The 72,089-nt window shown below is 40.2% G+C and overlaps 2 protein-coding genes across 11 annotated transcripts; one reads left to right on the forward strand and one right to left on the reverse strand.

The window, feature by feature from the left end:
* Window positions 1–12,146: 12,146 nt before the first annotated feature.
* Window positions 12,147–28,142, forward strand: RNF146 (ring finger protein 146). 8 transcript variants are annotated; one of them, XM_055135230.1, is made up of 4 exons: window positions 12,147–12,280; window positions 20,095–20,202; window positions 24,232–24,319; window positions 26,183–28,142. In XM_055135230.1, exons 3-4 carry the CDS (start codon window positions 24,246–24,248, stop codon window positions 27,252–27,254), a joined length of 1,146 nt encoding a protein of 381 aa, XP_054991205.1. In that variant the 5' UTR covers window positions 12,147–12,280; window positions 20,095–20,202; window positions 24,232–24,245; the 3' UTR covers window positions 27,255–28,142. The 8 variants fall into 8 exon arrangements, with proteins under 8 accessions (XP_054991205.1, XP_054991203.1, XP_054991209.1 ...); XM_055135228.1 differs by having other exon boundaries at window positions 24,229–24,319; window positions 26,183–28,141; XM_055135232.1 differs by having other exon boundaries at window positions 12,162–12,280; window positions 20,100–20,202.
* A 524-nt stretch (window positions 28,143–28,666) lies between these two features.
* On the reverse strand, window positions 28,667–58,154 carry ECHDC1 (ethylmalonyl-CoA decarboxylase 1). 3 transcript variants are annotated; one of them, XM_055135237.1, is made up of 7 exons: window positions 57,985–58,154; window positions 56,891–56,986; window positions 46,017–46,229; window positions 42,209–42,351; window positions 35,675–35,727; window positions 35,089–35,169; window positions 28,667–30,006 (listed from the first exon to the last, which is right to left on the reverse strand). In XM_055135237.1, the coding sequence occupies exons 2-7, from the start codon at window positions 56,925–56,927 to the stop codon at window positions 29,601–29,603; spliced, it is 933 nt and encodes a 310-aa protein (XP_054991212.1). In that variant the 5' UTR covers window positions 56,928–56,986; window positions 57,985–58,154; the 3' UTR covers window positions 28,667–29,600. The 3 variants fall into 3 exon arrangements, with proteins under 3 accessions (XP_054991212.1, XP_054991214.1, XP_054991213.1); XM_055135239.1 differs by lacking the exon at window positions 56,891–56,986 and having other exon boundaries at window positions 57,994–58,154; XM_055135238.1 differs by lacking the exon at window positions 56,891–56,986 and having other exon boundaries at window positions 57,985–58,151.
* Between the last annotated feature and the right edge of the window lie 13,935 nt (window positions 58,155–72,089).

The following is a 72,089-nucleotide window of genomic DNA, read 5'->3' on the forward strand; positions in this document are numbered from 1 at the left end:
TGGACACATACGCTCATTCTAATTCCTATACTAAATTCCTGGCTCCAACTCAATATTTGAAAGAAGTCATTTCTTCCCAATTTTGAATTGCCAGATTGAGCAAATAGAGAGAGACTACTAAATTAAATTTTAATTTCAAACAAAAGCTGAATAACTTTGGAATAAGTATGCTCTAACAACTATACTACATTGAATGTACTTATTGCTTAGATATATATGCATGTATTCCATTCTATATTTATGTGATAATTATATGTAATTTTCTTTTTATCTTTATTTCAAATTTAACTAATATCTTGCATTTTACTGATGACCCATGCCATATTATTCTATTAATTCTATATAACCTAATATAACCCCAGTAGTATTTTTTAAAGGAATTTGAAAATGATTCTACAAATGGTCAAGGGCAACAGAACTGGAGAATTGTTCCACAGAACTGAGTTTGCCAGCGAATAGGGGTTGAACAGGAGGGACTTTTAGGACCTTAGGGGAAGGAAGTGAGCACCATGGTGGTGGCTATTGTTGTTCAAATGATATATCCATGAAATAACCATTAAAGGTATTGCAGATCACAGTAACTAAATAAAGATTTTTTAAAAGATCCTAAAATCATATGGAAAATAAATTTAATATTTACATATTTCAATATTTCATTCAAATGTAAGGTTTCATTTAAATATGAAAATGCTTTTCCAGTATTGAGCATATTTCTGCCTTAGACCTATAACATTGAAGAGACATTTCTATAAAGTTTCTTTGCAGACTTTGGGAATGTCTACACAAGACATATGACAAGACAAGGGAAGGGAATGTCTTTTCCACAGATGTGTTCCATTTTTACCCCAGAACTCAAAAATCTCAACCCTCATTTTACCTGTCGCATAATTTTCATTCCTGTCAGGCTGCAACAAGAGAACAGTCAAATTCTTGATCATTACTTTCACTTATATTATACTCTTTTCATTAAAACTTAAATGAATATTTTCTATTCAAGACAATACAAAGCAGAAACGGAGAAGAAGAAAGAGGAAAAAGGGAAGAAGTGGGAAGGTGATAAGAGAGAGGAAGAGAAGGAGAAGAAATAAGAATAAGAAGTCAGAAGGAGGGAGAGGAGGAAGAGGAAAAATGAGGAGGAGGAGGAGGAGGAGGAGGAGGAGGAGGAGGAGGAGGAGGAGGAGGAGAAGGAGAAGGAGAAGGAGGAGAAGGAGGAGGAGGAAAAGGAGAAGGAGAAGAAGGAAGAGAAGAAGAAAGAGGAGAAGAAGGAGGAGAAGAAGGAGGAGGAGAAGGAGGAGAAAAAAGAAGAAGAAGAAGGAGAAGGAGGAGGAGGAGGAGGAAGAAGAGAAGGAGAAGGAGGAGGAGAAGGAGAAGAAGGAAGAGAAGAAGAAAGAGGAGAAGAAGGAGGAGAAGAAGGAGGAGAAGGAGGAGAAAAAAGAAGAAGGAGAAGGAGGAGGAGAAGGAGGAGGAGGAGGAAGAGAAGGAGAAGGAGGAGGAGAAGTAGAAGGAGAAGGAGAAGGAGAAGGAGAAGGAGAAGGAGAAGGAGAAGGAGAAGGAGAAGGAGAAGGAGAAGGAGGAGGAGGAGGAAGAGGAGGAGAAGGAGAAGGAGAAGGAGGAGGAGGAGAAGAGGAAGAAGGAGAAGGAGAAGGAGAAGAAAGAGGAAGAAGAGGAAGAAGAAGAAGAAGGAGAAGAAGAGGAAGAAGGATAAGAAGAGGAAGAAGAAGAAGAAGAAGAAGAAGAAGAAGAAGAAGAAGAAGAAGAAGAAGAAGAAGAAGAGGAAGAGGAAGAAGAAGAAGAAGAAGAAGAAGAAGAAGAAGAAGAAGAAGAAGAAGAAGAAGAAGAAGAAGAAGAAGAAGAAGAAGAAGAAGAAGAAGAGGAAGAAGAAGAAGAATCATCTCAAGAGAAATTACTGGATATGTCAAAGGTGTTGGTAAAGTGCTAAGAACAATTTAGGGTTGTATTGTGAAACTAAGTAACAGAAAATCTGGAGAAGAGCATGCTTCCATAAAACATGCAAATGTGACTAGAAGACTATTATTTGAATAGTTAAGATTCTGAGTGTAAGAAACAAAATCCACTCAGTTTAATAGGCACAGAGAAAATGTCTTGGAGGATTGAAGAATATGACATAACTTCACAGTACGTCAGAATCAGCCTTGGAGAAGCCAGGAGTCAAAAAGTTTATAGGAAAACGTAAATGAATGATAATTAAGAGTCAGACAGGATTGATCAGCTCAAGTTGCTTTTCCCACCTTCCTCCTCATTCTGCATGTGCTTCAAATTCCAAGGAAAAAGAAAGCAGATGATTGATACAGCTTGGATCACATGTCCATCTCTTGGCCAGGTGAAATTGGGACATCAAAATGATTGATGTCTGTACCCAGGGGTGTATGCAATAACGAAGGAATACTTTTCCCTATGTTAATTTCAGGGCACCATTTCAAACGAAGGGGAAATGGATTTTGGCAAGCATAAACAACAGATGTCCATTGCGTGACTGAATTACACAGGTCTTGGGAAATATACCAATGTAGAATCCTGTTGTGATTGCCAGTTGAACTTTGGTGCAAGATCATTTTTTTTCTTAATAAAAGAAAGGATTCATTCAAAATTGATCATTCTGGAAAGCAGTTGATATTAGAGTAGGACATGAAGTGGGCCCCTATTTGGGAGAGGAAGATGCTTTCTTCACTTTCTGAGGCTGGAGAGATGAATTATTCTGAGTACGCCTGTGACTTTAGAATTGTTCCTGCCTATAGTAGCTGCTGGGAATCTCTGTTAGATTGAGGCACAGCAGCAAAAATATAAACTATTTTCTGCAGCTTAAAATACGTATGCATATATATACATGCATATATATATATATATATATATATATAACACTGATTGTGGAATCCTCCTATGTCAACGAAGGTACCTCACCGATTACAGATATTTAGTAAATTTAGTAAATAAAATGAAAGAATTACCCTTTCCACCATTGGGGAAAAGCAACTGTCAATTAGACTAAAATTTCAGAGATATTTCTTACTCTTGCTTGGACAAAAATCTATCTAAGAGTCTATGTCTTGTCCATTTGGGGATGAAATGACACCAAGATTTGATCGCTAGTAAGCTTTATCTATTTTTTAAAAAAGAAAACTTAATAAATGGCTGCATGTGTGGATGAATTTGGTCTAAGCTTTGCTTTCTTTGTAATCTGATAGATTATGGGGAAGTAATTAATCATCTCATCCCTCAGACACTATGGTTAAGTAAATTGTCTAAAACCTGATCTTTCATCAGTTGTCTTAAGTTAATTTACAACAACCAAATATTCACTCATTTTTCTAATATATCTCATAGTTTTGTCTTATATCGCTAACGAGATATATCTGGAAACTTCAACTCAAGTGACTATGATTGGAGTCATTCAAAAACGTGTGAGGCAAGCTAATATCAAACAGAAGGTAGGGAGAGTTGTGCCAAATTGCAGAAAACCATGGGGGTGGGATTGGGAGGCATATTTCTCTGTTCTTGCCAATTTCTGCCATCTGCGAAAATATGTCTAGTGTTGCTCTATCCCCTGATTTATATTGTCTTTTCATTTTTTTTTGTTGTTCTCTGGTTGCTTTTGTTGTTGTTTTGTTATGTTCTGTTTGGGCTCTGAAGATCAAGCCCAGGATGTCACACATATAAACCTCTGAACTACATCTCCAGCCCTTTAGAATTTTTTGGTATGTGACCATGTGTGCTTTTCTTGAATAAAAAAAAGAGTGTCATGTAACAAACATTATACATATATGACCCAGTCATAATACAAAAAACTACAGTTTGCAATCTGTGCTTGATAATATGAGAAGTAAATGCAGTACATTTTTTGGCAAGTTTCTCCAAGAATTGTTGAAATCATCACCTGTTATATGAAGATTTTAATTTTCCTTCCTCAAGCTACGTATTTTAATGTTAGTAGTTGTTTATTATTTCCTCCACAGTTGATTAAATTTCAAAATAACTTGTCGGGGCCAGAGTGATACTTCAGCAGTTAGGGTCCTTGCCTTGCATGCAGCCAACACAGCTTCAGTATCAGGCATCTCATATGGTCCCCTGAGCCTGCCAGGAGTGATCCTTAAGCACGGAGCTTTATCCCATGGCATCTCTGGGTGTGACTCCAAAACTAAAATAATAAAAATAATAATGACACTAACTTATCTATCTCCGATAACAGCCTTTCAGGTTTTAATTTGAAATTCTGACTTTAAATTATATACTTACTAAATTAAAATTTTAATACATATTTAATTAATGATTAAGTTAAACATTTTATTTATTTATTTATTTATTTATTTATTTATTTATTACTTTTTGGGAAACACCGGGCGATGCACAGGGGTTACTCCTGGCTTATGCACTCAGGATTACTCCTGGCAGTGCTCAGGGGACCTTATGGGATGCTGGAAATCAAACTTGGGTCAGTCTCTTGCAAGGCAAATGCCCTACCCACTGTGCTATTGCTCCATCACCAAGTTAAACATTTTAATAAAAATAATTTTTCAAACTTTTGGTATCTAAATATGGGACCCGAATCCACAAATTATTTTGAGGAAAACATAGGCAGATATTTCATAAAATTGAATCTAGAGATATTTTCAATGACATAATGTCATTGGCCAAGAAAATGAAAGCAAAGATAAACAAATGGAGCTACATCAGATTAAGATCTACTTTTAAAGTCATTCTATATTGGACATATATTATGATTCTAGAAATGATCTTTCTTTGCTAAGAAATAATTATATAAATTTAAGATTTTTTGGAGTCAGATAAATAAGAATAGCAGGTAAAACACTGGCCTTGCATTCATCTGATCAGGGTTTGATCACTGGCACCATATGTGGTCTCTCAAGCACAACCAGATACTATCCCAGAACACAGAACCAAGGATAGTCCTTGAGTACTGTGGGGTATCTCCTCCAAACAAAACAAAACAAAGAGAGTGTTATTGACATTAACAATTTAGTACCTCAGTTCTGTTTGCACTGGACAGCAAAAATAATCAAAGCTTCTGTTTTCAAGAAACTTACATACTCAGGTCAGCCAGAGCAGGTAGGGTGCTGCCTTGGATATGGCGCACCCAGTTTCCACCACTGCATCGCATATAGTTCCCTGAGCCAGTCAGGAATGATCTCTGAGTGCAGAGTCAGGAGTAAGTTCTGAGCATCAGCAAGTGTGACCCGCCCCCATCCCTGAAAAAAACAAAAGAAAAGAAAAGAAACTTAGATTTCTCAAAAGTGAAGATGTATCAAACAAGAAATAAAATTTCAAAGTACAAGTACTAAGATTTTTTTAAAGCGAGCTAGTGAAATTAACAGCATGATATGACAGGATGTGAAGGCTGAGGGATGATTGAGGAACTATGAATCATCAGAAAAAAATCTTCTTGAGGTAATTGAACTTCAGTTGCAACATTATTGACCAGAAGAAACCACCAAAGATGCAGGATAAGAAATTTGCCTTAATTTCTTTTGGGTTGCTGTAACAGAATACCAAAGTCCTGATAGCTTATTCACTCAGGAAATCAACACATTCTTTTATGTGTTGGGAACTCTTCTGCATCTCAGATTTGTAACCTCTATGGCAGAAGAAGGGGTGGGGAGGGAGTCCATGTATTGCCTTTTTAAAAGACACTAATTACATTCATGAGGGCTCTACTTTTAACACCTAAACACTTCTCAGAGATCCCACCTATGAATATTGTGGAAACATGGATTTTAATATAAATTTACTGTGAATTTTGAGGTAACATGCATTTAGAACATAGCAAGGTTCTACATAGAATTGTTAATTGATTTATCATGTCCAAAATCTAAAAAGGTATTCTTTGTGTACAAATAAGATTGATATGTTATAAATTACTCATGTTTCTAACATTTTCAAAACTTTTGGTATAGTGCTACCTAGTAATAATAACTTCCTCCATTATATAATTTTCCTCTCATTCTTTGTTTCCCCCAAGGTAGCATTTTCCCTGCCCTCTTTATTTTTTTTTATTTTTTTAAATTCTTTTATTAATTCACTATGTGGAAAGTTACAAAGCTGTTCAGGTTAAAGTCTCAGTTATACAATGCTCAAACACCCATCCCTTCACCAGTGCACATATTCCACCACCAAGAATCATGATATACCTCCCCCCTTCCCCCACCTCCCCAGCCCCCCACCCCGCATGTGTAACTGGTAAATTTCACTTTACTTTCACTTTACTTTGATTACATTCAATATTTAAACAAAAAAATTCACTATTATTGATTTGGAGTTTCTCCCCCCTAAAGTCGATCTGCTGAAAAGAAAGCATTTGGTAATTAGTTTTCCATTGCTGAGAATGAAGAGATATGTTTCCTCTCATTCTTAAGAATACTTATTTGTATCCAATATCTTAACGAAACTTGCCCAAGGTTTATTTGCTCTACTGTACATTTTCTTTCATTGCGATAACCTTCATTTATAAAACACATGTGTTAGGACACAATTTCATACCTCTTCAAATGCATGTTACCACATCAAAACCACCACCAAAGTACCAATATCCCTCCACCACAGTTCGCTTCAGTCCCATCTCCTCCTGTCCCCTCTGTCAACCACAGGCAGTGTGAATCCACCAGTTTATTTCCATTTGGTTCTGTCTGTTCCAGTGCTTTGCTTTTCTGTATCTAACATATGAGTGAGCTATTATGCAGGTCATTCTCACAGGTATGAATTGGTATCAGACTTTCCCTTGATATGATTTCCCTAAAAAGTGATAATGAGAATTTTTCCGTGTGCCTCTAAGCCATCTGTATGTCTCTCCTTCAGTGAATATCTGTTCAGATTTTCTCCCTATTTTTATTTTTCAAATGTTTTGATCTTTTTTCTTTTCATTTTTTTAGTGTTCTCCCATTTTAATGAACTTGTTGCTTTTGTTGTCTAGAGTTTTAGAGTTTTAATGAACTTGTAGCTTTTGTTGCTCTAGAGTTCCTCATCTCTTGGTTGTCACATGCATGGCTATATTGTCGGATGATATTGTCAGGTGAATGGTGTAAAAACACTTTCCCTTATTCAATAGAATGTCTTTACATTTTTGTGATGAATTCCTGGATACCTGAGACTCCCAAGAGCACCTACCTACCTATACTAATTTTTCAAAGAAGAATGTGTTCCTCTAGTCTTAGATCACTAAGTCTTTGCAGTTACCGATTTCAGGATTCCTTTTTTAACTTCTCTAGTTTTCTAATATGTTGCAATCAAATGCACTGCAATAGGCTTCCTATTGTTTGAAACACTTAGAAGGTTTTGTGCTTTTGACACAAAACATGACTAAGGTCCTTGAGCTTTTTATTCTGAAGAATATTTAAAATGTGGAGTCAGAGAAATAGTACAGAATATAAAGCGTTTGCCTTGCACACAACCTACCCAGGTTTAATCCCAGTGCCAGGCTCAATTCCGGGCACTACATACTGTTCCCTGAGCCCTGTCAGGAATAAACCCTGTGCATCCGCTATCATTCAAAAGCAAAATTTAAGTTTCTAAATTGTAATGTGTTAGGCCAAGAATTATTGTGCATAAATTTCATCCATTAATAAAATACCAAATATTCATTATTATAAAATCACCTGAAATTGATATTTTAAATATTTTACTTTAAATGACAGTTTAAAATCTATTTAGTGCCTCTACTATTGTTAACCTGTTCCTTTATGTACTAGAGTATACTGTACCATTTTTACTAATGACCTAGCTATTAAATATCAAGTAATTCTGTTGAAAGTAAAATAGAGGCTATATTCACGTTTTTAATACTAAGCTCAGTATTAAAAGAGAGCAATATCATTTAATTAAAAAGCACATAGAACATGCAGATAATATAATTGCTAATTCTGCCAATACTAGGCATGTAAAAATCTGCATATATATATATCTTAATAACATACAATTAGGGCTTCAAAAGGTTTTCTTGCCTTTAAAGTGAACACAAAATTTGACTAACTCACTATTTTGTGTTGGGCTATTTCCCAACACACAATTGTTATTTTTCCTTTGTAACTGCTAGGGATAAAGTAGGAACAGAGATCAAGCTGGAAAGAAGAGCACTGACTATCACATTAGGTAAGAAGAAACACAAGCAAAACTGGTTACTCTATAATTATTTACAATGGCATTCTAATAGAGAAATATATAATATTTTATCACTATAACTTGAACAACATGAAATGGAAGGACAGAGGTCAGGGTATGTATCAGTTTGGGGAGCAAAATCTTCAACTGCAATGGAAAAGTTTCTTTCCAAAACTTCCCCTTGGCTTTGCTCATATTCATCTGCTAGCTATAATGATGGGTGCATTCCGGAATCTGGTTTGTTCTGTTTCCAAACATATGAAAAAGCTGTGTTCGTAGCTATCAGATGATTACTGGCACATGGGAAGAAATCTAACTTTGGGTTGGTACAAAAAAATAATCCAAGATCATGATATCAAACTTTTCTTTCTGGTTTTAGAAGCCCTTCTGCTTAAAAACATAATAGGAAACTGAAAAAAAAGAAACAACCCTGCTGTTGATACTTGTCAATGTATCAAGGTATCAATATTTACAAACTAGAACTAAAACAGAACTATTTAAAATATTTATTAACGTTGAAACAACACATTGATTGCAAATTTAAATATATAAATTAAAAATTTTTGAAAAAACAATTGTACTTTCAAAACAAAGCTAAACATAGAAAGAATAGTGGCATTATGTTACGTTTTTCAGATCTTTTTAATGCTTAACCTAAATTAATTGAGTCAAGCGTTTGTATCTACTTCTGTACTCCATATGCTACAACACACATTAAGTAACTTTTGGGGGAGAAAACTCCACTTGTGGGAAGGAGGAGAGGGATAGAAAAAAGGTAACTAGAGACTTAGTATCATCAAAACAATTTGGAAACTGGAACAATAGCACAGCAGATAGGGTGTTTGCCTTGCACGCAGCCAATTAGGGTTGATTCCCAGCATCCCACATGGTCCCCCAGCACCGCTAGGTGTTATTCCTGAGTGAAGAGCCAGGAGTTAACCCCTGTGCATCGCTGGGTGTGACTCAAAAAGAAAAACAAAACAAAACAAAAGACAATTTTCACTTCCAGGACCCTCTGAAAGTTTCTCAAGGATTGCCAGGGAACACAAAAACACATTTTGAAATCCAAACAAACTACATCAATAACTTTCCACAATAAGATATACTTTTTCCGTGAATGTTTTCATGGTTGCCTTCAGATATTACTTCAGATTATAAAAATAGTTTGATCATGAAGCAAAACTATTAACATAAAACATTTTGAGGTATTTGAGGATAACATGGAAGAGAAGAAATGTATGGGACTAATATGTGGTTTTCATTAAATATTTTATCTCTCATGAGAGATAGTGTTTTATACACAATAAGCAGTTCTTAGTAGTCTGTTGCAACTTCTTTATTTTTGATTTAATGAAACAGAACAGAGAGCAAGGGACAGTAAAATTATTATAGAGATACCTTAATTGGTTAGACTCTGGCTATTTAAGGAAACCATGAAAAGTTTGGGCATCTTAACAATTTCTGGAAACAAATTGACTTTTAAGTGTTTCTGACACTGTTGAGAAATGCTGTCCAATGCTATTCATAGAAATTCCACTATCTTTCTTCCAAGTTGCTGGTAGGGGTGAGATACATTCAGTTCTCCTTTTTATGTACAACTGTTGAAAAATATTAAGAAATTGGCTTGATTTCTTGAAAGAACAATACCAATTGCTTCATATATAAATGCATATACATATTCATTCACTTATATGAACATTATTTAACATGAATTACAGAAAGCTCTTATTAATGTAACAGACCCTAATCTTAGAAGATGATATGTAAAGTCCAACACCAATTCCTGGCCTTGCAAGATTTATGCTTCATGTTGGAGAGACACAGAGTAAAGAGGACTAAGCAAACAAAACCATTCTTTACATTGTGATAATAATGGGGATTAAAAAGCCAAGGGGAATACAAAATCTTGGGATTGGAGGATGTCATGATTTTAAATAGGTGGTTAGTAGACGATGGATGGAAAAGATGATTTTTTTTTTACTTTGCTTTGCAGAAGCCATGAGAAGTTTTGAACAGAAAAGTGGCATGATATAACTTCCCTTGTAATAATTTTATTTTGGCCTCTGTGTTTAGAATAGACTATACATAGGAAGATCAGACCCAGGACATTACAATAATCAAAGGAAGTGATAATGTATATTGTACTAGAGGTGGCAAGTAGCTGCATTCTTAGTATATATTGAAGCCAACAAATTATCTAAAATAAGGATATGGGATTCAAGAGAGAGAAATTAACGAGTTGGTTAGAGCCAATCCCGATTCAAATCCTGGGCTATTCCATGTTTCCTACGCACTGCCAGGGATCACTCTTAGGCTCAGAGCCAAGAGTAGCCCCTGAATACCAGGGTGTGTCACACCACACTCTTAGGAGGACAAGATAGACAAGAGAAAACAAAATTATTCATTGAGGTAACTAAGATCATGGTGAAGCATGGAAGGGCATTGTATTGGGATTTATGTTGATTCATTCTTTTTATGCATGTAGTAAATGAAGAGACTACAAATAATTTAGAGAACCTATTCCAAATAGGTGCCAAGAGAAATTGAAGAACTGTGTTTTACTTATCCTAGTTAAAGTATTTATGGATCTTGAAACATACCTGTGTTCCCATCCTGACTGTATATTAGACCAAAAAATCTGTAAGCAAGTCATTTACTAATTGATAAAAACAAAAAGATAAACTAAGTTAACTCTAATATAAGGTTATTCAATACCTGGATTCTAGTCTGGGCTATGCCTTTTGTAAAAATGGGGATTAACAACAGTAACTATCTCATAGTATATTGTGAGTTAATTAGTGTAAAGCATTTATAACACTGTTTTGGCAAATGTTAATATTAGTATCTTTTCAAGTTGGAATCTTAAAATACATATAAATTAAAGTTTTGTTATTATCTATTCATAGGGTATGTGGGATGAGTATATCTATATGGCTCAAAGAGAAATGTAAAAATGTAATAAAAATGCATAATTATAGAAAATACTGTTCATACTTGATTATCATAAAACTGATGGTGCTCCTCAAGAATTGGTTACATATTGATAATATGGATGTAAGGGCCCTGAAATAAATTAGTTTCAGAGGAATAACAAATTTCTGTTTGTATAAGGATACTGAAATTTTCCAATCTTGAATAAAGAATGAGATGTCAAAATGCAATAACATTGCACATAAGGTACTGGAATGCTGATGAAATATTCTCTTTTAAAGAAAAAAGAAGCATGCTCTTCTAACTCATTTCACTTGAAATTAAAGAAAGAGTGAATTCCAGTAAGAACTGGCCATGTTTAAAATCAAACAGAGAGTTGTGCCAGGGTTTTGAAGTTTAAAATCAAACGTATGCGCCAAACTTTAGTTTTCAGTTCTTGTACCGATTTCACTTTTTTCTCCTCCAGCTTCCAATACCCGATTCTGTTAAGGAAAATGAGTCCCAAAAGGAAGAATCTTTTAATTTTCAGATTAAATTGCACAACTATTCAGAAGATGAATAAACTGTCCAATCTTAGAAGTTGCCCGCCTTTTTTTTTTTTTTTTTAAGAGAACAAGCAGTTCTTTGCTAAAAGCACTTAGTCCCGAAACCTAACTTTTTCTGGTTCTGAATGCTGGGTTTCTGAGTAGCACCACCTGCTGGCCCTACACGAATCTCACTTCCAACGGCCCAGAAGTCTCTCTGGCGTATTGACGTATAGTTCCTAGTTACAAGAAAAGCAATATATATATATGTATATATGTATATGTGTATATATACGTGTATTTATATATATGGAAAATACTGCGCATACTTGATTACCATAGAACAGATGGTAATCCTCAGGAATTGGTTATATATTGATATATATGGATGAAAGGGCCCTGAAATAAATTGGCTTCATATATATGTATATGCATAAAGTCGTTGGGACGATCCAAAGTCAAATCGAAGGCCCCCAAAACGCAAAAGGCGGGAGGGCAGCCCGAGGCGCGCGTCGGGGGCGGGGCGTGGGGAGCGGGGCGGGGCGAGACTGGCTCGGGCGCCGCTTCCGCCCCGCGCGGCCCCGCCCCTCGCAACGCGACGGGCGGTCACGTGAGGGCCGCGCGCGTCCCCGGCCGCTGCGGGGCTCGGAGGCCGAAGAGAAACGACTCCCAGGCGGCCGCGGCTGTGGTCTGACTGAGAGGTGCGAGTCTGGGCCCGGCCCCGGCGGGGCGTGAGGGGCGGGCGGTAGGGTGGCAGTCAGCTCCGCTCGGCTCGTCGCCCGGGCCGTGGCGCGCCGGCCCGCGGTGTCAGCCCGAACCGCGACGCGCTCCGCGTCGGCCCGGTTCTCCGGGCCCGAGGAGGGGCGGCGGCGGGGTCAGGGGCCGGGCCGTGGGCGTCGGACGGGCCGCCCGCTGGCTGCCGCGGGTGCCCGCGCCCGGCAGGGATGCCGGCCCCGGCCCCGGCCCCGGTGCTCGCGGGCGGCCGCCCCCGCCCTCGGCCGCCGCGGTGGCCGTCGTCGGGAGGAGGACTGTGTCGGGCGGCCGGTGCGAGTGGTCCGCGGCCGGCGGCCCCGGCGCCGGACTCGGTCGGGGTGCGAGAGGCGGAGCCGCGGCCATTACTGCGCAGCCTCTGGCGCCGGGGTCCGCGGCGCCGCCTCGGTGGCCGCCGGCTCTTCCTCTCCGGCCGCCCGGGGCGGGGGTGTCCGCAGGCCTCCAACTCGGGGACCTTCTGCCCTTCCAGACTCCGGAGTGACCCTAGTTTGGGGGGAGGAGCGGGGAGAGAAACCCGCGCCCTGTTTCTCTCCCCGGCGGCAGGCTTCTCCCGTGGCCTCGCCTGGGTCCGAGGGAAGCCAGGGCGTCCTGCCCCTGCTGCTTTTTTTTTTTTTTTTAATTATTATTTTGCCGGCGTCTCTTTGGCCGCTGCTCTCGGCTCCCTCCCGGCCCCTTCCTGCCGCTGCCCCTTGCGTGCTCGGCGGGTCAGCTCCGCGCAGCCGCCCCCCTGCACCTCTCGCCCGGGTCAGAGCCGGCGCTGCGGAGTCGCGCCTGTTTTGACGGCGGTGCCCGCCGCCGAACAATTGGAGCCGCTCGCCGGCCCCCCGCGGGGCCGCCGTGGCCCGGCGCATCTCCCGAGCCCCGGCTGTTGCTTTGTTCTGGTTGCGGGCTGCGAGAGTTCGCTTCCTTACCCCGCCAGCCGCTCCTGGGAGGGGGGTGGGACATGGGGGAGTATGTGCGGGGGGGTGGGGTGGGGGGGAGAGTCCAGGTCACCCATTGTTGTCGCTGTTTCATTTTTTCCTCGGCTGCTAGGCAAAAGCTCTGCCAAACTGTTGCTGTTTTTATTTTATTTTATTTTATTTTATTTTATTTTATTTATTTTACTTTCACTCATTCGGGCAACTAGATCCCTCCTCCTCCCCCCCCCCCGCGCACCCCGCCTTGTAAGTGCGTTTTTGGAGACGCTGAACACACCGAACCAGCCCAAGTTCTGAAAGTGCAATACGTTTTTGTTTGCACGGTGACATTTATTTTTTTTTTTTGCCTTACTGAAACTGGGATTGAGGTGAGGAGAGTCTCCAGAGAGGAAAACAGCTTTGTCTTGTCTAAGATTGACATTTGAGGTGCCAAAGGGGGCCACTGCGGGGGGGGGGGGGGGGGCGGCTTGCCCCGCCCCGCCCCTCAGCCGCGCTCCGACTTTTGCTTGTAGGGGTGCTGCGGAAAGTGTGACTTTGGCGTTGAAGCCGGCTGTGTTTACAGACGGTGGGAGCCTCAAACTGCTTTGTGTTTTTAATACATGGATCTATATGTAGACTTTTAAAAGACGTGGCTTAATTAGAGAACATGAACATGACCCGCACTCATAAAAGGATTTTATTGATGTTGGTTCTGCTGTTTCCGTGACTGTCAAAATTGGTTTGTCTGGTCTAAAGACACATGAGACTATGTCAAGTAAGGCCTGTTTTGAAGAGAAAACAGGAAGCTTGAATGCCACTTTAGGAAAATAGATTTTAGGTAACTTGGTTTGTTTTGTTGAGTCTTGTATATCTTAAATTGGAGCATTTTGTTAAGACTGACCTTTGATTCCGATTTTAGGTTTGGAATGGGCCTATGTAAGCTACAGACAAAACAAATGTAAGGGGAATTTAACATTTGGAGATACTGTTATTTTCTGTTCGTTAAAAACTTTTGGAAAACTTTTTTCAAATGGCTAGTCATTAGAGAAGAAAGAAGATGATTTTTTTTTTTTCGCCCTTTGAGGAAGTATATATATCATCTGGTGAAGTATTTTGATGCCATTTTCCATCAGATTGTCAGAAGAAAGGGGCAGGTAGTGTTAAATATTTTAAATATTTTATTTCAGAACAAAACTTTGTTAAAACATGTGAGTCTGTGTATTAGCTCTTTGCTAAGCATGACACTTGTAACATACCATCAGTTGGGCATTTTAATGCCTTTCCTTTCTTAAGAGAAGCTGCTGGGTGAACCTTCTCATTCTCTTGACTGGTCTTACATTATACCTAAGGAACTTGAATTTAGGAGCCAGCATTGTGGGTTAGGAATATTCTTGTTGGGTATGGTAACCATCATATTTTGAATTCTATTTCAGCCACGTGAATATTTATGGACTGTTTAATATCTGTGGCTTATTATCTTTCCTCAATAATTAAAACATGTTAGATGACTGTTAAATAATTCAGAATTACAGCGTTGTGGACGTGAGAATTACGACTTGGCTTGGGTCAAATACTGTTAGCAGCAGAGCCTTTCTTATTCACAAAATGGTTGCAGATATGTACTTCTGTTTGATATATTACTTGTTCACATTCACAGTATTTGATCACATTTATGTTTCATTAAAATAAAGTACAAATCTCACTTTTTTGAGTATGTAAAGCTTGAGTATGAAATGTTAGGATCATAGATTGCCATACCTTACGTTTTTTAAGAGACATGCTGCACAATAAGGGAAATCATTCTTTAAAATAACTTATGTAGAAAGTATTGCCCTTTAAGTTGAAATGAATTTTCACTGGAGACTTTGTTTCCCAATGCAACCCGGTTTCCTTCTGTAAGTTAAATTTTAACAAAGCTAAAAGATGGAAACAGTAGGCCTTTTAGTAACTAATATTTTCCAACCTGGTTTTTTGTAAAAGAAGTATTAAATATATCTGCTGAATTACACTAAGTCTCTCTACTCCATCACCATAAAGTGTTGTGGAAGGGTTGAATACCAAAATTGGTAGATTAATAATTTTCTGTCATTTATGGTTTTTATAAAGAATACTTCCTGTTTTGTCTATTAAATAATACTTTTATTAAATGTTTACTATTAATACTGGAAAAATACAGGGCTTTCAAATGTAGTTTGATACTTAAACTGTTATGTGCTTTCCCTTCATTACTTAAGTATTTATTTGAATTTGTTATCTTGGAAAATTATATTTTTAATCTTGAATTCCACTTGAAAATCGAATTAGAATTAAACCTTGATATTTTCAGAGAAAATGATAGTATATGTAGATAATAGGCATATGAATTTGAGTGCTCACAAAATTTAAATTGCACAGTATTAATAGTTGGTACATACTTATTTCTGTGTGAATAAATTATTTAAATTCACTGTGTACTCTAAACTTTTATGTATTTTTTAATTTAGCCTGTCGCTTTTTATCCCTTCTGAATTAATAAGGAACAGAAATAATTTAGTTTCAAATATATTCAGAGGTTTTTTTTTGTTTGTTATTTTCCTAACAATTCATTTATGTATAAATTTTCACCCGATGAAGGATTCTTAACCCATTAAATAATTAGTATTATATATGTCAAAATATTGTAAATTTTCTGTAGTAATTCAAAGACTGTTGAATTTGAGATATTTGTCCTGTAGTTACAATTAGATCCTTCTCACTTTTTGTTTAAACTAGAAAGTCCTTTGCCAACACGTACATACCTTTAAAAAGTCACTTGTTTCAGATAATGTAGTTAGGGACTTCATGTGACTATTCCGAATATTTTTGTCATCCCTTATACTGTACCCAACTAGCATTAGAATTTCCAGAGGTTATTATTGATGGATCAGTTTGGCATAATTGAGATTACCTAGCCCATCTCAAGCACAAACAGAATATGCAAGTTTCTTTTTGGTCTTTGTCTAGAGAAGGTATGGTTAAAGACCACGGGAGGAGTTAATTTTTTCTGTTCATTGACTTGTAAATGTATTAAAATATTATTATGCAGACATTTTAAGTTTATATTACCCAACATGCTGGCTGCTAGCAACATGGAGCTATTGAGCACTTAGTATGAATAGGATCATGCTATTATAAAGTATACAGTTTATCCCAGATTTCATAGTTTACACACAAGCTCAAAAATATAGAGTCTCACAATAGTTATATTGAATAAGTGTGGAAATGGTATTGTTTTGAATATAAGGGGTTAAATAAGTGAATTGTTAAATTAGGTTCGATAAGTGAATTAAATAACTGAATTGTTTTTATGTTTTTTACTTTTAATATGACTGGTTAAAAGAAATGTTTTAATTGCACATGTCTTAAGAACCTCTGTGTTGGGTTTTAGATGGCTCGTTTTCAAAGGTATTTAAATAACCTTCCAGTATGTGCCATGAGTTAAGATGAAGAGGATGACTAATACTGAGGATATAAAGTCAGTTTCTTCAGTGTTCAAAAAAATAGGTATAGGTCATTATGTTCAGTTGTAAAGTGCTTTTGCTAAGAATAATATTAGAATGCAAGTATGCTACCTTCTGCCTTGTGCGTGAAAATCTACAGTTAAAGAAGACTGCCAGGGAAGTGAGTGGGAATCTTCTATGATGCAACTGTATCTTGTAGAAAGTAGTGAAATACTTAGGAGTAAAGTTGGATCAGTGGAGTAATTATAAAGACCAAATTCTAAATTGAGAGTAAAATGAAAACTAAGGCTAAGTAGAAACCCTTTTAACCACTTACTTTTCAGTATTTCTAGTTTAGAGCTATTGTTAGGGGCTGGAGTGATATCACAGCAGGTAGGGGGTTTGCCTTGCACGTGGCATCCCAGGTTGGATTCCCACCATCCCCGATGGTCCCCCGAGCACCTCCAGAAGTAACCCCTGAGCATCACCGGGTGTGACCCAAAAAGAAAAAAAAAATAGCTAAACATTTGGTGGAATAAACACACACATGAAAGATGCCTTTCTCTACTAACATCCCAGATTTTAGGGAGTTCTACTCTCATACTTTGAGCGGCACACGAAATTGAAAGATGTTTTAGTTCCCTCCTATCTTGTTTCTTTGAGGCCTTTACCACCTGTTTAGTCATCATTCATGCTTAATTCTGAGTAAGTTTTGTGTAATGTGATATGCCTCTTACAGGGCAAGGTGAAGTAGGAGGAGGGAATGAGAAAAAAGGATTATTACTGAGATAGTTTGATTGGTACCTCTAAATTCCTAGACAAAAGGAATCTTTAGAGTAAAGTTTGATTTAATGGTTGTAAACTTGGACATAGCCTATCACTAGTAAGTCTTACTTAATGTGATATCCTTTGCACATACTACCTTCTTGTAGGAAAGCAGTGGCTGGGTACATTTCAATATAACTGATGGGTGGTTCTATTAATATTTATTTTGTCCATATAGAATATGCTTCACTTAATTCTTTTATTGTATAGATAACAGTTTACCACTTTTAAGAAACAAGTTAATGTCACTAATTACATTTAGACTCTCATAGAGCTTTTACTATCACCCAGTTCAAAACGTTTTCACCACCCCAAATTATACCCAAAGGGTTAAATTGAGCTTCCACGTGACCTAACAATTCCACTTCTTGGCATCTATCCGAAGGACCCCAAAACAGTATTTTGAAAAGACCTGTGTGCTCCAATGTTTTTTTTGCAGCACTATTCACAATAACCAAGATCTGGAAACAAGAGATAATTGGGTAAAGAAATCATGGGGGGGGGGGGTGTACATATATATGTGTGTGTATATATGTATGTATATATATAGCACATATATATACATATATATGTATATATATATATAGCACTGTCATCCTGTTGTTCATCGATTTGCAAGAGCGGGCACTGGTAATGTCTCTTTTGTGAGACTTGTTTCTGTTTTTGGCATATCGAGTACGCCACAGGTAGCATTATATGAGGATTCCAGTTTGTTCACCTACTCCCCAGATCCTGATCTTCCCTTTTTCCTTCCTTTATTAGACCATCCTAATCAGTGTCAGGTGATAAGTCATTGTGATTTGTATTTAATTTGTCAGGCACATAAAGTTGAGCATCTTTGCATGTCCTTAGCAGCATTTTCATGTCTTTGAAGAAATAATCTACCCAAATTTTTTCACCATTAAATTAATATTTGTCTTTTGTCCTTAGGTTGTAGAAATTCTTTGCATTTGTAGTTACTAAATCTTTACTACAATTTGTAAAAAAAATTGTAGATTGTCTTCTTACTTTTTTGGACAGTGTCTTGTAATGCATAAAACTTGTATTTTGATGAAGTCCAATTTGTTGGGATTTTTTTTTTCAGTTGCTATGCTTTTGTTGCCATACTAGGAGTTACCTCTATACTTTTATCTTGTAGCGTGTTTGATAGGTCTTATATTCTAAGATTTGGTGGGTCCATTTCAGCTAACTTTTATATATAGCTTGAAGGGTCTGACTTAATTCGTTCTTACATAGAAATTTAGTTTTCCCAGCATTTGTTTAAGAGACTGTTGGCCCATTGAATGGACTTCACACCATTTATGAACATTAAATGACCATAAAATGTGTGGATTTATGTTTGGACTCTGTTTTATTAGTATGTTTGTCTACCTTGTTATACAGTCTACATTGCCTTTATTACTATAGCATTTCAATGTTATACTGGAAATTGTGAGTTATCTAACATCTTTTTTTCAGTGTTTTTTTTTTGTATTTGTTATTTCATTATTCTTTAAATTTGAGAAATAGCTTTTCCATCTCTTAGAAAAAGCTGTTGAAACTTTGATAAGGCTTAGATTAGATTTGTAAATCACTTTATGTAGTACTTGTTTTTATAGTTTTCCAAACAATAAATGCAATTTTTTCCATATGTTTAGCTTATATTATTATGATTATTATGTTTTTCATCTTGTTGGTTGTGGGTGCCTAGCTATTTTGTATTTTAATTTGTATTTTTGGTTTCGTTTTTTTTTAAATTTAGTTTTTATTTTGGGCCATGCCCAGCTGTGCTCAGGGGCTACTCTTGACTGAGCATTGTGGGTAGCTCTTGGTGGTTCTTGGGATTATGCAGTGCAAACTTGCATGCAAAGCATGTACTCCAGCCCACTGTGCTAGCCCTCTGGCCTTCTGTTTGTTTCAAAAGTTTCTGCACCTTCTGCTCCTTCGAAGGCTATTTCAATTCTGTTATCAAGGCTTGCTATTTTGTTGGCTTCCTGTTTGGGCCTCAGTTTTGTATTTTTGTAATACATAGGTGAAAACATCCAGTACGTGTCTTTTTTTCTTCCACTTTTTACTTTGCATAATTCCCTGGAACTCTGGACTCTGTTCATTTAGAAGGTATTTTATTTTTTCAGGTGCAGGTATAAATGGAATTGATACCTTAATTTCCTTTTTGGATTATTGACTATTAGAGAAACACAATTTTGTGCATTGAACCTATAACCTGCAACTTTGCTGAATGTATTATTTTTCTTGGGAATTCTCTGAGAATTTAAACATAAAATAGAGATAACTTTCACTATGTGCAAATAGAGTTTTACTTTCCATCATTATGTATGCCTTTATATCTTTTTTTTTTTTGAGTTACAATTACTCTAGATAGAACTTCAGTGCATTGCTAGAACATCTAGCATAGTGTTGAATAACAGGTGAAAGCAAGTATCATTGTCTTGACTTTTTTACTCTTGAGATAAAACTTAGTGCTGAATTTTGTTACAGGATCATACATATGACTAATTTTGTTCATTTAAATTTGTCTATAATTAGTCTGAGAGAAGTTGATGTTGAAATGTTTTTCTTTTGCAGTATAGAATGAACCAGTGGTGGAAGAGAAAATACTGCGAACTGGCTGCCTGTTGATGATGATGATGTTTTATTTTAATGGCAGGCATCTGTGGCATCTGTAACAGAAATGTAAGTATAACATCATAGCTTTTCCAAAATGGCAGTATATGAAGTAGACTGTTTTGAAGTAAAGTATCTCATAATTAGTTTTAATATAAAGTATTTTGTGTTAATGCATTATTAAGATAGAAATTCTGTTCATATTAAATTATTAAGTGGATTTCAGAGAATCTTTAAAAAGTGAAACTGAAGGGGCTAGCATGTGGCTTAGTTGTAAAGCCTTACTTTTGTAAGGCTTTTCTGCCTTACTTTTGTAAACTCTTTTGCCTTACTTTTGTAAACTCTTACTTGGGTCTTAGCCTCTCTGTCCTCTCTCCTTCTCTCTTCTCTCTCTCTCTCCCCCAAAAAAACCAAAGATGGGAGTGTGCGCATAGAAAGTCGGAAAATAGAATGTGTGAATAAGTATGTATTATAAAAATACTAGTCACTAAAAATGTTTCACTACATTAAAGAAACTTAATTTCATACTTTTTTAACTTAATTTACTAAGTTCCTCTCCTAACTTAGTAAATTATTGCATTTTAATTCATGTTGAAAATCGTTCACATTTTATTGTTTTTATATTATTCTTTGTGAAATATAACTTCTAAAATACTGTGCTCCCTCGATCTTTTTCATATTGAACTTGATTCATTTTTGGGGGTGGGGTACAACCTTTGGTGTTCCGTGTTTTAGTGCTGGCTCTGCACTAAGGAATCTCCTGGTAGGGCTCAGTGGCTATATTGTTGCCAGGTAATGAACCAGGGTTGATCTTGTACAAGGCAAGTCCCCTATCCATTGTACTATTACTCTGTCCCCTGTATTCTTAATGAAACATTTTTAGTTTTGTATGACAAATGTCATTTCCATCTGAACACTAACTTGATGTAACTCATGAAAAAGTCAGTGAATATTTTACTGTCTTTCATGGTCTTGGTAGCAGTTAGAATACTGAACCAGGGGCTGAAAACATAGTACAGTGGGTAGGACATGTGCCTTGCACACGGCCAACCCAAGTTCCATCCCTGGCATTCTATATGGTCCTCCATAAAGCGCTAGGAGTAATTCTTGAATGCTGAGCCCGGAGTTAGCCTTGAGCATCATTAGGTGTGTCCCTAAAATTAAAAACAAACTGAACCAAAGAGTGACCTTTCGTAAATACTATTTTGTTTTCCCAGTTTAGAGATCGATCATCTACTTTTCTGATAAGATGCTTTTAATTTCATAACTGATTAAAAGAGTGCCTGTCATTACTAGTCAGTGTTAAGAATTTGATAGAAAATTGAAACCAGTAAATATTTTTATTTAAAGTTCAGAAAATAAGGGCTAGAAAGATAATACAGTAGGTAAGTGCTTGTCTGGCATTTCGCTGGCTTGGGTTCCATCTCTGGCAACCCAGAGCCAGTTAGGAGTGATTGCTGAATAGAGAGTCGGGAGTAGTCCCTGAATATTGCCAGGGTGTAGCAAAAAAAAAAATACAACAAAGTTGTGAAAATAGGTCTTCTGTAAAAATCTTGTTTATGTATGTATATAACATGTTTATGTGCATAGAAATATTTTGAAATTAAAAAATACATATAATGCTCCTTTTCAGTTGTGTAAGTCAAATATTCCAGGTGCTAGCCATCAAGAAACATTTACTGTGGTCTAGTAATTGAGACATACATAATTAATAATTGAGTAGTGGAACAAATGCTATATTAAGATTAAAATGTTTTGAGAACTGAAGATTAATTCTAGCTGCAGTGTTGAGTATGAACAGAAATTTTCTGTTGACTTCTTTTTGGTGGAGGTGGGGGACACACAAAAGCAGTGCACAGTGAGGCCAGGAGCTACTCCCATCCACAGCACCCCACCCCCATGATCCTCAGCATGATTGTCAGTATTTTTTTTGGTTTGACAATGTGCTAGAGATAACCAGAATGCATCTAGTGGTGTGGGGGTGAGGGTGGGGGGTGGGGAGGGCTTTTAAGTGCCAGGGATTGAGTTTGGAACCTCCTGTGACAGCCCTTTGACCTGCTTCCCTGTCCCTATTTTTTTTCTTTAGAATTATTAGAATTCTAACAATATGAAAAAGATAGGAAATAGTTTTTAAGCAGGAGAGAGTAAGGAAAACTGTTACCTAAATAAGCATTACAAAGTCAGGAAGCAGTCTGTGGTAAAATGGTGGAAGAGAAAGAGATTTCAAGTAAAGGGAATGAGTGTTTGGTACCTACTATATTCCTAGGTGCTTTCTAGCTATTTAGCTTAGATTGCTCAGTTTAATCACTTTTTTAGTAGCCTCACTGGTGAAGAAAAGAATTAGGGAAATGAAGCCACTTTCCCTAATTTAGTGTGTCTCTGAGGTTTCTGCAAGTAATCCTTTGGGATATTTGTTAGAAAAATGGAATTTTAGGGTCTGGAGATATGACTTAGTAAAGTGCATACTTTGCATATTTGAGGTCCTGGGTTTTATTGCCAGCACTGTGAAATACTGTTTTTGGTCAATACAGAAAAAATAGTGAAGTCAGAATTTTAAGTTTGTTTTATTCTAAAGCCTTCATCAGTTATGTCAGTATACTTCAAGGGTAGGGAACTTTTTATTGTATCTTAATTTAGGGACCACACGTGGCAGTGTTCAGGGGTTACTCCTGGCTCTGTTCTCAGGAATCATTCTGGCAGGGCTTGGAGAATCCAGTGGGGTGCCAGGGATCGAGCCTAGGTCAGCGGATGAGCCTAGGTTAGCTACATGCAAGGCAATATACAGCCCTGCGTTCTCTACTATCTCTTCAGCCCCAGGGGTGGGAAACTTTTTTCCTTCCAAGGACCATTTGGATATTTATAACATGATTCTTAAGCCATTCACTACAAACAGATGGGCAGTGGCACTGACAAGAAGTGTACATATCTCTGCTGTCATGGACCTGATACATTGGGCCTTCTTTGGCATGTGGACCAAATACTGTAGCCCTGGTATACTTGAAGACAAATTCTTAGAAATACAGGCTAGATATGTAGCCAGTAGGAAACTTGAAGATTGAATTAAGACATGATTCAAATGAGAAGAGGTAAGAGTGAGAAATGATTCGAGGGAGGGAGAACACGTTTGCATGATCTTACATGTTCAAGAGGCTTAAGGCCACAGTTTTTGGGGATAGTGGAAACATTCTGATTTGTGTTGTAGAAAAGAGAATAGGGAAGGAATAGGAAAGCACTTAAGGATGACTCCCAAGTTTTTTTTCAAGAAGTAGAGCAAAGGAAGAGGATGCATGTATAAAAGAGCAGATAATTTTGCTTTTTAGTCATGCTAATTTCAGGTACCTGGAGAATATTGATTTAGACCTTTTGGGTACACAGTTGCAACCAGGTTTTAGAGCAGATCTTGGGTGGCAGGTAGATATTTATATTAATTTTGAAATAATAGATTTCTCGACATTCAATCCATTGTGAACATTGGGTCCCCCACAGAAGAACATTATGAGTATTACTTGTCATTAAGGGAAGTTAGAAAAGCGGGGGGAAGAGGGGATGAAAGTTGATGGCCTGAGAAATAGGTTGGTGGGCTGAGCACATGCTTTGCATGCAAGAGGCTGGGTTTGATTCCTCCATTGCCATGATCAACCCAAAGTCCGAAGTGGTTGCTGAGCATGACCCGGTATAGGCCTAAAACAAACTGAAGAACAAATGAAAAAGGAAATAGGAGAATTGGAGAGGATATAGCCATGGAAATGAAGAGTATAAAATTTTTTTAAAAGAGTAGGTACTTAATATTAAGTGTGGCAGGATCAAGTAGAGATTGAGGCCATTAGAAACCAATAGAATTTTATACAAATGTTATGAAGTAGTTAACAATATTTTATTGAAATCAGTAGAATTTTACATTAGTGATTTTTGAAACTTAAGGATATAGAAAATTAAACTCTCTTAGGAATTAAAATCAAAATCTTAATCAGAAACTGGGGGGGTTAGTTTTGAAAACAACTTACTCTTAGCCAAGAAGAATGAAGATAAATGTGTATTTTGAGGATTCTTTTTTCTTTTCTCTTTTTGTTTTGGGCCACACCTGGCTGTCCTCAGCAGACTGACTGAGTTTCATGTACAGTTTCCAAACTCTACACCTCCCCACCAGCATCAACATCCCTTCACCAAAGTCCCAAGGTCCTAAATGGTAAGGAAATCCAGGATATCTGAACTAGGATTTTAGAAAAGTTTTGTAATAGTCATTTGGAGAATGGGGAAAGAAAGATGCCTTGACTGAGTTCAAAAATACAGGTTTGGTTTTTATGTCTTTCGGAAATCAAAATAGCTCATGAGGGTGTGGTGCTCATAACTTTTGCAACATACACTTCACTACAAAAGTGGGAATTTTAATGAATGGTAAAATTCTCTCTCCTCTTTCTCTTCCCTCTCCTGCACTTCTCTTCTCCCTTGTGGCTTGTGTGGCAATGATCTATTCCCCATCTCTCTCTCAGGACATTATTGTTCAGCCTGTTTTGTCCTAGTTATAAATATTGGGAATAATCCATGGTTCTGTGGTTTATTTGTTGGCTGTAGATAGAGGCTTGCTGAAAAGATGAATCAAAAATTATTTAAAAGTTTTTGCTAAAATACCAGATTTTGTAAGGCTTTTTATGGAAAAAGAGGAGTTAAAAGTAAGCCTATGTTTTTAAGGGAAATAAGTAAATGCAACATTTCTATTTAGATGAATGCTCAAAATTAGAAGTGCCTGTAGTAAGTAGTTTTTTTAAAACATTTGATCTAGTCATGGAAACTTTCCTAAAAGAGGTAAATATAAAATGGGTGTAAGGAGGGATGGGGGATATAGGAACTGAGGAAATAATCATAGAGAAAGTTCTTTTATTGGATGGGGTAGCCATCATGGCTCTAAGCCTGAATAAATGGAAGTTTGTAGTGAGATCAGGCAGATGTGAAGGTGAAATCTAAATTATGCAGAGTCTGTAGATCTTTGATATAAGATCAAGTTTTAAAGCGTGAAAGGAATAAGGCGTGACATTAAAAATCATGTATAGTAATTTAATAAACAGTTTACTTGGTGACTAGAGAAGAGTAGTATATAGAATATGGATTCAGAAACTAGGGGATAATTACTAAAACTAGCTGATTTGGGTGAATAGAAAGAGTTTCAGGGATGAGTTTTTTAGATAAGTGGTGATTAGTCCTGTCATAAGTGGAGCACAGATAAGGAAAAACCTTAAATTTATGCAAGATATCCAAGATATCTTGATACTCGTTATGTAAGAAAATATCTAAAATAGACTGTTAGAAATTAAGGTGTAAGACTGAGAGACCTGAACTAATAGTAATTTGTATGTCATTTATATATAGGTGATAATGAGAATAGATGAGGTCACCCTAAAAGAGTACACCAAGAAAAGCACATGTTTAGAAAATGGCAATAGTAATTGAAACCTTCAGTATTTCACTTGACAGGGGAATGAAATAAAACTGATGTAAGCAGAGTTTTTTAGATATAAAGCAGAGATAAAGACGTTCTAAGATTTCAGTTATACTGATTCAGTTTTAAATTTTATACTGACTGAATGATATTAAATGTAAATTTGGTATAAGTTTTATATCAAGGCTATGTTCTTGTCAAGAACCCAAAATATACTAATACCTGAAAATATTTGCAGAATTCGAACTTGTGATATCCTAAAAGGTATCATTGTCATTTTATTTCTCCAAATATAATCTGATTACTTCTCCCCCACCCCACCCCCAACTGAGTAAAATGAATTGTTTACTTTTAAATCTTTAAATTTAGTTCTGTTTTATAAGTTCTGTGACTGAGAGGGAGTGATACTTTTATTTTAAATATATATCTTCACTGCCCCACACAGGTAAAATGATATATAAATCACAGATTTTCCTACATTTGATTCCCTCTACTTTCATCATTTGTGTCACCATTTTTTAGTATGTCGCTTGCACTTAATAGGTGTTTTCTGAATTACTGACTTTATATGAGAAAAATTTAAACATTTTAATGTATTTTCTCTCGTTTTCTTAGGATGGCTGGTTGTGGTGAAATCGATCATTCAATAAATATGCTTCCTACGAACAGGAAAGCAAATGAGTCCTGTTCTAATACCACACCTTCTCTAACTGTCCCTGAATGTGCCATTTGTCTGCAAACATGTGTTCACCCAGTCAGTCTACCCTGTAAGCATGTTTTCTGCTATTTGTGTGTGAAGGGAGCTTCATGGCTTGGAAAGCGATGTGCTCTTTGTCGACAAGAAATTCCAGAGGATTTCCTTGACAAGCCAACCTTACTGTCACCAGAAGAACTCAAGGCAGCAAGCCGAGGAAATGGTGAATATGCCTGGTATTATGAAGGAAGAAATGGGTGGTGGCAGTATGATGAGCGTACTAGTAGAGAGCTAGAAGATGCTTTTTCCAAAGGTAAAAAGAGCACTGAAATGTTAATTGCTGGGTTTTTGTATGTTGCCGATCTTGAAAATATGGTTCAATATAGGAGAAATGAACATGGACGTCGCAGGAAGATTAAGCGGGATATAATAGATATACCAAAGAAGGGAGTAGCTGGACTTAGACTGGATTGTGATGCTAATGCCGTAAACCTGGCAAGAGAGAACTCTGCAGATGGAGCGGACAGTGTATCGGCACAAAATGGAGCTTCTGTTCAGCCTCTGGTCTCTTCTGTGAGGCCCCTGACATCAGTAGATGGTCAGCTGACAAGTCCTGCAACACCATCCCCTGATGCAAGCACTTCCCTAGAAGACTCTTTTGCTCATTTACAGCTCAATGGAGATAGTATAACTGAAAGGAGTCATCGAGGAGAAGGAGAAGAGGATCATGAATCACCCTCTTCAGGCAGGGTTCCTGCACCAGACACCTCCATTGAGGAAACGGAATCGGATGCTAGTAGCGATAGTGAGGATGTATCTGCGCTAGTTGCACAACAGTCCTTGATCCAACAGAGACTTTTGGTTCCTAATGCAAACCAGACAGTATCTGATAGATCAGATCAATTGGGAAATGACCGATCGGTGGCAGGGGGTGGAACGGTGAGTGTTAGATCTAGGCGGCCTGATGGACAATGCACAGTAACTGAAGTTTAAATAAAATCTTCAGCTCTATGCTCAAGGTTCAAGTGGTTCTCTGTAAATTTCTGCCCATGTAACATTATATTCATCCCTAGTAGTACATTTTGGGATTTGGGGTGGGAAGGGGTATGGGAAGGACAAACCTGTAATTAAAAGTCTAACATGTTTCTGTTGAGAAATTTATTTAATGTAAGGAACTTGGTTGTTAATAGTTGAGAGCTGTATTAACCCAGTTTTCTTGAGGTCTGTTTATTTTATAGTTCACGTTTTTTGTTTGTTTTTAATTGCTTCAATTCTTTTGGCCAGTGTGTATTATCTGTGCATTACTTCCGGTTCTCATGACTTTGCACTGCGTCTTCTTTTTCTGCATGAATTGACATAAACCCATTATTAAAATCTGGCACCTATAGAATGTCTGGTATCAGTATGAAAGGGAAGCTTAATGTGAGGATAGATATGAATTGGAATTTTAAAATAGATGAATAACAACTATTTAATAGTAAAGTTACTGAAATGGAAATGTAAAGATAACAGCTAATAACTTACGTTTCAGAATGTTGTTCATAACACTTCATGGCGTTCCAATAGGCTTTGCTGTCTAGTCCTTGTAGTTTGAGATTTCTCTTGATCTGCATTTTTCTTTTTGGTTACAGGATTTATAATTTAATAAATTCTAGAGTTTATCAAAAATAATTTGTCTTTTATTTGAGTCCGTGAAATATTTTGACACCTTTAGCCAAATGTCATTAGTCTGAATTGATAGCATTCAATTTTAATAGCTATTTGCACAAAAGTTTGACTTCTTTATAGAGAAGAAACAGGATTATGGGCAATATGCTGCATTAAACATGTATGATAATAAACTGCAGCCTATGAAACTTAAATTTCATATGGTAGTAAGACTGTATTTCTCTGCCTAGCTCAGTAGTTATATTCTTAAACTAGTGTGAATTAAATCATAGGCTTATTTATAATCATCATTAGTAGATCATTCACTTTCAACAATATGTAAAATCTAGGAAGGGTCACTGTCATTGTCATCCCGTTGCTGATCGATTTGCTCAAGTGGGCTGAAGCGATGGCAAGGGTCCGAAGTATTAATATGTAATCTAGCTAGGGGATTGTTCTAGACAAAAGTCATTTTGAGTTTAAGTTTTGCTAACTCAAGTGAGCATGTGCCTCACACAAATGAGGACATAGATTTGATCCCTGACATAACACAAAGTCTGGGGTTGGGGACTGAGGTTAAAGGTCCTGAGCTCTGAGGTTGTATGTTGGGATGGTACTAGAACTTTGGTGGTGATAAATTTATACACATACAGAGATGTTAAGCTACATTCCTAAATTTCTATGGCACTGCAAACTGATCTTTAAAAATACCAATGAAAACAAAATACGATTTCAAACTTAAAAACAACAGGACATACTGATAAAGCATTTATGCAAATAATTTTTAATATTTTTAGATGTGGATTGTTACAGTAGTATAGAAAAGCTATCACTATTTTGAAATTATCTTCTGGTGACAGGTTAGAATTAGAACCTAATGAATCACATTTTTTTTTCAAATGTTACTGCAATCATTATGAGTTTTACATTTACTTGAAAAAGATTATTTCACAAAACAGAAACCTGGTATAAACGCAGACACCTAAGCTGCTTCATGAGTCCCTTTGAAGACTTATGCAGTTCTGGTGTAAAATTAAACTTGATACAGTAAATAGTGCTTAATTACTAATTTAAAAATTCCAGAGTGCACAAATTACCAGTTTATAGCAGACTCGCCATATGATTATCATTCATAATTCAAATGGAAAATTATTAAAATGATCAAATTAGTAAAGCTCCAAATTTGTAGGAGTTAACGGTAAAGAAAGGAGGCATCAGGTACCATTCCCTAGGACTTAAATATTCTAACAGAAGAAAATGACTTCTTATCCCTCACCTGGCCTCTCCATTTTTGTTCTTTACTTACAAGATTCATTATTTTGAAAGTTATTTATAAGACAGGATAAAATCTATGAAAAAATAACATTAGGAATAGACTTTGTAAACAATAAGATCTTTGGTTATAGTCTAATAACTATAAGAAGGAATTTATATTTTTTAACCAAAACTTGGTAGCGACCCAAATATACTGCAAACTTGGCGATCAGTAAGTGCGGGTATTCAATTATCTATTACCATTACCATTGTTGAGAATGATATTCAGTTAACTATTACCATTGTTCAGATACCTATAACAATTACCATTGCTTGGAAAGTCTAATAGTTCAGAAAGATACTTCAAAATCTGACATTTTTAACATCTTTTAACTGTTAATACATTTAATTACCAAAGTTTATACTTATTTTTTTAAGTTATTTAAATTTTCCTCTTCTAGCAATCGCCTCTAAATTTGCAGGTCCACCCCAAACTGTGCCTACAAGATCTCTCTCAGTCTGTAGTGCCTCCTCAAAACCAAGCTGCTTGACTGACGACACAGATGTTTTCATAGCTCTGATTACTTCTGGTGAACCTTTGGTAAATTGCTTTAGCCACTCTTGTGCCTCTTGTAGAGATTCATTTTCATCTGAAGACTGCAAGACCTCTTCAGCCATTCCTATGTTCACAGCTTTCACTGAATCTAGTTTAAGGGCCCCACTTAAGACTTTGAGAGCTTGTCTACTGCCGATGATATTAACCAGCCGAGTAGCACCACCCCAGCTTGGTACTATCCCCATTTCCTTGTGGACAAATCTGATCTCACTCTCTTTAGTCATTAATCTGCAAAAGAGAAAAAGAAAAACTTGATTGTAACAAAGTATATATGCTTTGGTCACCAAGTACTATCTATTCATGATCTGGTCTGAAATCTAGATTATGTTAGAACCATTGTTCAGAAAGTCTTAAGTCTAGAATCCACACTTATTACATAGTACTTAACACTTCAGTCTAAAAAACATTTTTCTTGTCTTTGCTTTTTCCTTTGCAAACTAGAATCATCTTTTCTTCATAAAGCTCAAAATTTTATCTTTCTACAGTGAGTTGCAACCTCTAAAATGAAACAAGAAAATAGGGCAAGTTACTAGAATTTGAGACTGTTAACTTCAAGTGGACAAAGCCTCTGAACACTCCCAAAAGCTTCTCCAAGGAATGAACATGTAAAAAGCTGCTATTAAGAATGTGCTCAGGGGGCTGGAGCGATAGCACAGTGGGTAGGGCATTTGCCTTGCATGCGGCCGACCCGGCAATTCCCAGCATCCCATATGGTCCCCTGAGCACCGCCAGGGGTGATTCCTGAGTGCAGAGCCAGGAGTAACCCCTGAGCATCACCGGGTGTGACCCAAAAAGCAAAAAAAAAAAAAAAAAACGCGCTCAGAAAGGGAATTTAAATTCCAGACCTAGAAGTAAAACTGCTGGGCTTCTATGGGGAATACACTAATAATGTAGAAATAGAGCAAACAGATTAGCATAAAATTCAGAGGCACATATAACACCATGGAAGCTTAGCTTTATAGTATGAAGCTATTCAGAAGAGGCAACAAGTGATTAGCATCCAACTTATTTTTTGAGGATTGCCCCGGATGCTTTATTCCTTCATTGCTTCATTGCTTCCTGCATGCTCCTGGAAGCAACTTCTTATTGTCTAGTTCTCCCTCTCAGAGAACCCGGCAAGCTACCGAAAGTATCCTGCCCGGACGGCAGAGCCTGGCAAGCTACCCATGGTGTATTTGATTGGTCAAAAACAGTAACAATGATGGGTCTCATTTCCCTGACCCTGAAAGAGCCTGCAATGCGGCACCATTGAGAAGGACAAGTAAAAGGAGGCTGCTAAAATCTCAGGGCTAAGACAAATGAAGACATTACTGGTGCCCACCGGAGCAACTCGATGAACAATGGGATGGCAGTGATACAGCCCTGGATGCTTCATTAGTATGTATTTATCTGTCATTTCATAACACCTCAATGTAAGGAACTTTGTAACCTTTAGGACAATCATGAAGTACAGTAACAGTCTGTATAGGGGGAAATGGGCAACAAATGGCAAAGCCAACAATTAATCCAAGGCAGGTTAGTTTCACTGTGTAGTTCTCTTAATGTCACAGTATGTAACAGCTAGACTGGGATGGAAGCAATAAAGAAAGTTGACAGTGGACTGGAGGCAGTGAATTCCTTTTGCAGGGTTTCCTTTTTCCCAAGCCTTGAGATTTTTCTGATTAGAACAGTTAAGAGAAAGTGGAATGACTGAATGATTAAGGAGCAACAAAGAAACAAGGTATAGCAAAGGACTTCACAATTGGCAGTTAAATATTTGTATGCTATCAAAAGGTTGCTTGTCATAGTGTTATGCTGCCTATGAGTTTTATTTCAACTATGCTTCCATTGAGAAACTTTCAGTATCTTAAAACCTCAATTTGGACCAATAATATCAGAACTTTAATACAGAACTTCAGAAAAATTACTGCTTTCGAACTTCCTGGCAAAAACAGATTTGAACTTCAAAGTGGTTCGAGCTCAGCTGCAGGTGGTCTGGGTCTGTCAGCATCAAGAACAACAGGCTCTTCTTTTGAGGCTCTGACCCTTTAAACAGAAAAATCTCAGTAGAGAATTCTCACAAAAGCCTATTTATTAACCTACTGGGCCAGAGAATTTTCATTTCACAGCTGTGAATTCCTACAAGAGAAAATCTGCCTCAGTATGAACAATTGTTTTTCGAAAACAAATAACCACGGAAATGGTAGGATTCAATAAATGATTTTTCAATAAGGAGGAGAAAATTTGTAAGAATCTGAACCTAATGCAAAATTATGAGGGTTACTGCACAGTACTGATACTGGCTCAGAGCTACATCTACAATACAAAAATGATGGTCGGGTGTTAGGAATCATGTGAACATGAAAGTTACTTAGGGGACTGGAGCGATAGCACAGCGGGTAGGGTGTTTGCCTTACACTCGGCCGACCCGGGTTCAATTCCCAGCATCCCATATGATCCCCTGAGCACCGCCAGGAGTAATTCCTGAGTGCATGAGCAGGAGTAACTGTGTATTGCCTGGTGTGATCCAAAAAGCAAAAAGCAAAAAAAAAAGTTATTTAAACCCTATTGGATAATATAAATGATTATGACAAAAGCTAATCATGTATATTTGTAATTCTGCTTGAAGAGTACCATCTATACCACATGGCTTTTTTTTCCTTTGCTATATTTCACAAGATGCCTTTTTGAAAAATATTTTTAAACTGAACAAATTGAGATGATCTTTTAAAAATATCTGTTGTGATCAACTCTGATTCATTATATTGTGTCTTACTGAATGACTATGTAATGTTTTGTTTGGGGGTCATACCCGGTGATGCTAAGGTACACTCATGGCAGTATTTGGAGGCTCATGTGGTGCTGGGAATCAAACCTGTGATTCCTGCCACACATTCATAGTATGTGCTCTTGCCCTTCTAGCTACTGCCATGGCACTCTACATTTAATAATTATTAGTAAATACAACCATAAAAGTCAATGAAATGTTTTATACCTTAGACATAAAACTATTAATCTACAAAACAGGGTAGTTTGTTAGTAAAAGATAATGGAATATTCAGGTTGTAGCCTTTCATAAAGTTTAAAAATTTAAATATTATGAAATAGGGAAAATTTCCCTTTACCAAAATATACTTCAAAATAGAAATTGTTTTCTGATAGACCTTACTACATTACACACAATTTAGTTCTAAGAGAAAAATAAAATTTAGTTCTAGAGGTTAAATGCAATTATCTGGTACTACCTGTAATGTGCTTACGCGGACATCAAAACTGGAATAAGTCTTGTTTTCTTTTTTATGACTGGGTTGTGTTGGTGGGGGGGTGATGTGTGCATGTGCATATATTTGTGTCTACAAATGTGTGTGTCACATGCATATAAAACAAAACAGTGTTGTAGTCACTACAAAAAACAGTTTCTGCTAGTGAGACAGTATACAGTTGTCCCTAGACTTGGAGTCTTCAACCACTGGCCCACAGACCGATACTCATCTGCACGTATATAAAGGTTGAAAATCACTGGTCTGGAGCCAGGAGACAGTGCAGCAGTTGGGGCACATCTGCTTCACCTGAGTCCAATTCCTAGCAACACATGCTGAGCACTGCTGGGAATGGCTGCTCTGCCGTGAGCACGGCCAGGCATGGGCCTGGAGGCCCCCAGTTCCACCAAGCCCAGCAAAGTGGGTCCATGAAAAAGCATGTCTGCCTGGAAGCAATGTGAATGTACATGCTTGAGAAGATACATCAAATGAGGCCCGTATCCTCAGACATTTCGTAACTAAAACCAGGACATGCGACACTTCCTTCACTTGGGGAATAAGACAAGACAAATTAGCAGTGTTGGAAGGAAACAGCCTCTGATCATTTTTCCTATGATTTTTGCCTTTAGTCATAAACAGTAACTGTTCCCACAGATCAGAAAAGAACATGGTGATATAAAAGTCTTAAAAAAAACAACTGCTAGGAAATGAAACTACACTGTGTTAGAGGCTTTCTCCAAAGGCCATCTTTAATTTGCACTAATACTAATGTACAGAGTTTGCTGGTGTGATAATGCACACTTATGTAACTTACTTCATTAACTGTAGTAAACATTAAATATTTTATCATATATTAAAATTATATATTTAAATTATGTATTTAACAAGTACCTAATTTCAGGTTAAAATGATAAAAGCGTTTAGTCTCTTCACAGACTACCTTTTCTAATTCGTTTCACAGCATGTTTCCTCCTCATAAAACAAAACCCAGCAAACTAATGCAATTTGCACCGATGGCAGCAGAGGGCACTATCAAGTGAGCTTCTTCTCCAGTTCTAGTTTTCAAGGAGAATAGGCTCTTTGAAAATTCTCTTAGATAGAAAAAATATTTTATCTATATGAAAACAAAGTCATATTTTTTTTCAAAGTCATATATTTTGAACAGTAAACTGAAACAAATCTAAGATTATAAAAAATAAAAATACAAAGTGTACTAATTTGCATAGCTTACTGAATTTTTTTTCACACTATATGGTGCCCTTTATAAAATACAAAAAGGAACAATTTATTATGTAACTAAAAAGATTTAAGTTCGGGAAAATAGTTTCCCTGAGGAATAAATGAAGGGCTTCATTTCATTTTAACACTGTTAGAATTCTTGACCTGTATTATGGTTATACAGATTATCATTTTAAGTCAGTAGTGAGGGGGGAAGGGGGGTGGTGGGAGGGATACTTGGATGATTGATGGTGGAGAATGAGCACTGGTAGAGGGATGGGTACTCGATCACTGTATGACTGAAATGCAAGCATGAAAGTTTGTAAGTCTGCAACTATACCCCATGGTTATTCGCTAATAAAAAAATTTAAAAAAATAAAAAAATAAAATAAAAATAAATCAGTAGTGACTATGCTGGCTTTCATTTTGTAATAAGCCATTAAACATTTATGCTTTACATATATAAAAAATCAAAAGATTAGAAAGTTCTTAAAATTACATGAGTAATCAGAAGAAGGAAGTATCTTTTTTTGGGGGGAGGCGGGGGGGCCACTCCTTGCTCTGCACTCAGGGATCTCTCCTGGTGAGCTCGGGGGACCATATGGAGGGTCAGGAATTGAAACCAGTTTTGGCTGCATGCAAGGCAAGTGCCCTATCTGCTGTACTATCACTCTGGACCGCAAGAAATACATAATGACATAAAAGATCGTGATAAGCAGAACACATTTAGAAATATCTACTTCAAAGACAGAGGTTCCAAATCAGGAGTGTATGGATGAGATTTCAGGTAAAATTCCATAAAGTATCATATATTAATGATGTTTATGCTAAGAGAATACAATTTCCATCTTACCTGAAGTCACATGCTGTAGTAAATTCTGCTCCTCCACCCATTGCCCGTCCTTGAATGAGCGCAACACTTATTAAAGGAAGTCTATATGATAAGGGAAAAAAGAAAAGTGGAACATTAATATTTTTCACTTTCAGAAAGTATTTTTAAGATGAAAATTAGTAACAAACACACGAAAAATGATAAGCTTGTTGATCAGGATGGAAAACACACTATAGTATTGAAAAAAATAGCAATTCTTTTCGAATTAACCTTATTTCACATTACCCATGTCTCTAAATACAGCTAGTAATATAAACTGTTAAGGAGATACTAAACTCCTTAACATAAACTGTCTTTTTTTGTCTTACATCTTACTTTTAAAGTATATTTATCAAAATAAATAACAAAAAACTTGCATATATTTCATAACATTTAAATTACTATCATCTATGATATGAAGAAATAGCGTAAGAATAAAAATGACTTGAAAGTCAGTTAATATATTTTATAACTTGAAAATCAGCTAATACATTTTAACTGACACAAAAAAATAACAAAAAGATTTTTGGTTTGTTTAGAAATTATACTTGTGACCAAGACACATTACCTCATAAATCTTGTTAAGGTGTTTTGCATGAACATACACAAGGCCACGCCATCCTTAAAATAAGAAAAATAAACACAACAGTGTAATTCAAACAGTTAAGGCAAAAACCTCAGAATTTATAAACAGTAAAACCAATACTATAACTTGTGAGTGAGGTTTTCATTGAAAATTATTTGCTGCTGTCTAAAATGCAAATGATGTAGTATGACACTTGATCTCTTAGGATTCTCTACAAAACATTATGCAAATATTATGGGAAATATATTATCCCAGTATATAATTATTACTATAATTGTCACTAGCTCGTGACAGAGACAAATGGAGATGTTACTGGTGCCCACTCGAACAAATCGAAGATCAACGGGACTACAAGTGATACAAGTGAAGTGATATTATTACTAGTTCATAATTCTACAGAGGCTACATAGGTTATTTCTACATACTATTGATGTTCTCATTTTTGGCAGCTGTACAAATTGCAAACTTTTTATTTTTTTTAATTAATTTATTTTTTAATTAGTGAATCACCGTGAGGGTACAGTTACAGATTTCTACATTTTTGTGCTCCTGTTTCTCTCATACAATGTTCCAGAACCCATCCCTTCACCAGTGCCCATTCTCCACCACAAATAAACCCAGCATCCCTCCCACTCCCCAACCCCATCTCCCCCCACCCCACCCTGCCTCTGTGGCAGGGTATTCTGTTTTGTTCTCTCTCTCCAATTGGGTGTTGTGGTTTGCAATAGGGGTGTTGAGTGGCCATTGTGTTCAGTCTCACCCTTCCCCCTTGTGGCCTCCAACCACATTTTACTTGGTGTTCCCTTCTCTATCTGAGCTGCCTTTTCCCCAGAATGTGAGGCCAGCTTCCAAGCCATGGAATCAACCTCCTGGTACTTATTTCTACTATTCTTGGGTGTTGTCTCCTAGTCTATTATTCTATATTCCACAGATGAGTGCAATCTTTCTATGTCTGTCTCTCTCTTTCTGACTCATTTCACTTAGCATGATACTTTTCAGGCTGATCCACTTATATGCAAACTTCATGACCTCATTTTTTCTAACAGCTGCATAGTATTCCATTGTATAGATGTACCAAAGTTTCTTCAACCAGTCATGTGTTCTAGGGCACTCGGGTTTTTTCCAAATTCTGGCTATTGTAAACAGTGCTGAGATGAACATGTAAGTGCAGATGTCATTTCGACTATATTTTTTTGCTTCTTTGGGATATATTCCCAGCAGTGGTATTGCTGGGTCAAATGGGAGCTCAATTTCTAATTTTTTGAGACTCGTCCATTATGTTTTCCAAAAGGGCTGAACCACTCGTCATTCCCATCAGCAGTGTAGAAGGGTCCTTTTCTCCCCACATCCTCTCCAACAGCGGTTGCTTTTGTTCTTTTGGATGTGTGCCAGTCTCTGTGGTGTGAGGTGGTATCTCATGGTTGTTTTGTTCTGCATCTCCCTGATGATTAGTGATGTAGAGCACTTTTTCATGTGCCTTTTGGCCATTCATATCTCTTCCTTGGGAAAGTTTCTGTTCATTTCTTCACCCCATTTTTTGATGGGGTTGGATGATTTCTTCTTGTAGAGTTCAACCAGTGCCTTATATACCCTGGATATCAACCCCTTACCTGATGATATGGTATTGGGTGAATATCCTTTCCCATTCTGTAGATTGTCTTTGTATTCTGGTCACTGTATCTTTTGCGGTGCAAAAGCTCTTTAGTTTAATGTAATCCCATTTGTTTATCTCTGTTTCCACTTGGTTGGCCAGTTGCATGTCATCTTTGAAGATACCTTTATCTTCAATATTGTGGAGGGTTTTGCCAACCTTGCCTTCAATGTACCTTATGGTTTGAGGTCTGATGTTGAGGTGTTTAATTCATTTTGATCTGACTTTTGTGCATAGTGTCAGGTTGAGGTCTAAGCCCATTCTTTACAAATTGCAAACTTTTTAAATACATTTCTTATAAGTATTTCAAACTCTGGAGCCTGGGAAATGGCTCAAAAGGCTGGAGCACATGCTTTTCAATTCTACTTGAATCTTGGATTTGATCCCCAATACCATATGGTCCTCCAAGCAACACAGGAGCAAGTCCAGAATGAAAACAGAGAATATCTCCCTGCCCAAGCAGGGTTCGGCGTCAAAAGTTTTCTTTTTAAAACTATCTTTATTTAATTTCTTTTACCTCTTGAACATATCTTGCACCCTTCTGCCTGATAAAACTTCCTATCCAGTGATGATATCATATTGCCAAAAGAAGACAATCTCAACTGATGTCAAATTGTTAAACCAACTTTATGGATGACTATGCCCCTAAAATACCCTAACTTTGGTCAAAACCTATTTGCCATTCCTCTAACACCTTACACTTATTCTTTTATCTTTGTTCCATTGCCTTCTCTATTTGAAATAACCTATACTTTGACTTAACATAAAGAAAGGCTCATATCAAGTATTTTCCATCAAGATTTAGAAAATCCCTGAGTGATGGTTTTCTCCTGTTTCACTTTAACTTTTTATTATAATAACTTAGTCATAGTACTTGCAATCTCTCTTACAAGTACTGTATTTAGTTCACTATTAAATAATCTGCACAAGAAAGGGGCGACCTATAAAAAATACCGTAGAGATTTCTCAAGTAAGAACAGAGATCCCATATGACCTTAGAATTTCACTTCTGACATCAGTCCCGTCAATCATACACACACACAATTCAAAAAGATTCACACACACTATGATCACTGAAGCACTTAGTACGTAACTGTTTAGAAATAAATATCCAATGACAGAAGTTTTAGCATGTACACATAATGAAATATTATGAAGCTATAAGAAAAGATGAAATAATTCAATTTGCTATAACTTGGACAGATATAAAGGATATATAAAGTGAAATACAAGGGAAAACAATAGAGGATGACCTCATCTGTGGTAAGTAGAGAAGTAGCACATGGAAATGGACAGTATCAAATGACACCAAAGTCTTCAAAATCTTGGTCTTCAGACTGAGATTACCCAACAGGGGGTGTGGAGTTGGGGTGTGGCAGAGGAGAGTAGAGGGGTGAATGGGCATCCTGGAGAGGACTAGAAATGATAAGTCATTGGTAGCTGGTCCTGGGCACTTGGTGGTGCTGAGGTGTGGTAACTGTGTACATCAATATTATAAGTATCATATCATATAGTATAATATCGTATCACTATCAACTTGTTACTTAAATTCTAGTAATAATTTTTTTAAAAAGAGAAAAGTCAATGAGAAAAATAAAACCCTACTGGTGATGTAATAAGCTGGGGAAAAGGAACCAAAAAAAAAAAAAAGTAAGACCTGCATCAACAGTGAAGTACATAAGCTGGAAGCTTGGAAGTACCAAAAGAAAAAAAATGTTTTCAGAACTGCTAGTGACAGACATATCTTCATCTCTATAATGATACTCTGAGACACAACCTTACTTTCCAACTCTTCCCAGTACCACAATGGTTAAGAATCAGTGTTCAACTTATTGAAAAAAGAAAATATTAACATAACATTTACTCTAGGTTACATTCATTCTGAGTGAAAAAGTGCCCAGCCAGTAAAAATTATCTTTCTAGATCCACAAGTGAGCAAAGTTTTCTTTCTAAGTGTTGATGTATACATTTAACTATTTCCTTATAATATATGGAAAGACAGAGGGGGAAAAAAAGCTTGTCCATAAATTAAGGACTGAAATGGAAGTATACAACGATCGTGGCAAAATCTAAAAAGTTAAGCCAGCACTCTGAAGTCACTGCAGTTTATGTTAAATAAAATCACATTCAAGTGTGAGCCATCAGTGACACACACCCGTATGAACATTTAAACAATAAAGAGAAAGTGCAATAGATTTGCGGAAAGAAAACAAACAACTGGCATGGGGGTGTGGCTGGGGGTGTTGAGGAAAGATATCATCAAACCCTATTGCTTATAAAGGTTTCTAAAATGCCAATATTTTCCTTAAGACACAACCTTGACAAGTGAAGCCTGCAGAATACACAGGCTTAATTTTTTTCATCACTTAAAAGCTAAAATGGCATTTTAATTATTTGTTCTCTGAAAAGAGTTTGCCTTCAGTTTATAGAAAATTTATGGCACCAAATTCAGATTAAAAAACATAATACTCATTATGTTTCTTCCTATTTTATAGTTTTCTGTCTCATAATTTCTCGGGGACAATGTTAATGCTACGCAAATCGATCTCCAAGCCTTGTCAGGGAAGTTGGAGCTCATTTCCTGCTCATTAAGTAAAGGATAACAAAATGAAACCAGCCAGCCACCAACTTTTATTTCACCACTGTGATTTACAATATTCTTAACAGTACTGCTTTGAGCGAGAGCACAGCGGTTGGGCGTTCACCTTTCACGCAGCCAACCCGTGTTCGATTCCTCCGCCCCTCTCGGAGAGTATTGAGCTACTGAGAGTATTGAACCTGTGCGGCAGAACCTGGCAAGCTACCTGTGCGTATTGGATATGCCAAAAACAGTAACAATAAGTCTCTCAATGAGATATGTTACTGGTGCCCGCTCGAACAAATCGATGAGCAATGGGATGACAGTGACAGTGACTGCTTCGAGCATATCTTCCTCAAGACCACACCCACCATCAGCATGCCATCAGAGCCCCACTGTCCCTAAGTACGCTCCCATTCACTGTCTGCCCCTGCAGATGCCTCTTTTCAAACTCCGTTCTGTTTACCTGCCCTCAGGGGCTGTTACCATTGACCATTTTTTACTTCTCTTATTAATTCTCTGAATTGCACTTATGAGAGGCCATTCAGTGCGAGAGACCATTTCTCTCCCTTTGACTTCACTCATCAAGATACTCTCTAGTTGCATCCATGTAACAGAAAACTGCAAGAGCTCATTATTTTCTTACAGTTGAGTGTATTTCATTATGTATACATGCCACATTTTTTTTTTTTTAATCCACTCATCTGTTCTTAGGCACTTGGGCCATTTCCAGATCTCGGCTTTGTGAATAGCTCAGCAATGAAAACAGAAGTGCAAGTATCTTTCTGAAATATCTGTTTTGGGCTTCTGACATAGATACCAAGAAGTGGAATTGCTGGATCACATGAAAGTTAAATGCCTAATTTTTAAGGAAGTCTATATATTGTTTTCTATAGAGCTGAACCAGATGACTATTCCAACAGTGGATGGGAATTCCTTTTTCCCTACATTCCTTCTAGCACTTAAGGGACCAACTACATTAAAAAAAAAACACAAAAACCAGTTGATCCATGGAAGCCAGAATGATTGTAGATAGGGTAGGGTGCTTGCCTTACACATGGCAAACCCAGTTTCAATTCTGGACACCCCAGATGGGCTCCCAAGCACTGACAGGAGGATCTCTGTGCACAGGGCCAGAAGTAAGCCTTAAGAACTGCTAGGTGTGGACCGAAAAACAAAGACAAATTTATCTAAATACTTGGCCACAAATCTACCAAATCTGTGCTCTGATTTACCAAATTAGGAATCATTCCTCATATGTTTATACAAAAAGAAATCACGCATTATATACAGTGATGTGAGTTGTAGAATGCCAGTAAGAAATTACTACCCACAAATACCCTACATCTAGAACAGCAAAAGAATCATTTTTTCTTTTTCTTTTCATTTTTCTCTCTTCCTTTTATTTTTTTTACCTAGAAGAATATGGGTAGAGAGATGGACAAATTCAAGGAAAACAGATTTTAGGATGAATGATAAAATGATTATCAAATATCAAATACGCCACAGGTAGCTTGCCAGTCTCTGCTGTGAGGGTGAGATACTCTTGGTCGATATGCCATAAACAGTAACAAGTCTCACCCACACAATGGAGACGTTACTTGTGCCCGCTCGAACAAATTGATGAGCAATGGGATGACAGTGATACAGTGATAAAATGATTAGCATTTCTTTTCAAACAGGATAATGTTTTTCCACTGTTACCATTTACTAAAGTCTATTATATGTCAGACTCTGACTCTCAAATAACATAGCTTATCACTATATGCTAAGGGGCTTCCACTTAAAAGAATTCCAATTCTGGGCAGGAAGGTAGTGCAAAGGATGGAAATACAAGCTTCCTAAGTAGAAGACCCAGGTTTGATCCCTGGTCCCTTATTTCCCTCAGTACCACAGAAGTAACCCCCTTATCAATGCTGCCAAAATCCTGAGAATTACAGGGTGTGGCCCCAAAACAAATGAATACTTTTTCTTAAAAAAATTTCTAAAGAATTTAGAACACTAGTGACTCTAATAATAGACTCTAGTTATTGCTAACATTTCTTCCTCCCTCCCTCCCTCCCTCCCCTCCTCCCTCCCTCCCTCCCTTCCCTCCCACCCCTCCCTCTTCCTCTTTCTCCTAGTACTTCACACTACTATGCCCTAATCTTAATTTAAAAATTAAAAACTGTCACTTTGAAGGCTATAACAGCTGTTATAATAATAACCACATAAATAAAATATAAACTGCGGAATCACATGTACTGAGTAACCATACAGTATTCAGCAGAAGTCAAGCAACACTTGCCTCTGGAGTTCCCAGTGCCTTCACGGCATTCAGATCAGATCCTGAGCAGAACGTATTTTTTGCTCCACGGACAATGACTCCTTTCCCTTCTTTCCAATTTTCCAGCTCAATCACTTTTTCCAGAAGTTGTAACATCATCACACCTGACAGAAAAGAGAAACAGGACAATCAGACACAGATACACTATTGGTAGAGTAAAAATAATTTAGAAGCTGGTAGGCCAAACAAGACACTTAGGTTATATAATTTACAAATATTCACTGAGTGTCTACCAAGTGTCTATTGCATTGTTGCCATAGGGTGGATTTCAAATGCAACTGAAGATTATCTTTTACCCCCTTGAAACACATAACTGACAGAGATTACCAAAACCACTTTGACATACTAGTGCTGGGTAGTGAGCAAGGTTTTGCTTTTTGTCCATTACATAATGTCATAATTGGAATTTAATCTTTGATCCCTGCCCCCCAAATGACCTTATACACAAAAAAACCCTCTAGGTCTTAACCATAAAATTCTTATAAGCCAAGAGTCTTGCCTTGGACTCTTGCCTTATACAAGCGAAACATAGCAGGAGGAGGAAAGGGTCAACAAATAGTCAAATGCTGCATCTTCATTGATTACTGTAATTATGTGGTTAAAACTAATGAATGGGGCCAAGCACCCTACCAGTGCAGCAGGTAGGGTACTTTCCATGCACACGACCAATTTTGGTTTGATCCCAGCACCCAATATGGTCCCCTAAGCACCAGCAGGAGTGATACCTGAGCGCAGAGTCAGGAGTATCCCTGAGCACAGCCACGTGTAGTCCAAATATAAAACACCCAAAATTTAAAAACCCTAATGATGGGGTTGGAAGATAGTACAGAGGTTAAGTTGCATATACCTTGTGGACAGCTGACCATCCCCAAGCTGATTCGATACAGTCCTAGAAGTCACCAAGTACCACTAGGTGGTGACTGGGGGCCCACAAGCACTGCCACCATGACCTAGGTAGTGCCCAGCATGTCAGGACCCCCAAAGCACCTTATCCTTGGGTACTTGGCACTTACACTGAAACACCATCAGGGCCCCCAAAGCACCTTATCCTTGGGTACTTGGATACTTGGCACTCAGTGAAACACGATGCAGCTGGCCAAGAATCACTGGGTGGGGCTTCCAGCATTCCTGGGCACCTCTTGTGATGGCACCCCTCAGCAGGTAGGGCGTTTGCCTTGCGTGCAGCCAACCTGGGTTCGATTCCTCCGCTCCTCTCAGAGAGCCCGCAAGTTACCGAGAGTATCTTGCCTGCACAACAGAGCCTGGCAAGCTACCCATGGTGTATTCGATATGCCAAAAATAGTAACAAGTCTCACAATGGAGATGTTACTGGTGCCCACTTGAGAAAAATCGATGAGCAACGGGATGACAGTGACAGTGATGCAGAACTAAAGTAAGAACAGCCTTATTTCAATTCACAGGGGGAAAACTAAGCTAACTGTATTTTCTCATGGACAGATTTCTCCTCTCTAGTTTTTCATTTTGTGCTTTGTTTTGCAGCCACAATTGGTGGTGCACTACTCCTTGTTAGCTTGGTGCTAAGGGGTCACTCCTGGCAGTACTCAAAGGATCAGCAGTGCCAGTTCAAACTTAGGCCTCCAGCATGCAAAGTAAGTGCTTAGCCCATTGAGCTCCTTCTCTTGGCCTCCCCTCTAGCTTTAAAAAATATCTCTCAAACTTCCTTTACCTTGCCTGTTAATGACACTGGCTGAACACGAGTTAGTAAATTTCAATAAGAGAAATTATCAAAATTAATCTGAGTTACTTTTCCATCAACATCTGAATATATTTTTTCATCACTAAAATGTTGACTAAAAATATTAATTAAAAATGTAGGTAGGACTGTGAATTTACACTGGCAGTGCAAAAACACATAGTAGAAATGCCATTTGCACTTCTATCTTCATTGCAGTACTAGTCACATTAGGCAGAAACTGGAAACAGAGTGCCCAAGAACAGACAACTGGCTAAAGAAACTGGTACATCTACACAATGGAACAGTATGCAGCTGTTAGGAAAAATAAAGTCACAAAATTTGCTTATAAATGGACAGAGTATCATACTGAGGGAAATGAGTCAGAAGGAGAGGACATAGAATGATTGGATTCATTTGTGGGATATAAAAAACACAGTATGAGACTATTACCCATGGACAATAGTAATAAGGGCCAGAAGGACTGGCCCATGGTTGGAAGCTTATCACAAGTGAAGGCATGGTAAAGGAAATTAGGATAGAGAAGGAACCACTATGAGGACAATTGGAAATGATAACTCTGACAAGAATTGAGTGCTAAATGTAGGTAAAAGGATATACATGATAATCTTACAGTACCTATACCGCAAATAATAAAGACCAAAAGGAAAGCGAGTGAGCGAGCGAGAGAAAGAGAGAGAGAGGAGAGAGAAGAGAGAGAAAAGTGTCTGCTATAGAGACAGAGTGGGGTAGGGAGTAGAAGGAGGGAAACATGGGACACTGTTGGTGGAAAATGTACACTGGTGAAGGAACAGATGTTGGAATATTGTATGACTGAAACCCAATCATGGAAAACTTTGTAACTGTTTATTTCATGGTGATTTAATTAAATAATATTTTTTTTTAAATGTAGATCGTTTGTGTGACTTAGTGTGATTTTTTTCCCCCATAAATTCTGTCACCAGAGTCACTGCCCAAGAGCGGGCCCTCTGGCTACTGATCGAGCAGCTTAAGCCATGATTCCAGAGACTCAGAAACAAATCTTGGAACCATGGCTTTTTGCAGAAATGCGTCCAGCCTTCACACTAGGCTATGGGCCCCGGGTCACCCCAGGTGGGAAACAGTCCCTTCCCTCCGCCGGTTCCCCTTGATGGCTCGATGGCCGCCATTCTTCACAGGCCAATGGACAATGAGGTATGGGCCTGCAGTAATGATACATGTGGGGTCTCACAGGATGGGGGTGGAGCCAGCCCTTCTCTCCCCCACCCCAACAAGACCCCAAGTCGCTGCTCACGAGCAGGCCCGCTAGCTACTGATCAAGCCGCTTAAGCCATGATCCCAGAGACTCAGAAGCAAATCTCGGAACCCACCAACTTTTGGCAGAAATCCCTCCAGATTTAATTATTAAAATTTCAGAATTCTAAAATCACGCGGCCACTATTGCAGCCGCGCAACATCATATGCTATTCATAATAAGCAATAGAATTCAAATTGTCTAATGTTTTCAGCAGACCTGAGTGCTGGGCTAAAATCCCAAATAATAATAGTGGGTCTGGTGCTGAAATATTGAATGTAATCAAAGGAGAGAGAGTAATGTGGAAATCATCTGCCACACAGGTAGGGGGAGGGTGTGGGATGGGGGGTATACTGGGGGTTTTGGTGGTAGAAAATGTGCACTGGTGAAGGGACGGGTGTTTCATCATTGTATGACCAAGACTTAAACCCAAAAGCTTTGTAAATGCTCTCACGGTGCTTCAATAAATAAATTTATTTTTAAAAATCTAAAAAAGAAAAAAATCTGTCGCCAGAGTAAGAATAAAAATCACATAACAGTCCATTAGATTTTTTTCTATTTTGGGTCACATCCGGCAATGCTCAGGGCTTACTTCTAGCTCTGTACTCAGGAATTACTCCTGACGGTGCTCAGGGGACACTGAGAATTGAACACGGGACACTGGAAATCGAACCGGGGTTGGCTGTGTGCAAGGCAAACGCCCTAACTGCTGTGCTATCACTCCAGCCCCTGATTAGATTTCTGTGTCACTCTTTACCTAGTAGAAGAAACACATACAATACCTGAGAGAGCATTCATTTTACTTGGATTATTCAGAGTAAGAATGCCAATGCCATCATCTTCTTTCTGAAGGTCCACAGATCCACCAGGAAACTGCATTAGCTTTTTTTTAACTTCTTCCTCATGGAAGCCATGAGATGTATTATAAAGTGCTGACTGGTGTAGCAATTTTGTCCTGACAGTTAAGGATGATGCCTTCAAAAGACTTGCCATTTCTGGAAAAGATAAGTATGAAAAGGTCCAAATGAAAAGACACTCACTTTTCTAATATTTTAGTGACAGGCTTTAGTGATAGACTTTTCTCATCATTGGAAGTACCCTCATCCTGTAAGTCTTTGTGGGGCCAAAGAGATGAGAGATTAAGACACTTGTCACATATGCAGTCAATCCCCCATTCAATTCCTGGCACCTCAAATAATCACCCAAACTTAAAAACAGTCTCCAAGAGGGAATGCTACAAGAACAATTCCTTTCCCTAACAATTTTTTTCTTAGCATTATTTTTACCTCATACAATGCTTTCCTAGAATAAGACTGAAAAATTCCTAAAGAAAAAGAGCAAAGGAATAAGAATATGTTTTTTTGTTCCAGAGAGTTGGGTCACCTGTCTTAGTGTATATAAACATACTGGGTAGTATCATCTCTGTCCATAGGCTTTTCTTCCTCACATCATCATAGAAATATATACATCATAAGTTACGGTTCAGTAAATTTTCACTGATAAACACATTTAAGTAAATAGCACCCAGATCAAGCAACAGAGTATGAATCTCAGAAGTCCAATGTGTGACCTTTTTCCAGTCACAAATCTAAATAAGGATAACAACTACCTTGACCCTTAAAAACAGCCTGAATTTTACATACATTAAATAATAGATATTGTTTTGTGTCTGGTTTATAATACTTTATAAATTATAGACTGAGAGGCTGGAGCGATAGCATAGCACATAGGGCATTTGCCTTGTGCGTGGTCGACCCAGGCTCAATTCCCAGCATCCCATATGGTCCCCTGAGCACCGCCAGGAGTAATTCCTGAGTGCAAAGCCAGGAGTAACCCCTGTGCAGTGCCAGGTGTAACCCAAAAAAGAACAAAAAAATTATAAACTGAGTTTATAACACTCATTATTGCTATGATATATATGAGAATTCAATTAATTCTTCTCAGTACAGTTATTTATATGATTTTTTTCTGCTCTAAAGTAAAATTCTGGGGTGTTTTCAATTGAGGGAATTACAATTAGAGTTGTTGTAAAAATTTTTATATTTTTTGGGGGGTCACATCTGGCAGTGCTCAGGACTTCTGTCTGGCTCTGAGCTTAGGATCACTCTGGACAGGCCATATAGGGTGTCAAAGGTCAAACCCAGGTTGGCTGCATGCAAATCAAGCACGCAACCATCTGTACTATTGCTCCAGTCCCTAATGTACACGCTTTAACATGTTGTTGGGTAAGTATTTATTCAATTCCTTGGTCATTTATCTGGAAAAAAATTACTGAGTAGCTGACTTATTCTGTTAAACATGTCTTTCTCTTTTAATTCTCTCTCAGTCACTTTCCCAGTATACTACCAGTCAACTTCAAAAGATCATTACAAATTCACTGTGAAAATTTCAAAATGCTCCAAAACTATAATAGAAAATAATGGATGTCCCTCAATTATAATAAATATTACCACTCTTCATATTTTCTTTAGTTTTCTTTTTAAAATTTTTAATTTTTATAATTGTATAGGACTGGAATGATAGCACAGTGGGTAGGGCGCTTGCCTTGCATGCGGCCCACCAGGTTCGATTCCTCTGTCCCTTCTCGGAGAGTCCAGCAAGCTACCAAGAGTATCCCACCCACGTGGCAGAGCCTGGCAAGCTACCCATGGCATATTCGATATGCCAAAAACAGTAACAACAAGTCTCACAATGGAGATGTTACTGGTGCCCGCTCAAGCAAATTGACAAACAACGGGACGACAGTGCTACAGTGCTACATAATTGTATAACATGCACAAAAGTAGAGAAAGTAGCACAGCACATTATCAATTATTGCCTATATTTTTGTAATCTCATTTCCCCTAGTCCCTACCTCTCAAAAGTATATACAACCCACTGACACTTCCCTTGAGTAATTTTAAAAGAAAAGGCATAGGGTAAACAAAGCTAGTGGCAGTCCAACTAAAGAGACATCTATCCGAAGCCCTGCCTAAAAAATAATAAACCCTGGTTTGAGCCCAGACAATATGAAACAAAGAGATAGTTTTTGGCACCATGGAACCTAGCCAGCAAAATTTGTTCTTAGAAATATTGCATCAGAGTAGTACTCAGGAGCCATCCACCATTTCATCTCCTGTCAGGACCCGTCAGAAAAGGAAGGGAGGCCGTAGGTCACCAAGCCTGGCTCTAGCCCAGTCCCAGTAATCTGAGCAGTGTGTTGATCAGAGCCCTGTTGGGATCAGTACTTAAGAGCTACCTGCATTCTGTTGCTCAGGACAGGCCACTGCAAAGCGCGTTGCCTCTAGCATGCTCGTATTACTGCACTTCCTCAAATCTGACTATGAACATAAAATGACCACCTAACTCTAGCCACACAATAACAACCTACCTGCGCAATAACAGACAAGAAACACTTCTAGACTGCAAAAGTCACAATGGAAAAAGCAACGCAAAATCCCACCATGCTTAGTGTGGAAGAATGTTATCCTGAAGACTCAACCAGTAATAACCAGTTACTTAGCCTCTTTGATAAAGAGTTTAGAGACGAAATGGCGAGAGTGCTTAAGGAACTCAATGAAACAGTGGAATATACAGTAAATAAAATACAAGCAAATATGAGAGCAATGAGAAAAGTACAACCAGAAATAAGAGAACTAAAGAGTTCAGTATGTGAAATGAAAAACTCACTGGAAGGTCTCAGCAGCACAGTAACAGCAGCTGAGGACAGAATCAGTGAGCTCCAAGACACGGTGCAAAAAAACCTCCAAACAGCAAAAGATGCAAAAAATCCACATAATAAATGAAAAGCAGACAAGAGAACTATAAGATGAATCCAAAAGGAACAACATAAAAGTCATTGGGGGTTCCAGGTGTCCAGGAAGGAAATTCCATTGAAGAAGCAATAGTCAAAGAAATCATCACTGAGAAATTTCCAGAGTTGAAGAGTGCATGCACCCAGACTCAAGAGGCCCAAAGGGTACCAGCTAAAAAAGACTTAATTTTAAAAAACCCGAAGACACATTTTTAATCAGAATGACAAAAACCCCTAGATAGAATACTAAAAGTAGCAAGTTAAAAAAAGGAAATTACATATAAAACATCCTTAAGATTTACAACAAATTTATCAAATGACATCCTGCAGTCCCAAAGATAATGGGGAGATAATAGTAAACCCTTAATGAATGAACACCTCACCAAGAATAGCTACCCATCTGCACTCTCACTCAGATCTCAAGGAATGATTCACAGCTTCACAGATAAATAACAGCTCAAGAACTTCATAGACTCAAAACCAACCTTACAAGAACCTTACAAGAACTTACGCAAGACAAATGTCAAAAACATGCCAAACTCCTACAGAAAAATGGCACCAAAAAAATTCCATGATAATAATTTCACTCATGTGAAGAATCCTGGCCTCCACAATGCCGGAGAATGCTCTGGACCCCAGACGGAGCCAATAACACTGCGGTGCCCCAGATGGAGCAGTGCAGTCTTCCCACCTTCTCCAGATGAAATCCCGGCAACCATGAGCTTCTACAAACATGGCACTGGTATGATGGTACTAGGACTATTTCTCCAACTCATGCATAAGCGGCCATTGTTCAATACAAAAAACAAAAATGCTGGTATACAAAAAAACGCTCAAGAATGGCTCCTCTGCCCCTGAACAGCCATGATCCCAGAGGCACACAAACCAATCTCAGAACACAACGGTTGCTGGCAGAAATGCTCCTGGACTGTGAACTAAGCTATGGCCACGTGCCACCCTGGTAGGGGAAGGGGCTTTGTCCCTCAGCCTTTTCTCCTTTGCAGCAGCGTGGAGACCCCCACCTTTCAGAGCCAACTGAACAGAGAGGTAGGAGCTTGCAGTGATGGGGCATGTGGGAAGTCTTGTGATGTGGGGGACATCAGTTATTAGGAACCAGCCCTGCTCCCCGCCCAGACGAGATCCCGAGCAGTCGCACACAAATGGCTCCTCTGCTCCTGAACGGCCATGATCCCAGAGGCACACAAACCAATCTCGGAACATACCAGCTGCTGGCAGAAATGCCTCTGGACTTAATTACTGAAATACCAGAATCCCAAAACCGCGTGGCAGCTATTGTGGCCGAGTGATATCATATGCTCTTCATTACCAGCAATAGAAAACAAATGATCTAATGATGCTTTTTCAGCAGGTCTGACTGTTGTGGGAAAATTCCAAATAATAATAGAGGATTTTCTGTCGAAAATTGAATGTAATCAAAGTAAAGAGAGAGTAAAGTGAAAATCATCTGCCACAGAGGAGGGGGCGCGGAATGGGGGGTATACTGGGGTTCTTGGTGGTGGAACATGTGCACTGGTGAAGGGATGGGTGTTTGATCATTGTGTGACTGAAACTTAAACCTGAAAGCTTTGTAACTGTTCTCATGGTGATTCAATTAAAAAAAATTTTTTTTCACTCAATGTGACAGGCCTAAATGCATTGATTAAGAGGCACAGAGTGGCAAGATGGATTGGAAAACTGAATCGAACTTTCTGCTGCCTATAAGAAACACATTTGCAGAGTAAGGACAAACATAGGCTCAAAGTCAAAGGTTAGAAGACAATATTCCAAGCAAACAACCCCCACAAAAAGATTGATATGCCCATATTGGTATCAGACAATACTGACCTCAGGCTTAAACAGGTTAAAAAGATAGAGAGGGTCATTGCTTAATGATCAAGTGATATATACATCAGGAAGAACTCAGACTTATAAACAGGTATGTACCTAATCAGGGAGTATATATAGTATTATATATTAAGGAGTGAAATATTAGAACAACTGCTAGAAAATGAACTTCGACCGCTTCCTAACACCATACACAAAAGCTCAATCAAACGAATTAAAGACCTAGATATCCATAAGGTACACAAAGGAAAAACGTAGGCAGAACTCTCCATGGACTGAAGCTAGAGCATCTTAAAGGATGAAATGCCATTGACCAAACAAGTGGAAACAAAGATAAATAAATAATACTACATGAAATTAAGAAGCTTCTTAATCTCAAAGGAAACAAGAACTAGAAGACAAAGAGCCCACAGACTGGAATAAGTTATTTGCCTACCACTCATCTGATAAAGCACTAATATCCAACATATATAAAGCACACTGGTAGAAGTTTACAATTAAAAAAAAAAAAATCCAACCCCATCAAAAATTTGGGTAAGAGAGGAACAGAAAGTTATTCAAGGAAGAAAAACAAATGGCCAAAAGGCATATTTTAATAATGCTCAAAATGCTCTTTATCACTAATCATCAGGAAAATGCAAGTCAAAATAGTGAGGTACCACCTCACACCAAGGAAACTGGAACTCATCACAAGGAACAACCAGTGTTGATGTGGACAAAAGGGAAAATGGGCCCCTCATTCAATGCTAGTGGGAATGTTGACTGCTCCAACCTTTCTGGAAAACAATATGGACATTTCTCAAAAGACTGAGCTTCCAAATGACTCAGAACTTCAACTCCTGGGAATATACCCTAAGGATCCCAAAAAACAATTCAGAAAAGACACCTGTACTCCTATGTTCTTTGCAACACTATTCACAAGAGCCAAAATCTGGAAACAATCCAAGTGCCTAAGAACAGATGACTGGATTAAGAAGGTATGGTACATAGACACAATGGAATACTACACAGTTATTAGAAAAGATGAAGTCATAAAATTTACCTGATACAGGGATGGATCTGAAGAGTATCATAGTGAGTGAAATGCCCACGAGTATCATGCTGTCTGTCCTGGAGGGACAGACACAGAATGTTCTCACACATTTGTGGGACACAAAGACCATTGTAGGAGAGTAGCATCCAAAGACCATAGAAAAAAAGGGCAGGAGAACTGGTACTTGCCACAGAGTGTGGAGAACAGAGAAGTGACCATTAAAATAATGATAAGGGGAAGTGGTCAATTTGGATGAGAACTAGGTGCTGAAAGGAGGTAAAGAGATATCTATGATACACTTTCAGTAACAGTATTGGAAGTCACAGTGCTTAAAATAAAAGAGAAAAAGGGAGAAGTACCTGCTATAGAGACAGGCTTGGGGTGGAAGGGAAACTGGGGACATTGGTGGAGGGAAGGGGACACTGGTGAAGAGACTGGTGTTGGAACACTGTATGACTAAAACTCAATCATAAATCATTTTGCAACCTGGTAATTCAGGGAAGGAGGAAGAGAGGGAGATGACATCAATTATTAGTATTAGTATTGACATCAGTCAATACAGAGGGTAAATTCTAACAATAGCTAGGATTATTCCTACAAGATTAAAACTTCAAAAATACTACTTAGAAGCAAATTCTTTTGGATTTATATCAAGTCTTTTTTAAAACTTAAGGTTAAATATGATAAAGAACCTCTATTTTAAGTTGCAACAGATTAAAGCAAAGTCTCCCCATAATCAAATAAAAATGACCAGAAAGTAAGAAATATAGGAGCAAAATTTAAAAATCATAAGTGATCACACAAATAAGGTAAGCAAATATTTTATTGGAACTGAACATGTCTACATTTATCTCTTCCTTTCAACCCTGAATTCCCTCCAAAAAAAAATTGCCAATAACAAAAAATTGTTATTGGTATCATAAATTAAGAATAATAAAAACATTGGGCGACTCACTTATGAACTGAGGTTAATACTTACTTGGGACAAGATGATAAACAGAATAAACAATTAAGGAAAATACTAAAAGGTTACAAGTTGTGAGATAAAATATCTAATCAATTAAAGATACCTTTAATAAGTCGATGCGCTAGTTCAAAGGACTGGAGTGCATGCTTTCCATGTAGGCCTGGGTTTGAGCCTCCATACTGTGTAGTACTATGTATTGTGCCTTTAGCACTGCCAGGTGCAGTACAGAAACAAAACAAAAACTCCTGTTAATGACCTCACCTGCCGTCCATTCCATACTCCTTTTCCAAAACTCATAGAGTCTCTTAACTGTCAGCACTCTCTCATTCCATTCCCTGTTCTACTTATCAAATTAGAAAATTACATAAAGTAACTGATTCTATAATATTACTGATTTGAAGATACCTAAAAGCCTCTTAAAGGCCTAGATAGCAAAAATGCTAGGCACACCTAATTTCATAATATCCCAGGATATTTTCTGTTAATTCAAGGGATACTGCAAGATTTTGAACTTTCAAAATAAATAAATGAATCCAAATGAACATTACAACGATCTGATAAGGGGCTGGAAGATAGCAGAGGTGCTTGACTTGCAGGCAGCCAATCTGCATTCAGTGTGATCCGCAGGACCCCATATGGTACCCCAGGCCTGCCAGGAGTGATCAGAGCAGGAATAAGCCCTGAACACTTCCAGGCATGGTCCAAAAAAACATTTAAAAAAAAAAACAAAAAACCTTGTTTAATGACAGAATAAAGGCAGAAGGAACTGTATTATAGGTATATTGCCATCCCCCAAGTAGTACTTTACACAACAAAATTATAAAAGGTACTTTACACAACAAAATTATTAGTTCAAGCTGTGAACTCTGCTGCTCCTCAGAGAGCAGTCTGGACTGATATTTCTGTGTGCATTTAGGTGTTCACACTCAGTGGTGCTGTGGGGAAGGGAGATGGTAACTCCCACCAGGATGCTTAAGGTCCAGGGACTGGAGCAACAGCACAGAGGGTAGGGTGTCTGCCTTGCATGCGGCAGACCCAGGTTCGAGTCCCAGCATCCCATATGGTCCCTAGGAGTAATTCCTTAGTGCATGAGCCAGGGTTAACCCCTGTGCATCGCAGGGTGTGACCCAAAAAAAGCAAAGAACAAATGATGCTTAGGGTCCTCTGGAGGTACTTGGGCAGCCTGTGGTGCCAGGGGTGAAAACCAGGTCTCCACAGGCAAAATATGCACACTAGCACTTTGGCCAACTTCCTGGACTCTAATGCCAATTTTTTTTTAATGTTTACAAAATACATGAACACACAATCTCTACTTAATCATTAATAAAAATATTAAAACAGGGCCAGAGAGTACAGGAGGTAAGGTGCTTGCCTTGTATGAGGCCATCCCTTGGTTTGATCCCAGGCACGACTATATATTCTCATGACACAACCATGGGGCACACCTGAGCAGTAGCCAGGACCAACCATTGAGCACCACAGGTTGTGGCACAACCACCACCCCCACCCCCCAAATTTTTAAAATTTAAATTTTAATGAGACTGGTAATCTATTATATCCTCTAACTTTCTCAGAATGAGAAACAACATATCCAACGGGACCTGTGGATCTAGACACTGTTAGTGGCAAACTTATGTAGGAAACCCAAGATTTAACCTACTTAAGCAGTTCCTCACTTTTTCATTAAGAAGGAAGATAAGAGTTTTGAGCAGAAGACAAATAATTCAAATCACACTATATGGCTTTCTGAAGAGATCATAAAAGTGAAACAATTCCACCACACTGTACTATCTCTCCACCCCTCCTTTTTTTTCCCCTCTACTCTCCTCATACCCTGCTCCCCTTCTCTTTTCTGACAGAATAGTGTCAGAAAAAAAAATGAGGCAACAAAAACACACAGCAGAAATGCCATGCCATCTCCACTTTTATGTTCATTGCAGCTCTATTCACAATAGCCAGAATCTGGAAACAACCTGTGTGCCCTAGAACAGATGATTTGTTAAGAAAACTATGATACATCTACACGATGGAGTACTATGAAGCTGTTAGGAAAAATGAAGTTATGAAATTCACTTATAAACAGATGGACATGACAAGTATCATGCTACGTGAAATGAGGCATAAAGAGAGGAACAGACATAGAGTGATTGCACTCATTTGTGCAATATTAAACAAATATTAGACTAAACTCAAGGACAGTAGAAACAAGAGTCAGGAGGATTGAGCCATAATTAGAAGCCTGTCTCAAGTGTTGGGGAAGAAGGCAGGTGGGATACAGAAATTACCACTACAACAAAGATAGTTGGAAATAATCACTCTGGATTGAGAACTGTGTGCTGAAAACAGGTAAGGAACAAACACGATAACCTTTCAGTTTCAGTACTGCAAACCCCAAAAGAGGAGAGAAAGGGAGAGGGAGAGGGAGGGGGGGAGGGGGAGGGGGAAGGAAGGGGGAGAGAGAGAGAGAGAGAGAGAGAGAGAGAGAGAGAGAGAGAGAGAGAGAGAGAGAATCAAAGTGCCTGCCATAAAGACAGGGGGCAGGTGAGTGGTGGGAGAGAAACTGGGAACATTGGTAGTGGGAAATGTGCACTGGTGGAGGGATGGATGCTGGAACATTGTATAACTGAAACCCAACCATAAACATTGTAGCTGTGTATCTCATGGTGATTCAATTTAAAAAATTCAAAAATAAAAGAGCAAACCTTAATCCTTCTAAATTTCCTGATCCAAAGATTAAGAATACAATTCAAGGAATCTGAAAGAATCTAGCTAGCATGTATAACTATACCTTCATCCTAATTTTCAAGTCAGACTAAATAAGACTTGACGTTCTAAGGACCAAAGAGGATTCACAGGGTAATAAGCACAAGAGTCTCTGCTTTGCCAGAGAGTGGTCCTGGAGCCCTACTGGAAGTAATCCCAGAACCACAAAAAAAAAAAAAAAAAAAAAAAAACCTTCCTTGCTGGGTAAATAAGGTATTAGCCATATGATACTACCTGTATCTGAAAGTACAAGTGAACAAAGACAAATCAAGACCCAAACTGTCAGCATTCTGAATTTGTTTCAGAATGATAAGGCAATATAAATCTGAGGTTTCTTCAAGACAAAGGTTATGTTTAAAACTTGTTAGGCAGGATATGTTGGTGTCCTAAGCCAATTCAAATCAGCTGAGCAATAGTTCAGATCAAATTTGCTGGAAAGGTAAGAGTCCTCAAAACACCAGGCATTACTCTCCATTAGTGGAAAGGTTCTGCAAAAGTGACAAAACAGTTTCCCCTCTAAGCACAACGGGGGTAAAAAAACTTCTGTTAAAAAGTTGTAACCTGCATTCATCATGCACTAGAATTACTAAACACGGAAAACAAACGCAGACTTCACAACTAATCTAAGGCAAGCAGCAAAGAAGGAAATTTCTGAAATTATTCATTTTGGAATGTCAGAATCTGATCTGTTTCCCGAGTTCTGACCTGGTTGTAAGCACGTAGTATAGAACCTACCTTTCAAGTATCACTGCACATCGCCCATATCCTTCCCTCCCACTCTGCCCAAATCACCTTTAGTCTTCAAATCTTTCCGGTTTGCTTTCCATTCCCAGGTTCTACCGAGGCATCCCTCTAAGGTTTACCCTTCATCGGAACTTCAACTCCGGCCTCTAACAACCTAGGTTCTATATGAAACTGCCTTTCCTCATGACTCCTGGGTGTGCCTTATTAATCATCAACTCAGTTTCCAGGCATTTGTCCCAATAACCAAATCTTCGCACACCATAACATGGCAATGCCAGATTTAGGAATTCGAGCCATCCCTTTGAAGGTTAAGATTCTGCCTACAGGGCTGGAGCAATAGCACAGCGGGTGGAGCATTTGCCTTGCAGGGGGCCAACCCAGCATCCCATATGGTCCCCTGAGCACCGCCAGTGGTAATTCCTGAGTGCAGAGCAGGAGTAATCCCTGTGCATCACCAGGTGTGACCCAAAAAGAAAAAAAAATTCTGTCCAAACCTCAATTCTCCACGTACCTTTTTCATTATCCCTCCCACCTCTTTCCGACGCCATTCCTCTCGGAAAGTTAGTTTCTCCCACTGGAGTGCTGATCAGCGCCGTGTCCCAGATCTCTGGGGTGAGGATCATAAAATAGCCCTATGATCAGATGATGAGACTCCTCCCCATGAGCTCAGGGGAGGATCACAGCCTCACCTTCTCCCACCTCCCCCAAGCCTCAGGCCCGGTAGCTTCCTCCCACCTCCCCCAAGCCTCAGGCCCAGTAGCTTCCTCCCACCTCCCCCAAGCCTCAGGCCCCGTAGCTTCCTCCCACCTCCCCCAAGCCTCAGGCCCCGTAGCTTCCTCCCACCTAAGCCCGAGGTCATCAGAAGTCTTTGCTGGGATGCTTTTAGTTTACTTTTTTTTTTTAGACTCCAAGCAATCCTTGGGATACAGAAGGCATCCCGAGAGGGAAATAGGAAAAAAATAATAATAAGGTGGGGGTGGGCGGTAGGAGTTAGGGTCGTTGGGGATTTCGTTTCAAGCTGGCGAATCATGCATGAATCATCCTGTCCTTGCAATGGGTAATTTGAGGGGTTTAATTCATGCTCTAGACTTTTTATGCCTATGTGTAAAACTTTACAAGGCACACTGAGGCTCCCAAGAATTCTGAAACGGGCAGACTCGGGTTTACTACAACATGAAAGTGCTGGGGGGGGGGGGGGGGCGCTGGGGTGGTGGCTGCTGAGCGTTCGAAGGGTCTGTGCACGAAACCAGTGGCTTCCCTTCGGCGCAGCTAGTCGTCCAGTTGCACTTGCAAGTCAGCGAGGGACCCGAACCTGGCTGCCGCCTGGCAAGCCTTCCCGTAAGTGAAGTGCGCTGAGGGCTGGAGGGTGCAGCGAGGAAGGTGCTGGCCGGTAAGATTGGATCCCCAGCGGAGTGCAAAGCCAGAAGGAGCCCCGAGCACGGCCGAGTCTAGCCCCCCTAACCTCCCCTGCGCCCCCACAATTATTCTTTTTAAGTAACGCTGAAGTCTGAATAGAGTAATAGCATTGAAGTCACACCCCCGCTGCTTTCTGCAAAATGTTGCCTCTTTCTCCACTTTCCCATGAAAGCTTTTTGCCCCACCGACCTCCTTCACCTCCAGGTCCGTCCCGGCGCCGGCCACTGCGTCCCGCGGCCAGCAGAGGGCAGTGGGCAGCCGCTCTCCCTCTGGCCCCGCGCCGTGCAGCTCCGCGAGCGTCCCCCCTCCCCCACCTCCACCGAGCCCCGCGCCGCCCAGGGGACGCTGAAAGCACCGCTGCCCCCGGCCACTTCCTTTTCCGTTCCCCCGCGACCCTCTTCCGCTCTCTCCTCCCGTTCTTCCGCTTCCCCGAAAGCCCCTTGGACCCCCCCCCACCCCCCGGCCCTCGCGCGCTTCCGGCGCGCCTGTCCTCCGCTCCGCCCTGGTGTCCCGCGCTGGGCCTCGCGTCCCCTTTAAGACGCGTCCCTCGTTTCGTTCCCCCCCCCACCACCCCCACTTCCGCGCGCCGCGCACCCGCTCCCGGGGGCCGCAGCAAGGGTCCCGGAAATCCCGCCCCCGCCGCGGCCCCAGCCCGCCCACCCCACACACCCCACGCGCGCGGCGCTCCTGCAATCCGAGCCCGAGCCGCTGCAGGCCTGCAGTGCGCCCCAACGCTTTTGACACGGCTCTCAGGGCCGGGGAAACCAACTCCCCAAGCCCCATGAACTTCAGACGCCCGTTAAAGCCTTGCAAAGGCGAGCGGGAGGACCAGGTTAAGGAAACCTGAAAAGGGGAGGGGTAGATATGCAATTTTTCTACTCTCCCGCAAAATGCAAACAAAGATGCATTTTTCTTTCTCTCCCGCGGCCTCTAACGAGCACATCATATATTTGTATCTATCCCCCTCCTCGCCACCCCCCAATTTCACACTCAGCATGTGCCCTGCAAGTGACGTAGTTCTCGTTAAACAGAAAAGAAGAGCCAACTTAAAATTTTATGCCAATACCTCTTGTTCGGAGCAGACTGAAAATGCTCCGCGAGGCTGCTGAAAAGAGGTCTTTTCTCATGATGCTAGGAATGGCCAAAGAAGGAGAAGAAGAGTAAGGAGGAGAGTACTTATGGGAATGCAGATGCTAGTTATAGTTAGGGAAATGTTCTAGTGGGAGGAGCAGAATGTACCAAATGCCCCAGGCCCGGGAAAATAACCAAGTTTGCGGTGATGAATGTGTACCAAGGTGGGCTCCGAGATCCACCGGAAAAATGCCCTTATTAGACTTTTGGTCCACTTTAGTATGAAGTTGGTCGTTTACGCTGGTACACTCTCCAGCAAAAAAATTCGCTCGAATCAATGAGAAAGAAAATGATCCCTTTGTGGTGTGTGGGTTCATTGAATGTATTTGCAAAATAGTCATGTGAGTATGTGGTTTTAGCGTTCCAAGTTGGCAACCGCGCTGAGTCTTGACCTTTAGACCTTCTTTATGTACATCCATAATCAAGTCTTAAATCAGAACAAAGTGTGTTGTGATAAATCAAACACAAAACAACAAAGAGTGCGTTTCTTGCTTAAGCTACTTGGTTCTCTCAGGCATGACCTCTCCACTCCTTTCTGCCATGCCCCCTCACCCCCTTCCTCTCTACCCACCCCTACACACTTGTAAGATGCCCTGATGGCCCTAAGAACTCTGCTCTGCATGACTGACAAAGCACCAAATTCTGAGCATCAAAGTGGTGCCCTGGGTTCCCATCACCCCTCCCCCCCACAGGATGTGTCCTATGGTGGGACCCGTTCAATCCTTATCACCTTTCTTTTCCAAGCAATAAATTAACTTGCCAGTTTGCCAGCAAGGTGAGATAAAATGTGTTTTTATATTTCTTTAAGTTCTATAGTCCTTAAGGAATTTAGAGAATGGTCTGCCAAGTAGGGAATATTCAAGTGAAGTGACATGTGGAGGTCGATATGGAGGTCTCGTTCTGTTCAGCAGGGAGAACCCTTCGTGGGGTTGAGAAGGGGATGCAGCCCAATGAACAGACGCAGAGCCTGGAGGAGGGAGAAAAGGCGTTTATTCTATGGCAGTTACAGTATTTATACCTCCCTGCTGGGAGGAGGTGGTATAGTATGCATGCTGGGACCCCCAGTAGAAATGCAGGGTGTGGCATGGGCATTAGCTAGTGATAAATGGTGATAGGATAAGATCAGTAAGGTAAAATGGCTCCCTACATCTCCCCCTGTTTTGTTTTAAATTAAATGTGGTCAGGGGAGGCACTTTCCGGTATCCCTTGTGACATAAAGACTCCATTTTTGCAGGGAGAGGAAGGAAAGGATGATCGGGTCTATGCAGGGGGCTCCTCATAGGCCCATCAATCCTTGGTTTTGGAGTAACCTCTAAGCTATACCAGAATACCACACAGGGAGCCGGGCCCGGGTATCAGCCCTCCCTTGCAGTGCTTTGCCTGGCAACCTGATCCACAAGAATAAATCCTTGGGAGCCCGGCATTCTCAAGGTAAAGAACTGGGGGAAGATGAGGTCCTACAAATCGAGCCGATGATCTTTAAACACTCGAACAATCTCATTTGTTACTTTAAGATATTAACCCGGCCCTGGACCCAAAGTAGCGCTTGCTGTAGAGTGTCCAGTCGTTGCTCAGCATCATGGTTGACAGTAGCCTGCATTGTCCAAAGGTGGTAAGAGTCATTTTGCCATGTTTTGACGAAGTTGTGTGTCTGGACCGAGGTTTGAAGAGCTATTCCTGCAACAGCAGCAGTAGTGGTTACAGCAATGAGTCCCAGGATAGCTGCGATCAGGGGCCCAAGGAATCGTCGGGAGCGCCGGAGCAGTCATGTCAGGTCTTCAGTCAGGAGCTCTTCATCGAGGGAGCGTTGCCATTCTTTGGTCAGGTTCATTGGTAACCATATGTGGTCTGGCCCTTAATAAAATTATACTGTGGGGAGAATCTTGGATTGAGAGGGAAGAATTGAGGCAGGTAAATAATGCACAATAACCAGGAAAGAAAAATCTTTTTGCGAGTGATCAGAGGTAGTATGAATTAGGGACTTGGTATGAATCCAAGTCTGAAGGTGAAGAGGGAGACAGGGAGGCACTCCAATGTGGATAGGATCAAGTGAGTATCCTAGAGAAAAAATGAAAAGGTGTTTCTTCTTTATTCGGCAGCTGGGGCATCTGTGAATCCCATGGAGGGGGTAAAAGAAAGGAATTGTTAGTCCAGATACGGGGTCCTGGCATGGTCCAATCTACAACCTGTAAAAGTGTAGGGTGAGGAATGTAAGTCCAATAGATATGTTTAACTTACTGGAATTCAAGAGAATTTCAACTGTTAATAACTATTAATGTTTCTTCCAATATGAAATCTAGATTGAAAATTTCAGTTTCTTTGTAGGCGCCACATTCTGATTAGAAATCTTTGTTTAGACCTGATCTAACAAGCTCCAAAGATACCTAGATCTTTTAAATTGCTGGGCTCCATATCACTCTGACCTCCCTTGATTTTATTTGCCCAGGTCTAAGAATTACTGACTTTAAACTAGCTCTAATACTCGAGTGTTCCACAGACAGAGACAGACAGTCAGACAATAAACATCACACATGTGCACTTGATCGATCAATCTGACCCCTCAAGAATGGCAGGAAAAAACTAATAGACTGAGAAAGGAAAGAGCAGTCCCCATGGCAAAGTGAGCCCTGTCGGCCTATTGGGAACATTGCTCCCCGTTTCTCTGCCTGAGCAGCCAGTTTCCTGCTTGTTGAAAAAATGGGTCAAGAAAGCGCTTTTGTTGATATAAGCCGGCAAAACCTTCTCAAAGTTGTTGAAACCTAAGCAGAAGTAAGAGAAAGATAATGAGACAATTACACACACACTAGGGGCACATGCACAAATCTTACTCCTGCACACACTCGGACTGGTCCTTTCTTTCACTCGGGTGCACACCCCACTCACCACGTTCACACTGAGACTCCCGAACCTGCCCTATGTGCGTCCACGTTATCTTCGGTCTTGAAGTAACGCCGGTTCCTGCTCTCGCCAGGCCAAGTCTGAACAACTGTTCTGTGAGCGAGACCACTAGTTGGTCACTCCTGACGCGACTGATGTGCCGTTTCGGGTGGGGTGGCGATGAGCAGAAGCAAGTTTCTGGGCAGTGGCAGAGGGGACACTGTCCTCAGAGGATTCATTTATTCTCTGGGCGGAAGTTGGTTCAGCCAGAGCAGGTGTGTCAACCTGGCTTATCAGTCAGCAGGCTACACCATCAACAGCATCAAATATGCAGGCTGACCCTCGGCCCCATATAAGGACTGGATCAGGGCCTTTCCATAGACCACTCAGTAAGTCTTTTCACCTTACTTTTGCGTAAGTGGGGCTGGTGGAAGTATGCCAAAAACAGTCCGCCACGCTGCGGCTTTCTTTGTCCAGTATAAGAAAGTTCATGACAAACAAATCATGAGATAGTAACGTCTTAGGGAAAAGTGAGGCTGGGTACAGTTCCTTTTCTGTCCAAAGCTTTTGAATATATGATTTAAGCGTGAGATGGGCTCACTCCACTATCCCCTGCCCTTGAAGGTTATAGGGCATCCCTGTACGATGGGAAATCTGCAGCTTCTTACAAAAATGCTCCAACTTTTTTACAGTGTATCCTGGACCATTGTCTGTTTTTATTAGCTGCGGTTTGCCCAGTACAGAAAGACAGTACAAAACATGAGCAATGACATTTTTTGAGGCCTCTCCAGTCTGAGCTGAGGTGCGAATAAACCCACTAACGGTGTCAATAGTCACATGCACATATTTAAGCTGCCCGAAGGAAGGAATATGAGTGACATCCATTTGCCAGATGGCGTTAAGGACTAGTCCTCGGGGATTGACCCCTAAGTGAGGCACGGGTAGAAGGGATACACAGGAAGGGCACTGGTGCAAAATCTGCCGTGACTGCTCACTCGTGATTTTAAACATAAGGCGGAGACTTTGAGCATTCAGATGGTGAAGGGCCTGTGCAGTCGTGGCCTCCTGCAGCAGATCTGTTTGTAGAGTTAGCGCTGCGAAAGATCTGGTGGCCAAATCTGCCAAGTGATTACCTGTCGCCAGTGGCCCAGGGAGGTTAGTGTGGGCACGAAGATGGCCTATGAAAAATGGAGCTCGCCGGGAGCGAATATACTGTTGGATTTGCAAAAACAATGATGTTGCGGGAGAGGAGGATTTTATGTAACTAATGGTCCCTAGTAATGGTATGGAGAAGGCCACATAGGCACTATCCGTGTATAAATTGAAAGGGAGAAGGGAAAAAATTTTAAAAACCATTAGAACAGCTGTGAGTTCAACCAGCTGAGCAGAGGACTCCTTTGTGGAAAAAGAAACAGTCTCACCCTCACAGGCATAGGCGGCCTGGCCATTAGAGGATCCATCAGTGAAAATCACTTTAGCCCCAGGGATAGGGTTGGTCTTAGTGACAACGGGGGGGAAAAACCCATTGATGTAAAGCCATAAATTGTATCAACTTATTGGGAGGATAATGATTGTCTAAAATTCCTGAAAAGGAAGCGCAGGCGATGGGCCAATCATCGGTATTTTGAAGAAGCCAATCTATCTGTTCCTTATCGTAGGGTTGAATAACAGAAGCCTGTTCAAGACCAAAGTGTCTGCAAGACAAACTCCTTCCTTCAATAATTAAGGATGCCACTAAGAGATAGTAGGGTACAAGAACTTTCTTTGGTGTGGCAGGAAGGTGAATCCAGGAAACAGGGTTTTCCTGCCAAATTAAGCCTGTGGGGAATGAGGAGTAGAGAAGATAAGGAGGTGAAAAGGGCGCTGATAATCTAGAGAGCAAACAAAGTGACCTTCAATGGCCTTTTCTATGAGAACTAGATTCTCGGGCTCATGGTGTCAGACTCCGAGGGAAAGAAGGGTCAGCATCACCGCGCAAAAGGTCATAAAAGGGCATAAGGTCTCCTTTGGTAAGTTTCAGATAGGGACTGAGCCATGTAATATGCCCAAGCAGTTGTTGAAAATCATGTAGTGTCTTTAACGAAGTAAGCTTCAGCTGCGTTTTTTGCAAAAGTACACGGGAGCCCTGAAGACGAAATCCAAGAAAAGTATAAGGGTCAGCGATCTGAATTTTTTCAGGGGTAATTTGAAAGCCAGACTGAGTAAACGCATGAATCACCTGATTGCAACAGAGCATGGTGGCCTTTGGGTCAGATCCAGCAAGCAGTATATCATCCATATAATGTACCATATAGATGTCAGGCCATTGTGCCCTAATGGGAGCAAGAATTTGAGCCACAAATTTTTGACACAGTGTGGGGCTATTTGCCATTCCCTGGGGTAAATCCTTCCATTGAAAACGTTGCATGGGCTCTTTATAATTAATAACTCTCAAACTAAAGGCAAAACGGGGGCGATCATCAGGATGCAAGGGAATTGAGAAAAAGCAGTCTTTTAAGTCAAGTACTATCTTATACATTTCTGAAGGAATGGCTGCTGGGGACGGCAGTCCAGGTTGAAGCGCCCCAAAAATGGCCATGGTTTTATTTACTGCTCATAGATCCTGTAGCAGTCACCAACTTCCGTTTTTCTTTTTTATAACAAAAATGGGTGTGTTCCAGGGAGAGGAGGTGGGTTCTATGTGTCCCGCCGCGAGTTGTTCCTGCACTAACAACTTGGCGGCCTGTAATTTTTCAGTGGGAAGCGGCCACTGGTCCACCCATACAAGCTCATTGGACTTCCATATGATCTTATCCGTATGGGGTGCAGGAGGAGCAGTGGCAGTTACTGAAAAAAAACCTAAGCCTGTACGGTTATTTTTCACTGGGGCAAGGGCTAGTGGCGCAGGCATGCCTTGGAGGTTTTTTCCTAGACCCTTTCCGGGAGAATAACCTGCTGCAAGGAGCATGTCTAGGCCCTTAGCGTCAATTAGTAAAAGGTCCATTTGTGAAAGAATATCCCGGCCCCAGAGATTTGAGTGGGAGCCTGGGCAGAACATAGGGGCATACTGTCCCGCATTTTCTCTCCTTGGTGCGCCAATCAAGTGGAAATGAGCTTAACATAGGGTTTTGGGATTGACCTATACTCTGATGGTGAGTCAGTGAGGGGGTGAGAGGCCACACTTTTGGCCAGTCTTTTTCAGCAATGATCGTTACATCCGTGCCAGTGTCAATCAGACCTAAAAACTCCTTCCCGTTGATTTTTAAAATCATTATGTCCTTGTGATCAAGAATGCGTTGGGCAAAAAATGCAAAAGTGTCTGACACTGGGGGTGTTTTTTGTACTGTTGTTATAGGAATGAGTAATAGCTGTGCTAGCTGTGTGCCAGCATCCAAGACTGAAAATGGGGAGATTGATTCAACTACTACTCCAATCTGCCCTTGAAAATCATCATCTACAATTCCGGAGTGTAGGATAACATGGGGTTTGTCCTTTTAGCCTTGCCTTAGGGAACATAGTTTACCTTAAAGCAATGTCCTTTCTGTATGGACACAGGAAGACAATATTGTGCTTGTAACTTGGGAGTTGATTGACTCCAATAATATTTACTCCTGAGCATCTGCTTTCTTAACTCAAGTTGCCCTCAGTTCCTAGCACCCCAAAAGCAGGATCCCGACAATGGACAGGACGGATCCAGGGCAAGCAAGTGGTGAGTTATGTGCTACCCTGGCATCGAAATGGGCCAGGCCAAAGTGCCACAATACTCAACTATAAGTTGAGGGCATGATCATGGACAATGCTGTCATGATCCAAAAGTAACAATGAGATTTGGATTCTGCTGGGGTTAGGAAGATTAACCTGGCCTGAGGACTGTGGTCTGGAGATATCCTCAGGAAAAACCAAACTTTATATCTCTTACTGTGCTCATACAGAATAACATTGTTAGAAATATTAGAAGTAGATTTACTATAGCTATTTAAGTAGATTACTAGCTCAGACCCTGACACACCCTTGTTTGGAATCACACCCTTGAGTGGATCTCCTTGGATGAGATTTCCTTAGATGAGATTTTGTTAATCTCCTCGAGAAATGGTTTTACTCTTTGTTTATTTGTTAATGTTCAACCCACCTTTGTGTCACCATCCTATGTAATTTGCTATATAAACTAAAACTGTGGGGCACTGAGGGGGAGAGAAAGAAGACAAGGGGGACAGAGATAGAAGAGACAGAAGAAGGAGGCAGAAGAAGGAGACAGATGCAGAGAGACAGACGCAGAGAGACAGACGCAGAGAGACAGACGCAGAGAGACACAGAGAGGCACAGAGAGACAGACAGAAGAGAGCACAGTGGCACACACATAAGCAGAGCACAAGGTGAAAGAAGTGAGAGCAAGCAAGACAGAAAGGGGAATATTAAAAAACCCAGAGAGAGATCCAGAACGGTGAGGAAGCAGCGAAAGAGATGGGAGTGTATAGAGAGGAGATTGGAATAAAATGCGATTGAGACCAACCAGCTTGGCTCCATTCCTTCCTTCACCTGCCTTATCATCGCCATCAAGTTCCCCGGGGTGGGGGAAGCGGCTAGAGACTACTGAACACCAGTAGCGGGAGAGATAGAGCCCCGCTGGTCCCTCTTCTCTTTTGTGTTTTTACACACCAGAGAGTACTTGCACGCCCTGAGCGAGTGTTCAATAATTAGGCCAAAAGTTCCAGATGGCAAAGGGCCACAGGCATTGACATACACTATCTGGGGACCCTGTTCTTTAACTAATATTGTGGGGGAGGTGGCACAGAGGTCCAATCCGGCTGAGTATGGGATGGCTCTGCAAAGGGATTGGGCGCGGATGGGTTGAGCGGCCCATGATTTTGAGGTGCCCCAGACAAAGGAGAGAGAGCGGATTGGGGGCCCAGGGGCTGGCCCTGTATCCAGTTTCCTGGCCTGGCCTTCTGGCGGCGCTCTGATGCCCAGTGGAAACCTGTTTGCACACAGGGCAAGGACTTTTAGGTCTGGGCCGCGATTTTTTATTGGGACAGTTTCTTTAAAAATGTCCAGGCTGCCGACAGCCAAAGCACATCTTGTTCTGACTGCTCGATCATTGAATAGAGAACTGCTTGAAGGCAGCCCCTATAGCATGCCCTACTTTTTGGGTGGTGGAATCGATATCGGAGCATAGCCGGATGTATTCTGAGAGTGTCTTCCCACGCTTATAGGGGCGGAGTGCAGCCTGGCAGATGGGATTAGCATTCTCATATGGCCTATATGCCATATAGGAGAATTAGCATTCTCCTATGCCCTCATATGGCCATTCTCATATGGCCTATATGCTATAGGCCAAATGGCGGATCAGCTCATTATCCGTCTCTTCGTTTCCCATAAGTTTTTCAGCCGCCTCCGTGAGGCGCCCTATGAAATCACTATAGGGCTCATTAGCTCCCTGACAAACTTTGGCTAAGGATGTTACTACTGACCCTTTAGAGGGAAGTCCCCTCCAGGCCCGGAGGGCAGCCATTTGTATTTGGATAAGTAGCCCTAGGGGAAATTGAGCCTGCACCTCATTAGAATCAAAGGATGCATGGCCCTGAAATTTAGCAAAGATCCAGGATGAGGAAGAGCCTCCTTTCACGACATTGCAGAGTGCCATTTCTTGGCATCGTTCTAAATAATCTGCTTTCCACGAGAGATAGTCTCCCCTACTCAGGATAGCCTTAGCGACTGAGAACCAGTCGTTTGGCGTGAGCCATCCCTCACTAAGGGAGTCCAAAAGGCCAAGCGTAAAAGGAGCAGTGGAGCCGCAAGAAGAAACAGCGGCCTTTAAATCTTTCTGGTCATCGAATTTTAATCTACGGTAGCTTTGGCGGGTTGGTGCCCTGAGGGGAATTTTCCTCTTGGGAACGTGCCCCTTCCTCAGGCTGTTAGGCTTCCTCAACTTCTCTGTCTGAGGGATTATCATCAGGTGGAGCCATGGCAGAGGTGGGGTAATTGGGGGCCTGAGAATGGGACCTGGTAACTGGGAAGGCAGCCATAGGTTTTGAAGCTAGAGTGTGGCAGGGCATAGGAGAGACCAAGTTTGCACTAGGTTCTTGGGAGAGGGTAGAAGGCTGCAGGGCACTCACTAGTTCCTGAACCAGCTGCCTTATTTGAGCCAAAAGTTGGACATGTTCCTGTTTCTGTTGGAGAACTGCGCTTAAGGCAGCATTGTCCCAGGCAAGCTGGTGGACTGCCTCACTGGTGTCATATGGGGGATTAAAAAAGGCAGTGTCATGGGACAGATAATGGGGTGGCTATGTTCCCGACGGAGGTGGAGGAGCTAAGGGCTGACACCTCGCCTCCTCATCTACCTGGGTAGCCCCGTCCTCTGGGGGCAAGGATTTAGGTTCTGGGGGAGAGGGATTGGGGATATCAGAAGTCACAGGATAAAGTTTCAGAGGTGCCTCCGAGAGGGAGGGCTCAGATGGGGAGCAGGATGGTCAGAGTCTATAGTAGTAGAATTTGAGGAGTCAGTCCCTTGCATGGGGGGTGCCTAATCCCCAAATACTGAGGGAGCCATGGAACTCTCATACTTTTTCCTCAAAAAAGTCTCAAGTTCGGAAACAAGGTGCTGAATCTCTGGCTGACTGACTTTTTCGCGATTAAAGAATCTCATTTAAGCCGGTGCCGGATCGAGCTCCGCCCGAGATTCGACCCGGGTGGCCATGCCTTTGCACAGCCGCTTTGCTGTGGAACGACCAGGATCCAGAGCCAGCTATATTACTTGGGGTCCCAGCGAGTGCTTGCAGCCATGTCTCCAGACTGTGAACTAAGCTTTTGCTCCATGCTCCCCCAGGAAGGGAAATGATGCAATTTCCAACTTAAATCTCCCTGGACTTAATTACTAAAATACAGAAATCCTAAACCACGCAGCCGCTACTGCAGCCGCGTGACTTTATATCTCTTCATTCTCATCAGTGGAAAACTAATTATCAAATGTTTCCTTGTCAATAGGGCCGTATTCTTGGGGGATAAACTCCAACAAGAATAGTGAGTTCTGTGTTGAAACTCCAACAACAATAGTGAGTTTGTGTTGCAATATGGAATGTAATCAAGGTAAAGAGAAAAGGAAGTGAAATTTATCAGTTATGCAGGGGGGGTGGGGGGCTGGGGAGTGGGGGGATGGGAGGTATACTGTTTTTTTTTCTTTTTTTGGTGGTGGAATATGGGCACTGGTGAAAGGACGGGTGTTTGAGCATTGTATAACTGAGACATAAGCCTGAGAACTTTGTAACTTTCCACATGGTGATTCAATAAAATAAATTAAAAAAAACAAAGAAACAAAAAAAGAATCTCATTTAAGATCCAAATAGAATAAGCAGAATTAGCGAGAATAAGGTTGTAAATAACGGGGAATTCCCAGGTTTAGACAGAGATGAAGGAATAAGAGGGTAAGTAGGCCATTCCCGTACCAGGGTGTGTGCCAAGAGAAAGGCGACCCTCAGAAATACTCACTTTTTCCGTGAATTTGTCGGCCGTGTTGGGTGCCAGGTGTGGAGGTCGATGTGGAGGTCTTGTTCTGTTCAGCAGGGAGAACCCTTTGTGGGGTTGAGAAGGGGACAAGCCGAATGAACAGACGCAGAACCCAGAGGAGGGAGAAAAGACATTTATTCTATGGCAGTTACAGTATTTATACCTCCCTGCTGGGAGGAGGTGGTATAGTATGCATGCCAGGATCCCGATAGAAATGCAGGGTGTCTCATGGGTGTTAGCTAGTGATAAACAAATGGTGATAGGATAAGATCAGTAAGGTAAAATGGCTCCCTACAGTGACACCAAAGGACATGAATATTCAGTTCTGTGACTGTAATCATGAATCACGAGAACTCCGTTAATCATCAATTTCTTGAGCGGGCTCAATAGCCTCTCCATTCGTCCTTTCCCTGAGATCTTAGAAGTCTCTCCCAACTGGGCCCTCCCAATGATGTAGCACTGGAGGCTCTTTCAGGGTCAGGGGAATGAGATCCAGCTTGTTACTGGATTTAGCACATGAATACACCATGGGAAGCTTACAAGGCTGTCCCATGTGGGCAGGAAACTCTCAGAAGCTTGACAGTTTCTCCCAGAGGGAGAAGTAGGCTACAAGATATCGCGCGGCCACTTTGCTTTTAAGTCTCTGGGTGCTGACTGTTAATGGAATTACACACACCTGGGTTCCTCTGCCAGTACCTTCATGCGTGAGGCCTGTCCGAATGAGTGGAGAGGGGCATCGAGCATGGCTGTAGCTAGGTTCCGGTGGTCTTCGGCTGCTGGGAGCTCTGCTTGGGGTGAGGAGGGAAGCTGAAGCCCATCCCCTCCGAGGGGCCCCGGGGAAGACATCCAGGCGTGTGGGCAAGAGACTCTCTGCCGTGACTGTAATGTACTGACCTAATATAGCACTCATATTTTCTAAAAGCCCTTCAAGACTGCTTCTTGAGCCAGAACAGTCACGAATAGCTGAAGAAACTACCATGAGGTGTTCTGTGGTGCATGGCTGAGAGTTGGAAGACCCAATGTAACTGATACTTGCTTCCCAGAGCCTGAAAAAAAGGGAAGATTTCCCCCTCATTTGTGCCTTTTTATTATTATTATCATTATTTTTTACCCGAGTGTTATATTCTTGTTCCTTTGTATACACAGCATTTCCACATACCTGAATATACCACTTTTTGCTAGGGCTGAGAGGGTAGTGTGCTTTCCACGCATGTGTGGGACCAGGGTTTGTTTCCTGGCACCACATATGGACCCTATAACCCACCAGGATTGACCCCTAAATACACCCTGAGCACCACCAGGTGTGGTTCTGAAATAAACAAACATCTGTAAATACTTTCTACCCCAAACACCATTACACTCAATTATATGTTAAAAATTAATTAGCATGCTGATATTAGTCCTTCTTTGCTGTTTCAAGCAACAAATACTGAACTTTATTTCTTTAACCATTTGGACATGTATTAAAATACATGTTAAGGGGCTGGAGCAATAGCACAGTGGGGTAGGGCATTTGCCTTGCAAATGGTTGACCCGAGTTCAATTCCCAGCATCCCATATGGTCCCCTGAGCAACGCCAGGAGTAATTCCTGAGTGCAGAGCCAGGAATAACCCCTGTGCATTGCCAGGTGTGACCGATCCCCCCAAAAAATACATGTCCAATATTCCCCTCCATCCACTTGACTCCTGTTAAACTGCTTTACTTCCTTCTACCACAAATCATGTTTGACTAATATCCATCCTAGATTTTGTCTCAAAGTAGCTCTCAATCTTGAATCAAATATAATTCTCTTTCCTATTACACTTAATTTTCTTGAGGAGGGAGGGTGGGCCTCACTGGGAATGCTTGGGATTTACTCTGGTCTATATTTATGCATATACACATATATATTTAAAATATATTTAATACTTAGCAAAATAAAATACATAAACACATCTATATATTAGTAACTACTTTTAAGTATTCTCTTCAGTGATTTACTAATATTCCTTTGTCCCATCCCTTGGGACTTGGTCAACGTGGATAGCCAGGAGAGGGTGCAAGAGTGAAAAGGAGACAGACACAAGAAGAAAGAGACAGACACAGACAGACTCAAGAATGGGAGCAAGCTCCAACTTTATTTCTCCTAAGCTAGTCTTTTATAATTGACTATTTGAGGAAGTGGGCAGAATGGGAGAATAGCAAAGAATGCAAAAGTTTAACGAAACTGGATGTGGGCCCTGGTGGCTGTTTCCCCGGGCATTGTTCTGCAACCTTTCCCAAGAAGCGGCTGTTCCTAGTTACAGGTCAGTTTGTACTGACATATTGGTTCCCGGGCATTGGTTTCTGGCTGTTCCCAGGCATTGGTTCCTGGCATTCCTTCATTTCAAAAAAGATATGCCTCTTATAAGCAGCACTTTGCTTAACCCAATATGAACACGTTTACATTTTAGAGGAGTTTAAAACTTTTGCATTTATTATAATCCCATGTGTTACCTTTTGTAATTCAAAATGTGTTTTTGAACACTACTTGTAAGTCAAATAGTGTTTCAGAACCCTATTTTGTCTGGACATAGTACTTTCAAGTTGTTGGCCTTTATTTTTAAAGTTTTGAGTTTTTTTTTTGGTTGTTTTTTTGGGGGGTAGGGCTTTTTGGGTCACACACAGCGATGTACAGGGATTCTCCTGGTTCATATACTCAGGAATTACTCCTGGTGGTGCTCGGGCGACCATATGGGATGCTGGGGATAGAATCTGGGTCGGCTTCATGCAAGACAAATGCCCTACTGCTATGTTATCACTCCAGCCCCTATGTGTAAAAACACAA

This window comes from Sorex araneus, chromosome 4 (assembly GCF_027595985.1).
Source record: "Sorex araneus isolate mSorAra2 chromosome 4, mSorAra2.pri, whole genome shotgun sequence".
NCBI lineage: Eukaryota > Metazoa > Chordata > Mammalia > Eulipotyphla > Soricidae > Sorex > Sorex araneus.

Excerpts from the sequence above, each read along its gene's own strand:
- RNF146 (XM_055135230.1), top strand. The coding sequence starts at position 24,246 with ATGTACAGTTTCCAAACTCTACACCTCCCCACCAGCATCAACATCCCT. Across the intron at positions 24,320-26,182 it reads AAGTCCCAAGGTCCTAAATG|GATGGCTGGTTGTGGTGAAA; the intron begins GTAAGGAAATCC and ends TCGTTTTCTTAG.
- ECHDC1 (XM_055135237.1), bottom strand. The coding sequence starts at position 56,927 with ATGGCGTCGGAAAGAGGTGGGAGGGATAATGAAAAAG. Across the intron at positions 42,352-46,016 it reads TAAAATGAATGCTCTCTCAG|GTGTGATGATGTTACAACTT; the intron begins GTATTGTATGTG and ends CTTTTCTGTCAG. Across the intron at positions 35,728-42,208 it reads AGGCACTGGGAACTCCAGAG|GATGGCGTGGCCTTGTGTAT; the intron begins GCAAGTGTTGCT and ends TCTTATTTTAAG.